The sequence below is a fragment of the Mytilus edulis genome, chromosome 2 (genome assembly GCF_963676685.1).
Source record: "Mytilus edulis chromosome 2, xbMytEdul2.2, whole genome shotgun sequence".
NCBI classification, from domain to species: domain Eukaryota; kingdom Metazoa; phylum Mollusca; class Bivalvia; order Mytilida; family Mytilidae; genus Mytilus; species Mytilus edulis.
The window spans coordinates 68,583,839-68,655,927 of NC_092345.1; the positions used below are offsets into that span (position 1 = coordinate 68,583,839).

At 32.7% G+C, this 72,089-nt stretch overlaps 4 protein-coding genes across 4 annotated transcripts; 2 read left to right on the forward strand and 2 right to left on the reverse strand.

Moving 5' to 3' along the window:
• The first annotated feature begins 2,353 nt into the window (after nucleotides 1-2,353).
• LOC139512756 (phospholipase B1, membrane-associated-like) lies at nucleotides 2,354-13,180 on the forward strand. Its single transcript, XM_071300626.1, has 13 exons — nucleotides 2,354-2,508; nucleotides 5,414-5,523; nucleotides 6,206-6,287; nucleotides 6,599-6,657; nucleotides 7,014-7,081; nucleotides 7,881-7,927; nucleotides 8,471-8,579; nucleotides 9,631-9,763; nucleotides 10,228-10,385; nucleotides 10,844-11,015; nucleotides 11,223-11,324; nucleotides 11,988-12,056; nucleotides 13,078-13,180. Exons 1-13 carry the CDS (start codon nucleotides 2,457-2,459, stop codon nucleotides 13,147-13,149), a joined length of 1,233 nt encoding a protein of 410 aa, XP_071156727.1. The 5' UTR covers nucleotides 2,354-2,456; the 3' UTR covers nucleotides 13,150-13,180.
• A 3,457-nt stretch (nucleotides 13,181-16,637) lies between these two features.
• Nucleotides 16,638-32,537, reverse strand: LOC139512757 (uncharacterized). The gene is made up of 4 exons (XM_071300627.1): nucleotides 32,386-32,537; nucleotides 31,663-31,769; nucleotides 27,314-27,428; nucleotides 16,638-16,820 (listed from the first exon to the last, which is right to left on the reverse strand). The coding sequence occupies exons 1-4, from the start codon at nucleotides 32,519-32,521 to the stop codon at nucleotides 16,678-16,680; spliced, it is 501 nt and encodes a 166-aa protein (XP_071156728.1). The 5' UTR covers nucleotides 32,522-32,537; the 3' UTR covers nucleotides 16,638-16,677.
• A 5,927-nt stretch (nucleotides 32,538-38,464) lies between these two features.
• LOC139512758 (uncharacterized) lies at nucleotides 38,465-46,426 on the reverse strand. The gene is made up of 4 exons (XM_071300628.1): nucleotides 46,229-46,426; nucleotides 44,164-44,270; nucleotides 42,934-43,048; nucleotides 38,465-38,648 (listed from the first exon to the last, which is right to left on the reverse strand). Exons 1-4 carry the CDS (start codon nucleotides 46,362-46,364, stop codon nucleotides 38,506-38,508), a joined length of 501 nt encoding a protein of 166 aa, XP_071156729.1. The 5' UTR covers nucleotides 46,365-46,426; the 3' UTR covers nucleotides 38,465-38,505.
• Nucleotides 46,427-53,820: 7,394 nt separating this feature from the next.
• Nucleotides 53,821-60,106, forward strand: LOC139510984 (phospholipase B1, membrane-associated-like). The gene is made up of 5 exons (XM_071297546.1): nucleotides 53,821-53,855; nucleotides 55,930-56,062; nucleotides 56,773-56,930; nucleotides 59,613-59,800; nucleotides 59,998-60,106. Exons 1-5 carry the CDS (start codon nucleotides 53,821-53,823, stop codon nucleotides 60,090-60,092), a joined length of 609 nt encoding a protein of 202 aa, XP_071153647.1. The 3' UTR covers nucleotides 60,093-60,106.
• The last annotated feature ends 11,983 nt before the right edge of the window (nucleotides 60,107-72,089 follow it).

Below are 72,089 nucleotides of genomic sequence, written 5' to 3' on the forward strand. Positions count from 1 at the left end.
TCCACCTGCGTTCACTGATGCCTTATATTCCTCGTTGGTAGCTTTCCATCTCTCTTTTATGACTTTTGCAGTGTTTGATACCTTGAACATAGTTCTCACATTCCACGTGCCAATCTTAATGGTCTTTTTTGGATTCATGAGATTCCGGTTCCTGTTCAAGGCCTCCCGAGTTGGGCTTTCTCCTTGCACAATCATATTGCTACATGTGCGCCCCGTTATCCCATGAATATCTGATGTTTGTTGATTTCTTTTGTTGATTTCTGTAATCAGCGTTTGTTTTATAAGATGAGGTTATTAGCCTCATGCTTAATTTGGAGGGCAAGGACATTTAACATTGAGTTTCCTGTCCTCTAAATCAGTTGCCTTGCTTGACTGACGAGCAGTGATCTACCCAGTTTGTTTAGAGTTCTCTCTTCTAGACAGGTTGTCCTACCTGGCTTACAACCGCTATCTGGCTGATAATTCACCCATAGCTAGGTCAAGATTGATGAGTGTAAGCATATATCCTCACACCGGTGGACCACCTACACACTGCATCTCTGGTGTCCCTGCTACTCCAAGGTCCTTTACAGTTTAGCCTAGGATACCAAACTCAAGTTTACCGTGTGCTGTCGCCTGGAGGCACTGTAGATGTCTTAGACTGGTAGAGGCTTTGTACTGGCAAGAAACACTTACGCGCTCGGCTTTCTGTTCCACCTACTAGCAGGCTAGCCAGCGGCAGAGTAAAGTCTTGGACTCCCCTGCACTAGACGCACATTTAATCCCCGTGGTAACACTACCACTAGCACACTCCATTTGCATGTATTTCTGGATTATTTCTACACAGAAATAGAAGGTTCAAAATTGGAAATTTAAAAATCTGTTTTTCGTGTAGTTAAGTTCTATCCGACGCTAGATACATTTCGAATTTTTTATTTCAATCTAGAATGGTCCATTTGCGTTTTCGAACGATTCGAGAGTGGATTTGTAATTTGTATGTTTGAATAAGAAACTTATTAAAATATAGCAAACTGAACAAAAATTTAACTACGCAGATCGTTAATTAAAAGTAAATCGGGTCAATGATAACACGGATATAGTACTGAACTAATAGTACTCACAGATATTGATAGCACATTCAAGGTTTAATGATAAATTAACGGATAACAAAAATTACAGAAAGTGGATTAATGTAATTTGGAAAGCATAATAACCAGTAAACTTATTAATTAATACATCACCTGCATTTGTTTCTCTCGCGGTTCAAAATCAAAACTGCTTAAAAAGCTAATGTGCATATTGCCATCTTATAAAAAGAAGATGTGCTTTGATTGCTAATGGAACAACTCTCCACAAGAGACCAAATGACAAAGAAACTAACAACTATAGGTCACCGTACGGCCTTCAGCAATGAGCAAAGCCCAACCGCATAGTCAGCTATAACGGGCCCAGAAATGGCAAATGTAAAACAATTCAAACGAGAAAACTTACGCCCTAGTTTATGTACAAATAATGAAAGGAAAAAACAAATCTGTAACACAATAAACGACAACCACTTAATTACAGGCTCATGAAGTGGGATAGGCACAAACATACAGCATGTGGCGGGGTTAAACATGTAAGCGGAATCCTTACCCTCCCCCTAACCGGGGACAGTGATGTAACAGTACAACATAAAAAGGAACTATATAAATCAGTTGAAAAAGGCTTAACTCGTCTGATGGATACAAATAGAAATATATATAACAAAAACACAGAGTGGACGTTAATTCATAATAACAGCAATTTATATATACATATATAAAAGATTGAACTAAAATACACCAAAAGCAAAATATCATTAATTTATAAGTCCGTTTCATTTAATTTTACTTTTTACGACAGTAAACTTTATTAAAAGTTGTTAGAATATAAAATTATTTTTTTTGAGCAATCGTTAAGAAATTATAATATGGTTAGATTACATGCTTTCAGAAATACGACAGTATGGTGTAACAGTCTCAAAAAACATTTACGAAGCTTTATTAATGAAAATATTAGTAACTATAAGATGAGAAGGCTTTTGATAGCACTTAGGAAACATTGGCACTTCCTCTTTTAAAAAAGGTCAAACACCTCTTACACAACGCCTTTGTCAATTTATCAATTTGTTCAATAAAAAATTGTTCAATACCATTGTGGACATGTAAACAAAATTGATTAGGAATTTTCATCAAGTCATTTTTACATAATTCTAAAGTTTGCCAAAAGAAAATTCGGTGTTTTGTGAAAGAAATGATGTTAACATGTTTGAAGTCAAGCCAGAGTACAATGATAATTAAGGTCGTGTTGTGAACTAATTGATAAGCCTAGAGAATTGACCGAAATACATTTATAAATTGACAGTTCCTTGAACTTAGTCATATTTTTATCCCAAGGAAATGTCACGATTAAGATAAGTCCGTTTCAACCTCAGTTCTCAGTTCTCCGTCGACATAATGGGTCGTTTTGTTGCATTAATTTTCCTTGCGTGTATAGCTAGCTGTTATGGTATGTGTACTTATGTGGTTTTTTTTCTACAAATCTGAATTTCGTCAAAAAAGAAAACACTTTTTATTTCATTTCTTAATATTTATATAGTGTTAGGTTATATAATTTCATGTTTACCCTTACTATTTGAAAACAAAGATTTTTATTACTGTAAATTCAGAAATTATGGCAAGGTGTGTATCAATGCAAATATTGCATAAGAGAGTATCACAATAATAAGAACTTGAATTCTTATATCTGATACATATATCTGTATACAGCTTTTCTTGAAATCGAAATAAATGCACGCAACAATTTCTGAGTTTACAGTATATAAATGTCCAAGAGAATGACGTATTTACGGTTGAAATAAATTTGCTTTTTCTAAAGTTGCTTTAATCATATCTGCTGATATATATTTTAAAAAATTAGATCAAATTTGACATTGCAAATTGTCTGCAAGATTCTACAGGATTGGAAATATGTATATGTATATTTGTCTAAGGTTGTAAGTCAATATTGATTGACGAAACATGTGAAACTAGCACACCCTTTAAGGATATTTGTCTATTTGAAGTTGTAATTAGGATATTGATTTAATCATACTAGACTAGACTTCTTTTTATTAAGATTTAAAAAAAATTTTGTTATCAAAAAGGCTGTTTCATTTTAATATACGTATATAGTGACAACAATTGATCGTGTAATAGACTTAGGTTGCAATGTATACCGTACTGAGATACGAAAGTACAGATTCATATCAATGAAAATGAATTGAATTGATAGCAGCTACATGTACTGTCAATAAAATGCCGTATTAATAAAAAAAATTATGCATAAAAAAATGCATAATTCATAAAAAAAAAAAAAAAAAAATCCTAAAAAAATCCCCAAAAACAACGCAGATCTACATATAAATCAAAACGCACTTACATATCAATAAATATGAAATACAGTGAAATGAAAATTAGATGCATGTTAAAACAATGAAGTGCACATCAATGCAAATGACTCGCATATCAATAAAAACGCAACATTAAATAAAAGTGATATGCATAACAATAAAAACGCAATACATATCAGTCAAAAGTCAGTGCATATCAATAAGAAAAGCAGTGCATATCAGTCAACATATAGTGCATATCAATAAAAAAAAGTAGTGCATATAAAAAAAAATGCAGTGTAAATCAATAAAACGTAGTGCATATGAATAAAAGAAAGCAGTGCGTATCAATTAAAAAGCCAGTGCATGTCAATTCAAATATAGTGCATATCAATATAAAAATGCAGTGCAGATCTATAAAAGTTCTGTGTATATCAATAAAAAACAGTGCAAATCAATAAAAGTGATATGCATATCAATGAAAATGCAGTACACATCGAGAAAAGTGCTGTTCATATCAATAAATACGTAGTACGTAACAATAAAAAAATCAGTTCATCAATAATAGAGGAAGTTCATATCAGTTAAAATGCAGTGCATATCATTAAAAATTTAGTGAATGTCAATAAAAGTGCTGTGCATACCAATAAAAGCAGTGCATATCAGTAAAAAAGCAGTGTATATCAATAAAAATACAGTGCACATTAATAAAAAATATGCATTGATTTACGATATAAATAAAAATTCAGTCCGTATCAATAAAAATAAAAGATGATGTGCTCTCACTAAATACTTCAAAGTTCGGTGACTATGTTGAACGCAACTATACTGTAGAACTTGAAATAAAAAAATACCCAATAAACAGTTATGTCTGCCAATGGAAGTATTACATTGAAATACTTCAATAAATGGTCTGCCTCATATTTCTACTTACATCTAGAAATTCACTAAAGGAATGATATCAGCTTTCAAATTATGAAATTTCCCTTTTTATGTACTAGCATTCCAGCTTGCGTTTCATATCAATATTTCCTTGATACGTGTTACTGCTTACAAGGACGTTATTAAACTATGGATTCCAAGTGGAAAAGTTGAAGTCATCCCTTCCAAAATTTTATGGAGTTAACTGATTGACCGTTGTTAGATATATGTGTCACAGATGACCACAAATGCAATTGTCGTTACCACAATCAATGAATAATATACTACAATACGGTCTGCTGTTTACTCGATTGTGACATGACCGCATGGAACTCATCAACACGGCTAATGCTTGCATGGAGTCTAGTCTGCTTACTCTTCTATAAAAGAGGGACAAAAGATATCAGAGGGACAGTCAAACTCATAAATCGAAAATAAACAGACAACGCCATGGCTAAACATGGAAAAGGCAAACAGATAAACAATAGTACACATGACACAACATAAAAAACTAAAGAATAAGCTACACGAACCCCACCAAAAACTAGGGATGATATCAGGTGCTCCCGAAGGGTAAGCAGATCTTGCTCCACATGTGGCACCCGTCCTATTGCTTATGTAATAACAAATCCGGTAAATAGTCTAATTCGGTAGGTCACATTCATGAAAGGGAATGAGATTGTAGTTACGACGTAAGGATCATATCCGATATCATTTGTGAAACGGTTATTCCATAACGGTCAACCAACTCGTGATAGCGTCCGTAAAATTGACGAAGGGATGATTTCAACTTCACCATTTGGAACTCTTGGTTTAATAGCTTCCTTGTGAGCAGCAGCCCTCTATCAAGAAAATCATGATATGAAATAACACATGAGACACCCTTGAAGTTTACAAAGCGGTTAGTGTTGCACAGTCTTTAGTTTTCTTTGTAGTGTTTTGTTGACTTATCAATCGTTTCGATCTCTTTCGGTTGTTCTAATGGCGTTGTCAGTTTATTTTCGATCTATTGGTTTTGAATGTCCACTTTGAACCTTTTAACAAGTTTTTCAATAAAATGCAGTTCATGTCAATAGAAACAAAATCATTATAGAACTTAAAAACTTAATTGTTTTTTTGCAGGCAATGATACATTTTGGAATAGATATGTTGAGTTTTTCAATGAAACTCTGCCAAACAACAGTACCCTTATGGAAATGTGGAGAGAACATTTGAAAACATGGCCAGGAGTGGTAGGCTTTCCAAAAATAATGAATTTAAAATGAAAATGTGGCATGTTTGTTAATGAGACTACTCTTCACAAGAGACCAAATCACACAGCTTATGGTCACGATGATTGTTGGACATACATAATTGAAAAGTAGAAATTGTAGATCCTTGTGTATTTTAAAAACATTCTGTTACAATAACTTAGACATGAATGTTAACATGCAACGGAAATAAATACACAAATGATTGAAAGCCATGAAGCAAATGCACAAAAATGTTTCAGAAGCAACAAAATTAGATGCTCAAATGTTTGGAAGTAACGAAAATGAATACAACAATTGTTTCAAAGCAAAGGTAAAAATACTTACTACGTAAAGTCGTTTGTCAAATCATGTTTTAACTTTTGTTTAATTAAAAGTGTTTAATCGGAAAAACTTTGTTCAAAACAATTTCTTAGAACCTAAAATCTAAAACAATGTCCAATAAATTGGACAATTGTACATCGTTCATGGTTTTTGTAACCATTTATTTGTCGAAACGCTATTGTTTAGATTAGTATTCTAGACCATTCTAGTAAATTCAACGTACATAATGAGTTATAACTGTTTTACTATAATCTTATCCACACTGAACATGTATTATAGTTTGTTAAATGTGTTAAGCAATGCATTTCAATAACTCTGACCTAGGCTATTGTCATTGTAGAGTAAAACCCGAGCAAAATACCCTATGCCACCTTTCAACTGTCATATAAGCCATGCACACAATGGACATCATGCAACGAACGGTTAGTATCATAATGAACCATGTGCATAAAATTGAAAACACCTAGTAATAAATTAAACAATATGAGAAGCTCTATGTAAAATGTTCTGAAACATATGTTCACTATGTCGAAATGATCATACACAGTCAAACTGTGGTATAGTAAATAAGATCTTTTTCTTTTCGCTAAAACAATGCGTATTGCGAATATCTCAATATAAAAATCGCATAAGTAGCTTTTTACACCAATGTTTAGCGAATAATTTTACGTGTTATTCACAGGTGTTTTTAGGACTAATTTTACGTGTATACCATATATTTTATAATTTCTAGTACATGAACTCCATCCTGGTGACATAAGAGTAGTTGCAGCCTTGGGAGATTCTTTAACGGTAAGATTTCAATTTCTGTCCGTGAAATAACAATATAAGCAGAACATGATCAGACATGTATTTGTATTCATTCTGGTATTGAATCAAAAATATTTTTTTAAGCCTAGTCCAAAGACGAGTCTTTTTACCGATTGTTTACAACCATTTGTATTTTAATATTCACAAAAAAGAATAATGCTTAATGAATATGTTGAAATAACGAGTCTTGAGGGATAATTATTAGTATGACTCTATCAAGAAACAGTTATAAAAATAGATACTTTCTCTCAGGAAACTTCAATTTATAGTATTAAAATCTTAACGTGTACTTATAGCTATTCTTTGAATCTTATTTGCTGTTATTATTATTTCTATAGGCCGGAAATGGTATCCTAGCAACCAACATTTTCGGGGATTTGGTAGAATATAGAGGACATTCCTGGTGGTACGGCTTTTGTTGTATTTTTACACTTCACTACCTTAAAATTTTGAATCAACAACACAGGCTTATTTACGGTGGCAGTCAAATTTTTTCACAAGTCATCCCGGTCAAACCACTTTGAAAAACCTAACTATTGTATAATTGTTCGTTGTTAATCTCTTGAAAATGCATGAACTATTTGTCAATTTTCCAACAATCAATTACGAAAAGGTCTGGTGGAATCTGTTTTATTTATACAAAACTACTAGTAATAGATACTAAATATTTATATGCATAGTTTCATTTTTTTTTTCATTTTCTCAGAAATTATAGACATTCTTTAAGGAATCAGACAACATTAAAAAGCCAAGCACAGTGCCTGAGTATCGCCCATTTGTGTAAATATACCCGTAGATTGTTATGGCCTGGTTATTTCGTAAATTGATAGTGGATTTCTACTTTCAGTTATAATGTACATAATAAATTTTCAGTATTCAACCCCCACCCCCAATATTAGCTGACCACCTTCGCCTCTAATTTGGTTTAATGGATTTATAACAATCGATTTGAGAACCAAAGAGACATAACTCTATTCGATCAATTTATCATTATTTTCTCCTACCTTTTGTAAAAGACAAGTAACCTAACGAAAAAACCATGCAGTAAAGAAGCGTAATCAATTCGCTATATATATCAGCGTTACACATCAAGCTATCCAGCGTTTGAAGCATATTATGCCTTGTTTTAAAATGAGAAGATATTGCATTAGATTTAAAAGAAAAATATAAGTGCCTAACCTTTTTTATTTCCATTTTGTTTATAGCATTGGAGGAGATGGATCATTAGATAGTCCTATATTAACGATGCCAAGTAAGTACAGTAAAGCAAGCGAGCTAAAACTGAAATTTAAATATTTCAAATTAAAGCGGTATCATGTATATCTCGAGTTTTAACAATTTTCATAAAAACTGAAAGGAATTGTACATTTCGGAGATTGCTATTCTAATCCTAGTATCTATGATGAGTTTACTTACATTTGTTTTTGCAATTTTTCTATATTAATAACATTTCTAGGAAACATAATTTCCAGTTACTGAAATAATTGACAGCGCTAAAATTCGAACTTGTGCCGGAAATTGCTATTATAAACCTTCAATAAAGATTTCATAACACACATACGAGAAATGTAGACTTGAAAACCGATACAATACAATTTTTGATATAATTTCCAAGAGACATAACTAATTAAAAAAATGGATGTTTGAAATTTAATTTCGAATAACTAAGACGTCATCTGAGTTAATATTTTATGGAGTGGGAAACAGGATAAAGGCAATAAATGCTAACCGACCCATTTTCCTTTTCTTATTCAATCAAATAGTCAAGTTATCAACAACACATATTTATTTACAGATATATTAAAGAAATTTGGTCAATTTTTGTATGGATATTCCACGGGAACAGGAGGCCGTGGGAGCGCTGGCTCTAGACTTAATAAAGCCGACCCTGGAGATACGTCTTAGTAAGTTTGTGGGGATAAACAAAACTTCTTAAAACAGGATAATTATTGTGTGAAATTGCAAAAATAGAACCAAAACAAGTTAGGTTTTCGGATTTTAATTCAATGATATTAAGTAGTGTCTGTGTCATGTACAATACTATACTGTATGCAAGAAGATATGAACATAAGATGTGGTATGATTACCAATGAGATAATTATCCACCAGACATGATGAAGCAAAAACCATACCGCACAGTTCGCCATAAAATGTTTCTCTATAACTTAAACTATAATGCATGTCCACAATAAAAGAAAATATAGATAAGTGAATTAAAATTTATCAACCCGCAAAAAATACAAGACACAATCATTCACAAACAATAGCATAGTTATACTATTTATCAATATGTGGCAAAATATAAAAAAAAAAATGTTTGATTAGAAATTCTTCCACTGATTTTTAAGATTACATTTTAAAATAGTGGCTTTGAACTACTTAAGGCAATATATTTAACTAGTTTCAAATCGTATTCTTGAGCTCTCTATGTTCTTTCTGTATTATATTACATCTCGCCTGATGATGACAGATATGTTACAGTAACAGTAGCGTTATTTTGCCAGAAATTTTGATATATGTAACCTTGACCTGGGAACATTATAACTAACAATATTCAATCAATATGTATGTTCCTGTCGTGACTTGATAATGATGTGATGATTTGATATAAGATAAACAAGAATGTGTCCAAAGTACACGGATGCTCCACTCGCACTATCCTTTTCCATGTTCCATGGACCGTGAAATTGGGTAATAATCTAATTTGGCATTAAAATTAGAAAGATTATACTATAGGGAACATATGTACTAAGTTTCAAGTTGATTGGACTTCAGCTTCATTAAAAACTACCTTGACCAAAAACTTTAACCTGAACGGACGCACAGACGAACGGACGGACGAACGAACAAACGAACGGAGCCACAAACCAGAAAACATAATGTCCCTCTACTATCGTAGGTGGGGCATAAAAAAAACTAAGCGCACATATAAATGTAAAAATCTTTGCGTTTCAGCAATATGCCAGAACAAGCTGCTATGTTGGTAAACAGTCTAAAGTCTGATGCAAATGTGCGATTTAATGATGATTGGAAGCTAGTCACGCTTTTTGTTGGCGGAAATGACCTTTGTGATGCTTGTAACGATCATGTAAGACCGTCAATCTGATTAAAATTTTAACTAATCTTGTGTTCAAGCTTTGCTTGTAAAAAACTCAGAATCTGTATTATAATTAGATTTGTAAGAGAGCTCCAGTACTAAACTGATAAATTCCCGAGTATAGAGGTCACAACCATACTCAAACCCATACACTTTTATAAGAAAAACAAAAACATTCAATGTATATTATTAGTTTTGCAAGAGAAATATACTAGTATAACAATTTTTTTTTATAATCGATAAATTCTGATATTTGAACGCATTGCAATACAATACGTGAACAGAACATCAAATTAACACAAACTGTGTATTAAAAATAGATCAGTCTTAAATTGTAGTCGATTCAAATTATTTCAAATAGCTCTTGTGTTAGAGATGTGTTTGGACACTATATCTGTGTGTCATTGAGAGTTGATTAAGCTCAATAACATGTATTTTTATATATACATAAACAGAACAAGTACAGCGGTGCCAATTATGCCAATAACATCAAACAAGCTCTGGATATACTACATGCTAGTGTCCCAAAAGTTCTTGTCAATGTAGTGCAGATCTTTGATATTGCACCTATTGCTGCAATGAACGGAGGATTTCTGTGTAATTTAGTACATAGGTAATAAAGTTATATTCTTTTAACTAACATCACACAAATTTAAAGATAAACTCACTGAACTATATATATATATGTGAACAATATTATAATAAACATCATTATAAGCGAAGACATTACTTTCTATGTATTCTCTGACAAACAAATAAAAACTGTATCTAATTATTGTAACAAAACATATGAATTTCAATTTTCGTTGTGCAAAAAAAGTAATTTTCACGTTGCCATGGAGATTTTCTAAAACGCAATTTTAAATACCTTTTATATTTATAAATATGATAAATGGTGGTCATCATGCACTTTGTATTTGCGCAAAATTCGAAACAAAGGATTACAATTTTCCAACACAAGACCATATACATAGATACAGGTAACAATTCTTAAAAAATAATTTGAAATTATACACAAGAGAACTTAGTCAGTATTTTTTTTTACAATGAAGATAAATAATTGTATTCCAGTTTTGTATGTCCATGTGGAAAGGACAAAAATAATGCTGCTTTATTAGATGGCTTCACCCGGGCTTATCAGGATCAGACAAAGGCGCTGATCGACAGTGGTAGATACGACACCAGATCTGACTTTACAGCTGTCCTTCAACCATTCTTTACAAATACTAGACCACCCACTCATGTAAGTAAACTTGCTAGTTATTGTGGTTCATCAATGGTTAAGTACTTTTAAAGCAGTGCTACTAACTTATAAAATTTATTTGAAATGGGTAATCTTAATAATTCTATTTGGAAAATATATAAACCAACCGCCCACATTAAGTACTTTTTTGTGTTGTTTTTGTGTGTTTTTCTTTATTAACAACTTATCATATATTTCAATTTTTAGTCCGGTACAGATATGGTAGATCTGAGTTATTTTTCACCTGACTGTTTCCATTTTAACGAGAAGGGTCATGGAGCTGCTGCTTTGTCATTATGGAATAACATGGTAAGTATTTTATTTGATAAACTAGCAATAAATCTTTCTCCAATTATTTCAAACTCGTCTTGCGACAAATTTTCATATACATGTAGTATATATTTGTCCTTACTCTTTAATAGTCCGTGCCGTTAATAGCAATTTTGTCCTGTGGTATACAACCATATTTCATATTTCTTATATAGCAACAATCCAGCAGCACCTGCATACGGATTATATATCTCCAATGGCAATTAAAACGACATCCCGGGATTGTATATCCTATCATGATTTCCTTGATAGAGGGTTGCTACTCACAAGGAAGCTACTAAACCAAGAGTTCCAAATGGTGAAGTTGAAATCATTCTTTCATAATTTATACGGACACCATCAAAAGTTTGTTGACCGTTACGAAATATCTGTTTCACAGATGATATCGGATATGCTTCTTGTGTCGTTACTACAATCCCGTTCCCTTTTCACTATTATGACCTACCGAATTAGACTATTAACCCGGTTTGTATTAACATGAGCAACACGTGGTGCAGGATCTGATTTGCTATGCCTTGTTGTGACGTTGTCATGAGAAGCACGTGCAGTCATGAATGTTGGCCTCGCCAAAATTCACATTCTTGTGAAACATGCATCTTAAGATATATAACTGTATTCAGGTTAATGAAATTTTTTTTTCAGTTTGAGGCACCAGGGTCTAAACAGCTTTCTTGGCATTTAGATCAAGATTTCCACTGTCCTGGAACACATGTAAGTTTTATATTAATTTATATTCAACTTCATTAGTAAGTAAACAACGTTTATTTTGCCAGTGTTGTGGTTCAATGTATATCATATTCTAACTTTATGATCGATAACATTCGACAATAACCTATGTATTTTAACCTGGTCTTCAAATTTATCTTTTTACACCAGCTAAAGAATACGTCAAAAAAGTTTACGGATTTCGATATCTCAAGAATAAAGTGGGGTATCGGTTTAGATTTGCGGGATGTATAAATACGCAGCCGCGTCCTGTTGGAATGGGGACTTTAATACCGATGCAACGTGTGGTGGGAGGACCAGGCTTTCTGTACGTCTATGAACAAACAAAACAAATCTTTTAGGGATCTACAGTTATTGTTTTTGAAAACTTTTTTGTCCATAAAAAAAAATTTAAAACAACACGTTTAAAAATTTAATGCGTCCAAAGCGCTTTTCTGGATTTACCTTCATCAGGAACGCTCAAAGTCAAACATTTGAAATCCGAGGATGTATAATTACCGAAACCGTGGTAGAGCTATATGTAAAAAATCCTAAAATGAATAGCCAAATTCATCTTAAGTCAACTTTGCCTGAGGGAGTTGAAACCTTAGTTTCTTATTAATTTCAAAATTTATAAAAGGTCAATTTTAGAAAGGTTTGTTAAATCATGTCAGTACCGAAGTACTGATACTGAGCTGATGATACCCTCGGGGACCAATAGTCCACCAGCAGAGGTATAGACCCAGTGATGTGAAAAATTGAAACAATACGTTTAATAATTTAATGGGTCCAAAGCGCTTTTCTGGATAAAATACCCACTTGTTCAATCCACAGCATGAATATTCCCTTATATGTCAACCATATGGAAAAAAAAAGAACTATGACCTCAACGGCTGGTAACTTTCGATGTTCACTTCATACATTTACACATTTATACACATATAAAGACCACTGTCGTAATTAATGTTGCAGCTTTTCTGTATTGATGCACGTTTTTAATTTACAAATATTATTTCGTATGTTTTAGGGCGACCATGGCCATGAATTCATCACCACAAAAATGAATGCTAATGGACAATTTGTTTTGGGAAAGAAATAAATCATTCAATAAATACTCGATAAAATGTGTATCTTATACTTAGTATATATGAGTTCTATTTTATTAATCTAAAATAGAAATCAACTGGCTTGGTGGTCTTGTGGCATCATTAGCTATTTTTTATCTAAACTAAAGCTTTTATCCCACAGGAATAGATTAACTAACTTGTAGTCTCGCAAACCCTATCGTAAGCTTGAGTCATCAATGCTCTTCAACTTCATTCGTTATTTGACCTTTTTCAAAAAATAATTTGAGCAACTTTATAAACGAAACGCACGTCTGCAATACAAAATTTTCTGGTATCTATGATGAGTTTATTTTGATGCCCTTAACGGGAAAGGTTGCGTAAAAATGACCATTGTGACAATTTCAATGTTCTTACCAGATGTTGCATCAAATAATAATTATTCAATATATTTGTCCTTTAGATTTTCGGTAGTCTGCTTATTATAAACTCAAAATATTCTAAACTCGGGTGATTTAATCGTAAAGACCTTGACATATGAAATATACACTTTTTGTTGGAAAACCATACCACGCACCAATTATATAGACATTTGAAAATCTCATTTATTTTTGCTTTCTGTCTCATCTTCGTATACCTGTGGTTAAATATATTAACATAACTACTAACCCATAGTGCTATACTGCAAAGAACAGTAGGTGTCAACTGTAGTTAATGTAGAGAAAAATACTGCATTTGAGGGCAGGAAGTTTTATTCTGTAATCGTAAGAAGGGAAATGGATACATGTCAGCAGTCGTTAGATCCAAGTAGATGCCACTATGCATATGGATGGATTTGCCCGGTTCTATTGTTTGTTGGTAAAATAACACGTTGGGTGCTACGAAATATGGTGTTCATTTTTATTGAAAATTATATAAATAAGGCTATGGGAGCTACTGGTATTATGATAACGATTACAGTCCTACCTAGCTAACCGATGTTGAACAATCTAAAGTGTATTGCAGTGTTCATTATCAAGTGTCCTAATTGATATATATGCCAAATTATAGATTTGAGCAAAACAATGAACTGTGAAGATGAAAACGGGGTTTGATGATTCTGTGTTTTTGGATAAATGTTTTTGTGCTTCATATCAAATTCATTGAAAAGGAATGCGTTCTTATTTTTCACTGATCTTGCATTATTTTGTAAGTTTTCACTTGTGTTATGTTCGTTATATCCAATGTGTTCAATAATTCTCTACGCATGAGAGTATTTGTATGTACAACTTTTTATAGACCTTTCACACTGTAGGTAATAGTGTTTTTCCATGTGGTATGATTGCCAATGAGACAACTCTCCACAAGAGACCAAAAATTACACAAAAATTAACAACTATAGGTCATCGTGCAGCCTTCAACAATGAGCAAAGCCCATACCGCATAGTCAGCTATATAATGCCCCGATAAGACAATGTAAAACAATTCAAACGAGAAAACTAACGGCCTTATTTATGTACAAAAAATGAACGACAAACAAATATGGAACACATAAACAAACGACAACCACTGAATTACAGGCTCCTAACTTGGGACAGGCACATATATACATAATTTTGCGGGGTTAAACATGTTAGCGAGATCCTAACCCTCTACCTTACCCGGGGCAGTGGTATAACAGTACAACATAAGAACGAACTATACATATCAGTTGAAAATGGCTTAACTCATTAGATGGACAAAAATACAAGTGAACGTGGCCGGGTATTTGTACATTCTAACAACAAAAAGACACTAGGTACAGATCTGAGAGTACTCGCAGTTAACTGACAGCTAGTTCAAAGCCACTAGCAACTAATAAAAAAAATCATGCATCTAAGACTATTATCAATTCGTACACATCCAACATCCATTGGATTTGGTGTAAAGACGTTATTAACAGTCAGAGAAAAAAATGACCCTGTGCAATGTCAATATACAGGTATCGACAGATTGTAGATCCATGAATGTGTATATGTATCTAACATACCAGTAATTTGTAGTTTGCTGTTAATTTTACTGATAACAAAATCAATATTTATATCAATAAAAACAATATTCAATGATCTTATTACAGTGTTGCATTGGTAACCTTATAAAACAAGTTTGAAGGCCGTACGGTGACATATAGTTGTTAATGTCTGTGTCATTTTGGTCTTTTGTGGATAGTTGTCTCATTGGCAATCATACCACATCTTCTTTTTTATATTATTCAAGGATTTGTATAGTTTACAAATTCTTGGTTTATTTAAAGGAACGATAAGTTTACAAGGATCATTTCTAAATTTCCTGACACGATTAACAATATTTCCGTAAACACGAGGATGTACTATACCGTTTTAAATAAGTTTTCTACAAGTACAACTAAACTTCAAAACCAAATCTTTATATCTATGGAAAAATTTAGTAAAGGTTTTAAGTAATTTATGGTAACGAAATCCCTGTTTCATAATTTACCAGTAATACATGATAGATTACGTTCGTTAAAATCAAAAACGTCACAACAGACACGGGCATAGCGAACGAGCTGTGAAATATAAACACCGTAGGATGGTGCAAAAGGAACATCCCCATCTAAAAATTGAAAATTAACAATGGGGAACGAAAAATCGTCCCTTTTGTCATAAATTTCAGTGTGGAGTTTCCCGTTTAAAACTGAAATATTTAAATGTATGAAAGGAAAGTTATTTCTGTTTAAATTTGATTTATTAAGTAAGTTCCTTTGAGTAAGCTTATTGAGAAAATTCTTGATTATTTAACGAAAAAATATCATCAAGATAAAGGTACGTTTTGTTGAATTTATCAATTAAATGCAATTTCGACGGATCTTTTACTGAGTTTAGTCATAAACTGTGATTCACAACAGTACAAAAACAACTTAGGGATACCTACAACCTGTCGATAAACTTTTTTTGCCAAAACGTACATAATTATTATCAAGGAGAAAATTAACAGCTTCAATCATTTTATCACACCTCCAGTAAGTATATCTAGTATATTTACCTTTCTCATTAAAGAATCAGGCTTTAAATGAGTTGCAGCAAATATATTTGCATTCAGATTTACTAAACGACCATTCGATTAAATAGGAAAACTTTTGTTTGATAAGATAGTGTGGAAGTGTAGTGTAAAGAGTATAAAAATCAAAACTGTCAACAGAATCAAAAAGACCATCGAAAGCACGTACTTTATCGAAAACATCCAAAGATTTTTTTACACTCCAAAAATAGTTAATTCCACTATGTACATATATTGTATTACAACAGTTTATGATAATCTCTTTAATAGTAGTCAATGAACTTGTAAAAAGCACCAAAAGATTGGTTGTAGAACACTTACTAGAGGCCGAGATGAAACGATATTTAAATGGTGACCATGTTTTTACGAGTGAATAAGCATTAAAATGAACACAAACAGACTTTTAGTAAGACATGAAACAAAAGCATGAAATCATTTGTATTAAGTTTGTTTGATTTGTATGGCGGCTGTGATGTAAACCACGCTATGACCTATTTGAAATTATATTGATTGAAGTCCAATGTAAATTAAAACAACACCATTTCCTGTGCTGGACAATCCAACTCTCCTGTAATAATACGACGTTCCACATCCGATATCACTGCTACACTTGATGAATAATGGCACCCATTAAGGTCGAAGGTTTTAGAATTCTTGGTTGTACCGAAAACTGAAAATAAACATTAGATTACCATAATATATATACTAGCCTCAGGATGCTACATTTCTTTGCATCAATTTTTATACCTTTATAAATTGAATACGGATGAAAGTTATATCTATATAATATATATATTTACTTGTTGCACCTATTCGATATATGAGTGATACCAATGACTTTTATAGTCTTACTATACAATTCCCGGGTAATACCTTCCTGTTAAAAAAGAGGGAAAACAATTCAAGGGACAAAAACTGCATTCCTTTAAAATGTCTGAATTTTGTATGGTTTTGCATTTGAGATAACTTTTAGAAGATTTTACCCAATCAGTTTAAATTAATTTAACAATTGAAAGTTTATATAAATAATGATAATTCATGTCATTTTGGGCCAGATGGCTGTCGATCATTTCTCTTAGTTAAATCAAATAGTTCTATTAGTTAATATAAGTGTTTTCACTACTACACATATAGTGTTTCCTGAACTAATTCATTTTTAATTTATCATTGGATGGTTTATTACCAATACTTTAACATCTGAATCAAAGCTGGAATATAGGAATATCAATAATTTCACCATTGCTTTTGTGTTCCTGAAAAGCAATTAAAACAGCTTCTCAAAAGTAAATAATTGAGCGCATGTGTACGACATAACGTTAATTTTACTTTAAAATGGAATAACTATTCAAACAAGATGTTAAACAATGCAAATTATTATCAAATTAACAATATGGGGTTGTAAACAGACATTAAATGTTTCACATTGGCATCTTACCATAGATTTGTATGAACTTGTTTATTTACTTTTGACCTTAAATATTTACCCCTAATAATTATGTATTGCATTCAGGTATCGCAGATCAATTTTATTCGTTCATAGTGTGTTAATTTACGTTTTTTGATTGAGTTGAGCCTTCCAATTGATATTTTATCGTGTGTTTTTCTATGTTGTGATGTTATACTATTGTTTCAGAAAAAGGGAGAAGGTTGGGTATCATTAAAACGTTTAATCCCGCTGCAAATGTTTGCACCTGTCCTAATTCAGGAATCTGATGTACAGTTGGTGTCGTTTGTTTATGTAATGTATACGTGTTTCTCGTTTCTCGTTTTTTTATAAATATTAGACCATTGGTTTTCCCGTTTGAATATATTCACACTAGTAATTGTGGGGCCCATTATAGCTTGTTGTTCGGTGTAAGCCAAGGCTCCGTGTTGAAGGCCGTACATGGACCTATAATGGCTACATGAATTGTCATTGATATGGTTATATTTATAACTTTACTGTTTAAAATTTTTTTTTTGAAATACTAAGGCTTTTCTACCTCAGGCATAGATTACCTTAGCTGTATTTGGCAAAACTTTTAGGAATTTTGGTCCTCAATGCTCTTCAACTTTGTACTTTATTTGGCCTTTTTAACTTTTTGGATTCGAGCGTCACTGATGAGCTTTTTGTAGACGAAACGCGCGTCTGGCGTATACTCAATTTAGTCCTGGTATCTATGATGAGTTTATTTACTTTTATAAATTGTTTAGTGGCGGAGAGCCAGTTTTTAAAACAACATTACTTCCCTTGAAAATGGACTGTTGTGAAATTAACATTTAAATATTACTGTTGGTATAAATTATTGATAGAAATGATTGTTTTACATATCATAATATCTATTTACTTTATTGTGCTTTAATTTGTGGAATATATTCACTCATTTTGATAAATTTGCAAGTGCTCATTTACTTAAAGAGCTTTTCTATTGATCTTGCTCTTGTAAAATTAGTTCTGAGATTAATATTTGTTAAATTGCTTAATCATTTAGAGAGCCAAAGTCTATTAAAGAGACTAATGATAAAAAAAAAAATCTATTAAAGAGACTATTTCACGGTAAGTGCTTTTATGAAAGAAAAGTTACGCGACACTGCTTGCTGACACTAGTCACTCTGCAGTATAGCTTTACATATAGAAAGCTTGATGGTCTTGCACAGACCTTACCACTAACTGTAAGATGACATTGTTATATTTAGAACAAAATGTCTATCTTCAGTCCTGCTGGTCTTGCACAGACCTCACCAGATATTGTCACTTTTATGTGAGTTTTAACTTATTTACATTTGAATACTTTTATCTTTATAATATTGTTGATATTTGCTAAGTTGTAATTTATTATAATAAACTATGAAAACTTGCTATTGTTAAGTTCTACAAAGCCACTGAATATGAAGGATCAGAGACTCAGGATTCCGATACCTACTCTTTACACGGTCTGGGGTAAAATATGTAAAAGTTGAAACAGAAAATACGCAACGTAAAAACCCCTCCGGTTACAGTTATTTGGATAGAGAGTTGTCTCGTTGGCACTCATACCACACCTTTCTATATCTATATCCATATAAGGTAGTGTTCTCGACCTGCTAATTATGTATACTCTATACAGTACAATATATATGTTCCAGACCGTATGAGTATTTGGACCGTACGCGTACGGTCCGGACCGTATGCGTACTTTTTAAAAATACGCATACGGTCGGACTGATTTTAAGAAGTAGATCAAGTTCATTAGATACGAATGTATATTACAGGTCAACATAACTGAAATCTCAAATTAATATAAAATCTTAAATAGTAATTGGAATAAAAACATAATATTTTAATTATTAAAAAAAGTCGCGTTAGTTTAATCCGTTAATCTCATGTATTTAGCATGTCAGAAATACATGTACACGAAATTGAATATTGCTCACTGAATTGAAGTTATTCGATTATCTAGAAGTAAAAAAAATGTGGGAAGAAAAGTTTTTAGAATATTTAGGAACTTTACTAGAAAAACCGTCAAACCAGCTGTTTACTTGTGAGAAAACTGAGAGAATTAGAAGTGTTTTGATAAATGGGAAAAGTGATTCAGCGAGATTCCGACAATATGTTAAGGAGAAGCAATTCGCATTGATCAATTGTCCTGAATTTGGAATGGAAAACGAACTCTGCATTCCCGCAAATGAGGTGAGGTTTAAGAATAATCTTTTTTTAGTATGCCTTACATATAATATTATCAACTTCTTGTGTTTTCTCCTATCATCCTAACATCAACTTTCGTTCAGTGGTGAAATGTTTACTTAGCGTGCTGAATATGAATCCGACCTATCAACCATCCATTATCACCATTAATCCAGATACACTTGTTCTGGCCCCACCCACCTCATCATGGGTATCTGAGAGAATTACATGTAAAGTATGTGTGTATGTAATATGCATCCAGCAGACAAAGGCTATATTCTGGTCCATGCCCATAACACAATTGGATGCAAGACCAGACCCTGAAGAGCTCATGTTTACTGAAGCCGAACAGAATCTTGTACTTTAACCGTTATGCACAGGCTGGACCAGATAATTATAAAACATATAAGTTGAAATGAGACAAAATACTGGTTTGGGCAAACTAACCACAGTTTTATTAATTTCTTTCATTATATAATAAACATGACAATGAACAATGAAAGAATCATAAAAAGTCAATTGTTTCGCAAATATCAATTCACTGATAAGTCTGTGGTACTCCAAACACTTGCCCAAACCAGGTATAATGTAGAGATAGGTTAAGTAGAAAGTTTTAGTGCATTAGCAAAAGTTTTCATAACATGCAATCTATATGAAGGAGAGGGGTCTAAATAGCCCTTATATGCATCACTTTTCCAGTCTCCTTGAGACTGAATTAGTTCCCCTGGAACACCACACTGAAAAGCAAATGTTGCCCCTCCTCTTCGAAAACTATGCCCAGAATAAAGTGAAGCATCAAAACCAATGATTGATAGGACAGTTTTAAGCCTAGCCAAAAACACTGCATAGGTTAAGGGGATAGTGTCCTCCCCATTTTGATATAAAAAGGCCGGGGAAGGAGTTTGGACAGCTGGTACCATTTTAAAATTTAATAATAAAGCCTGTGAGGGGCATAAAGGAGAGTTTTTTTTATAGCAGGAAGTGGAATATCTAAACAACGTTCTGCAAATTGTATAGTCTTAGATTTGGAAATGCGCAATAGGACACCATCTTCCCGAAAAAATACATTATGTCTACTTAAATGACGATCAGGGTCAAAATCATTTACAGATGGTGTCAACAAATTAGACTTCCTGAAAAAAGAAAAGAAAGCCACAAGGCAAGCTGCCCAAAAAGCTACATCTTTTGTGTCGTTAAAGGATATAATGGCAAAAATTTTAAACAAAATCTTGGGGGTAATAGGCAACTTGGCTGTGTTGACATCCCCCAACACTCTACGTGCACCTTTCAAAACATTTGAAACTAAATGATTGTCAATCGGGGAGCTATACCCTGCCTCAAGATGCAAAATTCTTATTATGGATAAATAATTGCACAAGGAATTATACTTCAGTCGACGAGACAGGTGGGCAATATATCTTGCTAAATTCTCTTGACTTAAGGGAACCACTGGAATACCAATTAAATTACAAAAAGCCACAAAGGACTTTAAATAAGTCATGTAAGTCTTTTTGGTTGATTCTGCATAGGCATGGCATCTGAAGTCCAGAACAATATCATCCAATGCCGTCATCTCTTTGGAGCCCTGTGAGCCTATTCAAAAGAAAAAGGAGGGAGTGACTAGACATGTGGGATTCCAAGTGGTGCTCAAACAGAGGATTAGGTAAATAAAAGCGCATGAACTTTATACTCATAGAAGTATCATGCAAACGCGAAATCATGTCGGCCATGACATTTGATTTACCTGCAATGTGCACAGCTTTTATGTGAAAGTTGTTAGAAGCTGACAACCAAAACAGCTCTCTTAAATAAGACATCAAGGTAGTATTCCTTGAAGAACACTTGTTTAAACAACTAACCGTTGTCACATTGTCACAAAAAATTAAAACGCGCTTATTTTGCCATGCTTTTGCCCAACGCCTAGCCGCAAATACAACAGAAAGCGCTTCAAGCTCATTAATGTGCAAATTTTCTGCAAAAGGAAAATCACATTGCCAATTTACATAAAACCAATCATTATCAAAAAACCCACCAGCTCCAGAACGGCATGCATCTGTAGCTACTGATGTGACAGGATATTGATCTAAAATCAGTGATTTCCCATTGAAGGATGAAATAAAGTTATTCCACCAGAGAATATCTTGCGCAATATCGCCCTTAAGACGCGCTTTATGCCAATCCCGCTTAATGCGCATAATGCAGTTGATAATTCGTCGAAGAAAAACTCTTCCGCCACGAATTACCGCAGACGCCCAGTTTAATTTCCCCGCTAGGGATTGCAGTTGCTTTTTTGAAGCATGGGAACGCTTTGTAAATGCAAGCAGCTCTGCTTTTAACACCGCCAATTTATCGCTTGGAAGTCTGACTTCCATAGTAGAAGAATTAATTTCTACGCCAAGAAAAGTGATTTGCTGACATGGATCACCCACTTTAGACCAATTTATCGCAAAACCTAGCTTACGCAGCAAAGTAATAAGCACATTCAAAGCTTCTTTGCATCTAGATTTAGTCTGCTCGCATATGAAAAAATCATCTAAGTAAGCTACAATGGTAAAGCCCTTACGTGACATAATCCTTCTTACAGCCTGGGACAAACGATGAAAAATACTGCTAATTTTGAACCAAAAGGGAGTTTGCGATCAAATAAGGTAAATTCTCTACCATCAGGGTAAGTCCATCTAAAACCTGTCACCTGCTGGCTTGTTTTACTTATTTGAACGGACCTATAAGCCGATTTCAAATCCACTTTTGCCATGTAGCAGTTGGCTGTTACAAGTTTTGTTGCATCATCTAAAGTTTGAAAAATTTGTTTCGATGAGTTACCCGCAAAGTCATTGACAGCAGAACCTTCAGGTCTACTACAATCATGTATGAGCCGTATACCGCCCCCCGGCTTAGGTATAACACCCATGGGACTAATAATTTTGGGTTTTTCATCTGCAAAAATATAATTACCATTTTCAATTTCAATCAAAACTTGTGCATGTGCTTTACTGTAAAGGGGGCCAGATGGACTAGCAGACGGGTGATTTTTTGCTTGAATATTTAAAGGGATATCAGAAGTATCAATAATGTCAAAGCCAAACTCAATACCGTGAAGAAGAAATTCTTTATCAAAATCATTTTGTAATTCGTTAGACCAGGCAGACAGGATGAGGTCACGTGTAGGCTTTACCATTATACCCCGTTTTTTGGATTGCCATGCAATGAGTTAGAGTGAGAATGAGCAGGATGCTTATTAGCACAGCCTGGTACAGCGCAAACATGCTCAAACCTACAATTTGTCATAAAACATCCCTTCCTGCTGTTAAACCTTTTGCATATTTCCCGCCCACCTGATGTATGGGAAGCATATGAAATATCATGTTTAACCCCAGGTTTTGGGCCAGTGGTCTGATATTTGGAGCCTCCTGTCTGAGGCTTTGCAAAACCCTTTGGACGTAAATATATGGAATGTAAATGTGGAACATCTGTACCCCAACGAAACTTGTGCTGTTTCTGCAGCTGCCTATATTCTCGGTCATAAAAAAAACCAGAAACCATGTCACAAGAAGCAACAAGATTGTAAATCCTTGCAGTATATGATAGGTAATCAAGTAACTGAGTCTGTGGCAAATCCCCAGAGGACAACAGTTTGTACATAATAGATAAATTCGCACTAGACCATTGACACAAACTCAGGGACTCAAGTTTCGGCTTGACTGGACCAGATTTGAAAATAAGCTGACCCCCCGAAGCATCTGAAATAAGTTTTTCCTCTGAAGTACCTGACATATGTACATTTACAAAATCAGTAATGTCATAAAAATTTATAGTTACATCATTAAAGGAAGATTTTAAAAATATTTGTGGGTCTTTCCACGAGATAATGTTAGAAACACAGTCAAAATATTGAGTACCTTCAGGATGCACTGTTGATTGTCCTTGGTGTTTGTTAAGATTATCGCCCAACGGTAACGATTGTTGCTGTTGAAGCTGTTTTGTTATAGCTTGTACGTATATATCACCACTTCCGGTTTGAACTGCACCGCCATCTATCGTCTCTGTTGCGCATGCGTTGAGTTGGGCTTGAAGTGAAGTTGCCGGAAGTTGTTCATTCGCCGCCATGTTGGATTCGCTCCCGCTCTCCGCTGGAAACGTAGATTTTACTGCACGCAGCAGTAGCCGTTGTTGTCCGATTGGAATCTTTGACTTTGTTAAATCCTCAGGCAGGAGGCAAGAAAGTGCTTCAATGGAGTCATATCCTAGCCTGATTAACTTTGTTCATTCACTTTTTTACTGGCCGCCCACTTTTTGACCCGGTCAATGTCAGATAGTTCGACCATCGGGTTTCCGATCTCCTCGTTTTCCGATTCAAACATTGTTTAACTTTATTAACGATTCAAGTGTTTAAAAATAATGTAAATCCAATGGCTAAATAAAATATTTACGCCTGTCTGGAATATCTGTTGTGAATATTACACAATTTAAGAATTTCTCCACATAATAGACATCCGTTGCATTGCGCTGCACAATCCATTCTTAATGTCCAATAAAACCTCGTTAAATTTCCTTCAGAATTCTTTAGTTCTCTGGCCACATACCGAATTTCCGCATTGGAGAAAATATACCATTCTGGAATATTTAGAATGTTTCTGATTTGTTGTTCCGCACGAACATATGCACGTTCAGACGTCATATTTTAAACAAACATGTTTAAAAAACGTTCAGCTTTAAAAGTTTAAATAATAATTCCAGTGATAAATAAAATAGAATTGTAACTGGAATATGAAAAGCAGCCTGCACACGCTTTGTGCAAATTCAAAAGTGATCAAGAGCGCTTGTGATAAAACAAAGACTGTAATTAACAATCTGATTGGATAATTTAAATAAATCAAGAACAATAATTGGCTAGCATCCTAGATACCAACCATACCAATTAGTAAAAGATTAGGGCTGCAGAAATTATGATTTCCAATCATGATTGGATAAAAGGAACTTCCTGGATACGGTTATTAATTAAGTAAGCAAATGCTAAGTTCAAGTTCCCTCTGTATTAATACTTTATTTAATAAAAATAAGCACAATAACCATCATAGTCAGCATCATCCGCCTCTACATCATTATCATCATCACTACCATCCAATTTGGCACCGATATCTATCGTTTAAACTTGTTTTAATCAAAAGGGGAAAACACACTACTATTCCTTTTTTTTTAAACTTTATCTCTTTTGATATGAGTATCATAATACTTTTTTATATAATTTAAGATTTTCTTTTGTTTCCCTTTTAAAATTGAGTTTTTTTCTGTAGGAATCTAGAAGAATGGGAATTCTCGCCAATTGGAAAAAAGTTGTTATAGTTAATAAGATAGTTGAAGTACTTAAGTCTGTACACGAGGGAGCTAGGGCTCATACAGGATACCATAAAATGTACAAGGACGTTGAACAAACGTATTATGGGATTCCCAGAAAAGCTTGCATGGAATTCATTAAAGGATGTGTTCAGTGTGCATGTAAAAAGCCACAAAGAAACGTTGCTCCACTGACGCCTATCACATCCAAATATTTTATGCACAGGGGGCAGTTAGACTTAGTTGACAAGCGTGCTGACCCAGACGGGCAATACTGTTGGATCGGTCACTACATTGACCATTATACAAAATTTAATTTCTTCTGGCCTCAGATGAATAAGTCTGCAGATGAAGTAGTACACAATTTATCAGTGCATGTGTTTTCTGTTGTTGGTCTTCCGTCTATTCTACAGCATGACAACGGGAGAGAGTTTTGCAACGCAGTAATAAGAGAAACTTTAAAACTTTGGCCCGGCGACGGAGATGTTAAGATAATAACAGGAAGACCTAGGCATCCAAGAACATAGGGTTTAGTGGAACAGGTTCATGACTCACTTCATAAATTGTTGGCATCAAAACGAGCAGACAAACCTGGCTAAGGATGGCTTGAGTTTTTGTATGAGATACAGTATTCACTGAACACAAAGTGTCATTCTAGTATTAAAATGACGCCTTTTGAAGCTGTATTTGGTCAAAAAGCTAATGATGGTATTTGTGTAGGTTCGCAAGAGACTGATGAGTTCATTGACGAAGAGAATATTGAGTACATGATTGAAGCAGAAGGAGACGTAATGACTGACGGACAGACGGAAAACGAGACTGACTCACAGACAGAAAACGAGACTGACTCACAGACGGAAAACAAGACTGACTCACAGACGGAAAATAAGACTGACTCAGAGACGGAAAACAAGACTGAGTCACAGACTGAAGCTGAGACCGACTCACAGACAGATGATGAGACCGACTCACAGCCGGATGCTTAGACCGACTTGCAGACAGAAACTGTTCAACCTGCCCGAAAACGACGACGAACTGAAAAGTCAGAAATATCTACAGAGAAATACGATGGTACAGACTACAGACCAACACAGGACGAACTCATGGCAGTTGATGATTTTATGATTTTGAATGACATTATAACTGACCCTCCTGAGGAAAACAACTGTAACATAGCAACGGACGACGGAAAAATTACTACTCACGACAGAATACGAAAGATACTTGACAAAAATTATAAAAAATCTGTCGAAAATACAATGAGAAAATATAATAAAAAAAGTGTCAAAAACTAATGCAAAAATTGAAAAAGGTAGCTTTGTCACCGTGCGATTACCAGTCGTTGATAGGGCATCGGGAGATCTTCCCAGATTATTATGTAGGGTTGATGATATCATCGGTAAAGATGCAAGTTTGTAAAAGCTATCATGTGAATTTGGTATATTGAACTCATGTTATGATATGGGTGATATTGAACTTTTGAAAAGGAAAATTTAAACTGAACATTAGAGTACAAACGGAATTTCCTTGCATGCGGCCGCAAAACAAGCAAGTTTTTCTCTTGCAAGTAAGACATGCAAATGTAAAGGAACATGCATGAATAAGACATGCAAATGTAAGAAATCAGACGTTCCTTGTGGCAGCAAGTGTCATCCGGGCCGAGAGTGCCAAAACAGGATTTCGATAGACAATTAATTTCAGAACTATTCAATTCAATTTAATGTTCACTTATTCACTTTATTTATCTAATTGTAATAAATTAATGTTAATTTGTAAAACTCAATTAAAGTTTTTTGATAAACCCATACGGTCCAAATACCGGTATGGTCCACCTCGTACTAGACCGTATGAGTATACTTGTACGGTCCGACCGTACACGTATGGTCGGACCGTACGAGTATACGCATACGGTCTGGACCGTACGCGTACGGTCCAAATACTCGTATGGTCCGGAACATATATACACTAACCAGAACAGATATATAAACTATACAGTACAGTTTATACAAACATGTACAATATATATACACTATACACTACAGATTATATACACTATACACTACAGATTATATACACTATACAACACAGTATATGTACACTATACAGCATAGTTTACACTATGTGCTATGCAGTATACACTAAACGAAATAACACTATATATTACAGAAATAAAAGTATGAACTTACCATTTACATAGTATTTCTTGCCAATCTTAAAATCAATATATGAACATAATGAACTAGCCATAGGAGCATCCAAAAAAACAGTTCTTCCTCCAGCAAAGTTGTCTTCATGACCGTTCTAAGGAAAACGAAATCATTTAGTTTGGTGTAGATCACAATTTACATGTTAAGACGACCAATTTGTGTCGATACTCACACTTCTTACAATACAAACAAGTTTAAACTGCACCAAAAAAATAATCTGATTGATCGCGTTGAAAAAAAACCCGTAATAATCACTGGTGGTAAGCGGATGGTCGTAACTTAAAGTTACGACCATCCGAAGATGGGAGACAACTCTAGGGATACATTTTTCTTTTCCGATTTTCGTGCAGTAAAAAAATGTTTCATTTCGTAAAATGATCATTCAATAATTCGAGCATGATAGTCGTAACTAAAAAAACAAAAATGTTCAGGATGGTCGTAACTTAAAATTGTGATGGTCGTAACTCTTTATTAAATAGGACCTAATAAGACAAGTCAATAGTTTTAAACGTGTCTTTTGTTATATGAATATATTATATGATATATTTGTGAAGTTGATTTCACTAAATGATAAAAACTAAAAGAGGTGAAGAGAAGGATACTTGTAAAGTGCGAAAAGAAAGAAAATTGGAACGAATCGAAAAAAAGAAACCCAATACAAAATGAAATGACCAGTCACTGTTACTTAAAATATAACGTATAAAATCAACCAAGAGGCAACTAATTATAAGCTGTTAAGTTTAATAACAATATAAATTCTCAAAAGTGGAGAATTCATTTTAACACACAGCTCTGGTTATGATCATTCTTAGTTACGAATTAAGAAAAGACGATTTTAACAAATTTGACATCACATGAAATAACAGTATCCTGATTTATTTTCTTTATATTTTGCATGTATTGAAAAGATAAACTTTTTAAAAACTAGTATGTACCTACTAGATGGAATTTAAAAGAAAAATCTACTATTTAAAATTGATACTTTAAGTCGAAAGAGCATACGTAAGGAGTCAAAATAATGTTATGGGGATCGTTATCTAGACAAGACCATATCCGCGAATTCGCAGGTCCGTAATCGAATTAAACAACATACATCTTATTCTTAGCCTGGATTTTGAGAAGTCGTATTGTCATTTGGTATATAATCAAGCTGATTATAAGGTGCAAATTCGAAGTTCAGGTATAATTATTACTCGTGGTTTTAGAAAATTCTGAATACGCCTATTGGTACCATGCTATCCGTTATACATCTTTGTCTTTCTTATGGAAAATACCATGAACCCTGGACCACACGTTTTTTATTCCCAATTCATTAAGGGAATGATGCATCCGATCTTAATAACTATCGAGGAATTACAATTACTGATTCATTGGGGAAGCCTTTTTAATAAGATACTTGATACACGTCTTTGTAAATCCTTAGATAAATATCATATCATTGATGAGAGCCAAATTGGGTTTACCAAAAAAAAAAAAAAAAAAAAAAAAAAAAAAAAAAAAAAAAAAACACGACCATCTGACCATATGTTCATTCTAAAAACTATTATAAATAAGTATTGTAATACAAAAGAAGGTAGAATGTTTGCCTCCTTTGTTGATTTCCAGAAGGCTTTTGATACTGTCATTCTCCCAGGGATAAAACTAAAGCTATTGAATATAGTTAGAGAGTATGGTAAGAGATCTCTTTAGAACTAAAGTTAGAGTAAAACAGGGAGACAATTTGAGTCCAAATTTGTTTAAAATTTTTATAAATGAACTTCCTGATTGTGTTAAAAGTTCCCCTGATCCAGCTGGTGTTTATTCACGACCAGCCTATTCTTCTAGTCTTTTTTCAACTTCAGCAAAAGGACTTCAAAGTAAACTTGATGGATTAAGATCGGTGTTTGAAAATTAATCCCAATAAAACCAAGCCATAGTATTTAACAAGACAGGCAGACATATCAAACATGATTTTTATTTTAATGACAGGCGTTAAAAGCCTACCATAAGCTACGCAAGGACTTTCTGTCACTGAATCCAAGTTTAAAAAACAGCCTTCATGTTTTTGAGCATACAATAAAACCTATTCTCTTATATAGTACTAAAATTTGGGGATATTTCAACCCTTTCAAAAAAACTAGGACTACAAATGTAGATTAGGCTTATCCTAAGATTCTTTCAGAAAGACTACGCATTGAATTTTGTAAACATTATCTTGGTGTTACCAAAAGAGAAACTCAGTTTGCCAATCTTTCTTAACTTGGTATATTCACTCTGTATTTTGTCATTGCAAAGTCTATGATCAGATACTGGCACATGCTTGACAATATGGGATCATCTTTCCACTACTAGAGGAGGCATATTTAGAGTCAAAATTACTACACGAGTTAAAAAAATTCCTTCACAGTATGGATCCTTAAACTTCTTTCTAAAGAATATTAAAGGGGTCAGCAATTTACATTGTTTACTATATGCTGATGATAATGTTTTTTCTTTTTAATTTCAGCAAAAGGACTTCAGCAAACAGTATTCGTACATAGCTTGTAGCCAGTATAATATTTAAAAGATAGATCTTTATGCTTCAACTCAGCGTGCTGGTCTTTTAAATCTGAGTACATTCATACAATATAAACATATAACATAAATATTATTTTCAACCTGCATATGTATGTGATAGTTGCCGCAGTACATTTAGTTCTACCTTGTAATATTATCTTAGCTACAAGGCTGGTTATAAACACATAATATTTGATCTTACTCTTAAATTCAAAGCGTGTATCATTGTAAAATATATACCTGCATATATGTGTGTAATATTTGGCGCAGTACATTTAGTTCTACCTTGTAATATTATCCTGGCTACAAGCCTGTCTACAAACTACTGATATTTGATCTTACTCTTACACCATGGATTAAGTTTTTATTCTGAACCAATACTTAGAACAATTATCAATGATATACCGCAAGATCGTCATGCAATCGATAAAAAATAAAGACGACACGATAAAAACACCAGGCATTTGTGGATTTTCATTAATCATGATTCACCAAAAGCCGAATATTTGAAAGCCAATGGTTTATAAAAACTGCAATAGCTGATTAAAAATTAAAGAAGATTGTTCAAAATTGTACGTTCAATAATTTCATCTGCCAACATGATTGCAGGAAATAAAAAGTCGTAAATAAAAAAAAATCTGAAAGCAAATATTCAACAATTTTATGCCTTAACGTACAGTAAAAATATATTAATACTCAACCCTAACATACTATTTGGCTTAATGCGAGTTGACTAGTTTTCACTGTTTCTCCTAAATGATGGTCGTTTGGAACATATCAAAAATGTATGATTGATAATTCTTTAATTTAATTTCTGCATACCATTATCAGAGTAACAAATGAAATAATATTTTTTGTAGTAAACTTTATATAACAACTGAGTTTATTAACATGGTTATGCATGTGCACAGTACTTTAAAAATAGCTTGATAAAAGTTCGTCTAAATACTCGAGTTACGGTCATCTTTCAAAGTTACGACCATCTTGTGTCGGTTACGGCCATCATCCAAAATACTATAGTTGACATTACGACCATCTCAAGTTAAAGTTACGACCATCATGCTCGAAATTTTGAATGACTATTTTACGAAAATTGGAATGATTTTATGTGTCAAATTTGGTTTCAATAAGAATGCACTCACGATATGTGTATATGAGACAAGCGGTTTGACTCAAATAAACCTTTTATTGCACGAAAATCGGAAAAGAAAAACTTATTCCTAGAGTTGTCTCCCATATTCAGATGGTCGTAACTTTTAGTACGACCATCCGCTTACCACCAGTGAATAATGTTAACACAATTATTTAACAAAATTTTACAGTTGTATAAGTTATTAACAAAATGATTAGTACAAGGTAATTAATTTTTTTTTTTAAATTGGTATGAAAAGAGGCGCGAAAGATACCAGAGGAACAGTCAAACTCATAAATCGAAAATAAACTGACAACGGCATGGCTAAACTTGAAAAAAGACAAACAGACACATAATAATACACAAGATTTACGCCTAATGTGAACAAATATATCAATACTGTTTCGGAGAACCCGAGATCACCACCAATGTTTGGTTGGACTCATGACGCTCAATTTTTTAGTTTTCTATGCAGTGCTTTGTGGTCTTATCTATATTTTCGTCGTCTTTGTTTTGTGTTTCAACCTTGGCGTTGTCAGTGTACTATCTTCGACCGATGAGGATTAATGTTTTGCTGGAACAATGTATCTTCAGTCTATTTTTTAAAATCATGTTTCCAATTATTGTTTCAGTATTAAGATAATGACAAAATTGAACATACCGTATACATTTTCAGTAAGGTAACAGTAAAACGTACTTTTCCATCAATCTCGTGATAAGTACTAAGCCCTGGTACTCCTGATTTTTTATCTGCCTTAAACAATATGTCTGAAATAATGATAAAAATAACATTTCATAGTTATTTATTCTATTCACCAAAATAACGTTTACATTAATTCAACTATTGCTAGTCCACATGAAAACATCTAACCCTACCCTAATTCATTACTCTGACTCCGTAGCAACCCATCTTTGCTCTAACTCCTGAATGTCACTATCTTAGCGGAGAAGCAGCAAATACCAATTTTCATTTCTTTAGTTTAACCTTTCTGGGGTTAGAATCCACGACCTCATTTTTTAGTTTTCTATGTACTTTCTGTTTTATAATCAGGATTATAATCCTGGTACCTTTGATAACTAGTTATAATCTGTCTTTTTCGATCTTGAGGCGGTCAGCTCATTTTGAAATTTCCTTTCTAAAAATTTGATATTAAGCAACTGTGCATATCCAACACACGTATAATTCCCTTTGTTTGTGGTTTAAAATAATATTATATTCAGAAATTAAATTTCAAAGTCAATTAGAAATAATAATGTGAGACCATTTTCTAAAGATTAAAATGGTTGATTTTGAAAAGTAGAACCACTTAATGATTGAGCCGATGCCTAAGTCCTGCTTTAATAAATAAGTTAATATAAATGCATAAAACAAATGTATACTTACATTGTCTGTTATGGCAAATGGAGTTATGAATGCTTTTGCCTTCGAGTTCGAAGAATCCCCAATCACACCTGCATTGTAATGATTCGTGAAAACTTACTACTACTAAAATAATACAAAAAATTACAGAATATTTCATTATGATTTCTGACAGTTTAGAATGTCCGTCTGGCGAAGAACAGAATTGGATTTTATTTATAATGGTTTAGAAACTTGCTGATAGGCAACAGTGATAATGAATAATTGTTACTTTATGCAAAAACCCCTAGGTATAGAAAAATTTTATATTTTGAATCCGTTGATCATACATGTACGTTGCCTTGCCTACAGATATGACAGACTTTTATTCGTTAAGAACACGCGCACTCTAGGAACAAAACATGAACAAAAACAATTCAATGTAAATTCCAAAACAAGGAAAATTTCCATTAAATAGGATAAAACTGAACGCTTCACACTATCAAATAATACCAATAAATGGAAAAAGTCGTAATCCTGACTTTCGTGAAGAAAAATGGTGGGTTCATTAAAGCTCAACAATAAAGTACATGAATCTTTGATGTTGATATTACAACGCCTAAAACTACGACAATATCATTTTATAGACTTATTTGCTCCCAGCATCACCGTACGTCAATCTTTGACGGAGAGAACAGTTGATTTGATACCTCACAACTGTACATGATGATCTTAAAGTATAGATTCTAGGTACTGACGTTGTTTATGCTCTTAATTACATGTTCTTTCATTTGTGTTTGTATAACACTAAACTTAACTATTTTGATTAGTTAGTATTTGAAAATATTATTCTTTTTTCTGGTTCTGCAATTATATATCCCACCATTGTACTATTGTGGTCATTTTCATATTCTTGTCTTTCATTTTTTGCTGATGTGTTTTGTCGGTATGCCATTTTGTTTCATTGTGTACATATTTGTTTGATATTATAGTGATTGAGATTATAATACAATGTTGACTGTTGTACCCCTATTTTTGACATGTTTACCTATTATGTCTGTTTGTTTAGTTCGTTTCAATGTAATGGAATGTTATGTAACTGTTATACTTGTGAGAGGTTTAGCTAGCTATAAGAACAGATTTCCTTTATTGTGGGTTGCTGCTTGGATTGGGAAAAAAGTTATTTCAACTTATATCAATACCTTTCCATTTTGCTGTTGCAAGTGCTGCCTTGTAGCGGCATTAGCCTACTTTTTTCAAAATCCACAAGGGTTTCCTAATTTCTCAATACCAAACTCGCAAATGGTTTCAAGGGAGAGCCGTTTTTGGTGGGTCGTGTTGTCCAATCTTAAGTTTTCTTTGTAATGTTTTATGGTCTTTTCGGTCTCTTTCGGTTGTTCCGATGGCGTTGTCAGTTTTTTGGAACAATACGTTTTGAATGTCCTTTTTGAACCTTTGAACTTTATTCAAATAAAATGCAGTGCATGCCAATATAATTATATCAATGTGAAACTTAAAACTGTCCTTATCAAGTACTTTTTTGTTAGTTTTGTTTGGTGTTTTTTTTATAAACAACTGAACCTTAAAACTGCCCTTATCAAGTACTTTTTTGTTACTTTTGTTTGGTGTTGTTTTTTTAAACAACTTATCATATATTCCAATTTTTAGTCCGGTATAAATATGGTAGATCTGAGTTACTTTTCACCTGACTGTTTCCATTTTAACGAGACGATTCATGGAGCTGCTGCTTTGTTTTATGGAATAACATGGTAAGTATTTTATTTAGTAAACTAACAATAAAGTTTTCTCCAATTATTTCAAACTCGTCTTGCGACAATTTTTCATATATATGTAGTATATGTTTGTCCTCATTCTTTCATAGTCCGTGCGGTAAATAGCAATTGTGTGGTGTGGTAGAGTAGGTCGTTACTTCATTTACAATGACAACTATATTTTTATATAGCACTTGCTACGAGATTTATAAAAAAATCTAATTTTTTTTTTTGCTCAATCATTAATGAAATGCAAATATGATGAAATAATACAGCTAGTATGGTTCAATTTTGTATAAATAAGTCAAACAATCATTGATTATGAATTATTCATTTGCAAGTGAATGACTTCATTTAATCCGTATTCATGTGAACTTCAATTTAGCCTATTACTTTGAGATAGATAACACGTGAATTGTATGTGTAAAGTTATTATAAGGAAAGAAATGTCAATATTGAAAGTGAAACAAAGGTAAATCATTTGATTGACTGGTTCTATCAACGAAAAATCATTCTTATTCAGGTAAAAACGATGATAAACATTTATTGTTATTCTGTAATATGATATTAAATAGACTTAGAAAATCCAGCAGCACGAGTTTGCTTAATCTATTTATATCTATATTTATGTTTACATCGCTTATATGGTCATCGGATGACTTTAGAGGTCAACTCGATAGTCAATTAGATGGTATCTAATCTAAAATACACACGAAATGAAGCTACGTATTTTCATGCCCGTGTCCTGTTAATTGTTTGTTTTAGACTTTTAATAGTTTGGATAAATGTTTTACAAAACCAGGTTTAACCAACCATTTTTTTTCTTTAAAATGTCCTGTACCAAGCAGGAAGATGGCCATTGTTATATCATAGTTTTTTTTTATTCAATGGATATCGGAAGATGTGGTATGAGTGCCAATGAAACAACTCTCCATCCAAATAACAATTTATAAAAGTAAACCAGTATAGGTCAAGGTACAACCTAAGATCGATAACATAAGGATTCCCCAATAACGTATGTATCTTTAACCTGGGCTTCAAGGTATTGTTGTACACCAGCTAAAGAACACGACAAAAATGTTATGGATTTCTATATATCAAGAAGAAAGAGTGGTGTCGATTTGAATTTGCGGGATGTATAAATACGGAGCCGCGTCCTGTTGGAACGGGGACTTTAATACCGATGTTACGTGTGGAGCCGCCAAGTACCATGCTTTCTGTGAGTCTGTGAACAAACAAAACATGCCTTTTGAGTGATACGCAATTGGTCTGTTGTTTTTGAAAACTTGTTTTTCCATATAAAAAATACCCACTTATTCAATCCATAGTCTGAATATTCCATTATATATAAACCATAGGACACAATTTTGGACTATGACCGCAACTGCTAACCTTTGATGTTCATTCATACATTTATACGTTTATACACATATAAAGACCATTGTCATATTTAATTTTGCAGCTTTTCTGTATTGATGAACTTTTAAAATTTTCAACTAAACTTTCTTTCATATGTTTTAGAGCGACCATGACCATGAATTCATCACCACAAAAATGAAAGCTAAAGGACAATTTGGTTTGGGAATGAAATAAATCATTCAATAAATACACGATGCAGGATGTTATCTGATATTTAGTATGTATGAGCTATGTATTAATAATCTCAAACAGAAATCAACTTGGTGGTCTCGTGTCATCATTAATAAAGTCAACAGTAGTATACATATAAAAAAGAAGATGTGGTATGATTGCCAATGAGACAACTATCCACAAAAGACCAAAATGACACAGACATTATCAAATATAGGTCCCCGTACGGCCTTCAACAATTAGCAAAGCCCATACCGCATAGTCAGCTATAAAAGGCTCCGATAAGACAATATAAAACAATTCAAACGAGAAAACTAACGGCCTTATTTATGTGAAAAAAAATGAACGAAAAACAAATATGTAAAACATAAACAAACGACAACCACTGAACTACAGGCTCCTGACTTGGGACAGGCACATACATAAATAATACCGCTGATAAAAACTCATAAATCGATAGAGAAAAAAACAAATCCGGGTTACAAACTAAAAACGTATCAAAAGAGAACTAAGACACAACAGAGTCACAACACCGAAACGTAACATACACAGAAACAAACTATAATGTAACAATGGCCATTTACTGACTAGGTACAGGGCATTTTATAAAAAAATGGTGGGTTGAACCTTGTTTTCTCCCGCTTTAATGGCAGTGTTAGTTATAACATTAAAATGACAACATTACACGACATGGTTACAATAAATAAACAGATAAATGAAACATGAAACATGAAACATGAAAACTAAATTAAACGCCTATTTCTACATATACAATATGTATTCAATGGCGTTGTACATAAATGACATATAAAATACAAAAATACTATACAAAAATACAATATGTATGTAATATACCAAAAATTAAAAATGTACACTGTGATACACAAGAAAAAAGTCAGAAAAGTTCAAAATAATTTTCGAAATAAATGGGAGAAAATCATAAAAATATAGGATATTAGCTCATTTTTTCGAAAAACTAAAGCTTTTCTACCACAGAAATTTTATTACCTTAGTTGTAATTTCGCAAACACTTTCAGAAGCTTGAGTCCTCTAAGCTCTTCAACTTCGTTACTTGACCTTTTCCAAAATAAAAAATTGAGAATCACTGATGTGTCTTTTAAAAACGAAACGTGCGTCTGCAATACAAAATTTGAATCCTGGTATCTATGAAAGATTTATTTTGATCTTGCCCTTAACGGAAAAGGATGCACAAAAGTGACCCATGTGCCAATTTCAATGTCTTTACCAGAAGTTGTATCAAATTATAATTATTTAATATATTTGTCCTTTAGATTTTCGGTGGTCTGCTTATCATTAACTCAAAGTACTCTAAACTCGGGTTATTTACCCAAAACAGATTGAACCATGTATACACTTTTTGTTGGAAAACCATACAACGCACCAATTTATAGACATTTAGAAATCTCATTTATGTTTGCTTTGCTGTCTCATCGATGTATACCTCAGCGCCCTTTAAAAATGCATGTGACCTACCGAATTAGACTATTTACCGGATTTGTTATAACATGAGCAACACGACGGGTGCCACATGTGGAGCAGGATCTGTTTAACCATCCGGAGCACCTGAGATCACCCCTAGTTTTAGGTGGAGTTCGTGTTGCATTTTCTTTATTTTTCTATGTTGTGTCATGTGTACTATTGTTTGTATGTTAGTCTTTTCCCTTTTTAACCATGGCGATGTCAGTTTATTTTCGATTTATGAGTGACTGTCCCTCTGGTATCCTTTGTCCCTCTTTTATAATCGAGACAGCTTGATCGTTTTGAAATCCGGAAACGATATAGACGTGTTAAAAAGGTCGAAGCTTTTTCCTATGGTATCTAGGTATCCAGTGTTTACTACTACGCATGCGCAAGATAAGTTTAAATGAATATTTACCCCAAAAAAATCAAAACATAAGCATGAGGTTAACTATATTTGTATAACTACTAAATGCTTAGTGCTATATTGCAAAGAACAGTATAGTGTCAACTAGCTGTAGTCTAAAAATATTTACTGTATTGGAAAGTACTGCATTTGAAGGTAATACGTTTTATTCTGTGATCGTAAGAAAGGGAATGAATATCGGTAGCAGTCGTTAGATCCAAGTAGGTCTATCTATGCATATGGATGGATTTGCCAAGTTCTATTGTTTGTTGGTAAGATTAACACTTTTGGTGCTCCGACAACATGGTGTTTATTTTTATTGAAAATGATGACTGGTTTGAAATCAGCGTTGGTTGCATGTCGAGAGCCACTGGTATTATGATAACGATTACAGGCCTATTTAGCTACCCGACGTTGAACCATCTAAGGTGTATTGCAGTGTTCATTATTAAGTGTCCGGTTTGATATATGTGCCAAATTATAGGTTTGAGCAAAACAATGATCTCTAAAGATAAAAACGTGGTTTGATGTTTTTGAATAAATGTTTTTGGGCTTCATATCAAACTCATTTAAAAGGAGTGTGTTCTTATTTTTCACTGGTCTTACGCTCTTTTCTTAAGTTTTCACTTGTGTTATGTTCATTATATCCCATGTGATCAATGGTACTCATGAGAGTATTAGCATGTACAACTTTTTCTTGACCTTTTACACTGTAGGTAATGCTGTTTTTTCAAGTGTGATCATGTTTTTACGAGTGAGTATGCGGTAAAAAGAAATCAAATAGACATCTTTTCTAGTAAGACATGAAACAGAAGCGTGAAATTATTTGTATTAAGTTTGTTTGATTTGTATGGCGGCTGTGATGTAAACTACGCTATGACATATTTGACAATTTTATTGATTGAAGTCCAATGTAAATTATGACACCACCATTTCCCGTGCTGGACAATCCAACTCTCCTGTAATAATACGACGTTCCACATCCGATATCCTTGCCACACTTGATGAATAATGGCACCCATTAAGGTCAAAGGTTTTAGAATCCTTGGTTGCACCGAAAACTGAAAACAAGCATTTAATTACCATAAAATATACTAGCATTAGCCAAAGGATGCTATATTTCTTTGCTTCGATTTTTACACCTTTAAAATTGAAAACGGATGAAAGAAATATTTATACATATATTTTATTTTAATGGTTGCCATCTGTTCAATAAATTAGTTATACCAAGGTTTTTTATAGTCTTACTATACAATTCCTTGGTAATACCTTCCTGTTATAAAAGAGGCAGAAAATTTCAAGGAACTAAAAAAACTGCATTCCTTTAAAATATCTGAATTCTGTATGGTTTGCATTTGAGATAACTTCTAGAACATTTAACCAAGTCCGTTTAAATTAATTTAAGAAATTTAAAGTTTATATACTGTGGATTCATTTATTTTCGTGGGATCCAATTTTCGTGGTTTTCGTGGTTTAAGGAAAACTTACATATTCATTGATATTTAATTTCGTGGTTTTAGCAAAGTCTACACTCAGTCCTTTAGGAAATTTGTAATTCGTTCAACATTTCAATTCGTGGTTCTTCTGTACCCACAAAATCCACTAAAATTGGTATCCAACGAATATTAATGAATCCACAGTAAATCATGTTAATTCATGTCATTTCAGGCAAAAATTACGGTCGGTCAAATAAGGCTCAAAGAACTTTTAATATTATTTATATATCAATAACAACGTACACACATGTTAGCGCATGAATACACAACGCCAGAGTGGGCGTGCCGACATAAATTTTGACAACATTGAAAATAAAAGTAATATTTTTAACCGATGAGAAGACAGTAAATACACCAAATTTATTTATTATTAGTTAAATATGAGTTTTTCCCTACTACATACATATAGTGTTTCCTAAACTTAATTAATTTCAAGATAGTATTGGCTGGTTTATTACACGGGTGTCATTCGGTTTATCGAGAGAAATGATCGTGAAAGAATATCTAACGGCGGTCAAGTATTGACAGACGATCGTGAAAGTTCTGGTAACGGTTCGTGAAAGACATTTAATCGAGAGGACATATGAAAGATCAGTAAATATTCTAATTTAATTAATTACACAGACAAATTTACGACAAAATAAAACTGTCTGTCAAAATGGTTTAACATTATGATCAGTATGTGAGAATATCCAATTTCAAAAGTACATAGTTTTTACAAAACAACAAAAGGCAGATTGCTTCTCGACATTTCAATGACATAAAAAATGTAAACAAACACGATTTTTTCACAAATTCGACTAGATAAACTACTTTTATCCGAGTAAGGGCATTCTATTTGAATTAATCAAATGGTTCTCATAGTTATATTGTATAAATATAATCTGAAACTTGGTAAATAAAGAACTATTTACACAAAATTGATTTTTCGGATCGTGAAAGATGACGTACCGCATTTTTAAAGATCGTGAAAAGGATCGTGAAAGATCTGATGCTACGAAGACGTTCAAATTATTCTTTAATTATATGATAATTAATATTTGTTATTTGTATTGAGAAAAGCTAGATAGGTCAACATCCTCAATAGGTTTAAGCATTTCAAAGTATTAATATTTTCAGAAAATGAAAAGAAAAAGAAATAACAATACGGCAATAATAAAAGACAATGGGTGATAAAACGCCGAAAAAACAATCCAGTGTTGTTGTTATGATTGTAAGGTGTACATTTTCGACTTCTGCAAGGTTTCAACTAACATCGAACTCATTATCGTGTATCATTCGGCAATGTTTGTTTCATGTTGTTTGTCCTTTTGGATATATACCTGAATGATATAGCGCCAAGGTATTTCGTGTATGGTATACATGTCTATCTGCATGTTTCATATATGACAATGGTGATTTCAATTGTATTTGATATATTGAATGATAGTAAGATGTCGGTGTCTGGCTGTCGGTCAGGGTTCATATACTTTTGACCTTATGTTCCTAATTAATTGGCCAAGCATAACTTTTACATTTGTCAGTTTCTAAGGCACTGTAAGGATCGGAACACATTTATTTGGTGTACAGGATATTTGTAGAGATCTGTATGGCATGGTTCATCTGACCTTGACCTCTTTTTATGAACCAATGACAATCTTAAGCGCATTTGACACTTCTAGGAAACCCCTTGATATTATAGACGTTAAACAAATATACTATCATAAGTAAAGCAGACATTACAGCATTTGCGATCTGGTATTCTACAGTCTGTTGTATATAGTTAAAGCAATCCACATCTGCGTTGTATATAAAGAACTAACGAAAGTACTGTTGCACACAATGTTGGTTATCGTTCAAATTACACATGAAAGATGCCGTTTTTGCTGTATTTTTTTGTTTGATGGATAACAGTTTGGTTTAAACGTTGCATATCCTTATTATTGGCTAAATAGTAGGTCTGCCTGAATTGCACTAGACCGATTCACAGAGCTGAATCTTTCACACTTATTTAGACACGTTTTAGTTGTTGTTTATTTTTAACTTTCGAGGTAAAGTGTTGAATAGAAATAAAAATAATAGCTTTAAAGTTCATCCTTATCAAAATAGTTACAGGCTTCAACCTTTTGCAGGTTTATCAAATGGTAAAAGAAATACTGATTTCTGATTACTAGTATTAAGTCTGGTCACGAATTTTCTTTCACGATCAAAAAATTACGTTGCCTGATCTTTCACGATCAAGTTTGATGGAAATTCAACAAATTCAAGGTTTTCATCAACAAATTAACGCTTTTAAGGGAAGAACATACTTTAATTTTACTGTACTATCAGATACACCAAAGAACAAATTTCAAATATATCATGTTATTCTGAAATATGACCATTATAGGTACAAAAAATGTGTTATTTGTAATTAATTTCATAGACACGCATTGCGCCTTTTGTGTTTTTTCAAAAAGTACTTCATATTTTCTTTATCTTCTTTCACAGTTATATCGAGGAAGTTAAACCATTTTGACAGACATATTTTTTTGTTCGGATTTTTTCCGCGTTTTGAAAATTGAGAGATTTTTTCAAAGATTCTGAACTAGAACGTACATTAAATGTCTTTCACGATCCGTTACCAGAACTTTCACGATCGTCTCTCAATACTTGACCGCCGTTAGATATTCTTTCACGATCATTTCTCTCGATAAACCGAATGACACCCGTGTATTACCAATACTTTAATATCTGAATCAAAGCTGGAATATAACCACATTTGCTTTTGTTTTCCGAAAAGTAATTAATAAGGCAAAAAGCTTATAAATTAGTGCAAGTGACTAACGTTAATTTTACTTAAAAATGATATACATATTCAAACCAGATGTTAAACAAGGCAAGTTCTTATCTAATCAAAAGTATGGGGTTATATACAGAAATTTATCAACAAATATTTTCAAAGTTTTCATATAAAATATACAATATACTATACTGTACAAACAATCATACTAGCTCAGTTAATGATACAATTTATAGTACAGCATACTCTATACAGTACATTATATATATGTCGTGTACATGTTACTATTTTGTACTGGTTATTACTTGTACAAAAATTTTATACAAGTAATTGCTTGTATAATGCGATCATACAAGTTATTACTTGTACAAATACAATTGTACAAGTAATTACTAGTACAATTTTTACTGAGAAAAAGATAATACCTTGTACAAATCATTATTTTACCTTGGCCTATTTGAAATTCACAACCAAATCGTTTCCCTTTTAACAAACAATTCATTACTTAGCCTAAAGGTATACACTATCAACATGTGAGTACATTTTTATATATCAAATATATGAGCAAAACTGCTCAGTTTAGTAGTCAAGACTAAAGTGTAAAGATGGTAAACAGTATAGAAAAGTTGTAATCATGATTGGTTTGATGAGTCGAAATCAAATCGAAAAGATTCATTCAGAGGAATAAATTGGCAATATTGGGCATACCTGAGTACACTGAGGTTAACGTCAGGAAAGCAGTATAATTGCTTTCTTTAAGTTGTGGCCAAGGTCATGTTCACTGCAGCTGTCGGGGTGGCTGTAAGTCAGGCAAATGTAACTGCAAGTGTGTTGTACAAGTTATTATCTTTTTCTCCACAAAATGTGTACGGGTAATTACTTGTATTAAGTTTTTGTACAAGTAATTACCCGTTCAAAATGATAAAATGTACACAACATATACACTATACACTACCAATTATATACATTGTACAACACTGAATACATATGTACACTAAACAGCACAGTTTACACTTTGCACTATGCAGTATACACAAAAAAAACAGTAACATTTTATATATATTCCTTGAAATAAAAGTATGAACTTACCATTTACATAGTATTTCTTGCCAAGTTTAAAATTAATATATGAACATAATGAACTAGCCATAGGAGCATCCAAAAACACAGTTTTTCCGTCAGCAAAGTTGTCTTCATGACCGTTCTAAAGAAAACAAAATTATTTTAGTTTGGGGGTAGATCACAATTTTTTGTGTCAAGACGAAAACATTTAGTCGATAATCACACTTCTTACAATATAAACATCTTTAAACGGCACCACAAAACTAATCTGATTGATCACGTTGAAAACAAAAAACTGTCTAAGAAAAAACCCATACCCCTCCCTCTCCCTTTGACCCCTTGAAGTTAAATGGTTGAGCCCTTACTGGTTAAAAGAAAACAAATAATTTTGTCAGCCTGACATTTGGTAATGAATATTCAAGCTCTTATCACAGCATCATGCATACTATGTTTGTTGAAGGATATAACATTCGTGAAAAAAATTAGTCATCACCTAAATTGAATGTCCAATTAGCGCGCGATTACAAAATTTTGTTAACGCAACACTTAATTTTAAGAGTATTGCAAATCAAAAAGAAAAAAAATCCAATGAATTTAATACCTCAGATTTAAGGTACAAAAATATCCCTAAATCAAATGACATATTATTTGCGAACACATATGCTAAGAGATAAATGTAATCGGAAAGAAATAATAATTTATTTAACCATTATTTAACCAATTTTAATGTTGTATAAATTATTCACAAGAGAGATGATTAAAAGATAACTAAAATTGAAAATTATATTAATTTCCTTCATTAATAATTAGCAAGCTATTATAAAATTAGTTTTTTTTCCAAATTGGTATGAAAAGAGGAGCGAAATATACCAGAGGAACAGTCAAACTCATAAATTAAAAATAAACTGACAACGCCATGGCTAAAAATGATAAAAGACAAACAAATAAATAATAATACACAAGATTTACGCCAAATGTGAACAAATATATCTAATACCGTTTAGGAGCACACGAGATCACCACCAATGTTTGGTTGGACCCGTGAAGCTCAGTTTTTAGATTTCTATGCAGTGCTTTGTGATTTTGCTGTCTTTTCATTGTCTTTGTTTGGTCTGTTTATGCCTTGGTGTTGTCAGTGTATCTTCGAATTATGATTTTTTAATGTCCTGCTCGAACAATGTATCTTCAGTCTATTTATTTTAAATCATGTTTCCAATTGTTGTTTCAGTATTAAGATAATAACGCCATTGAACATACCGTATACATTTTCAGTAAGGTAACAGAAAAACGAACTTTTCCATCAATCTCGTTATGACCACTAGCTCCTGGTAATTCTGATTTTTTATCTGCCTTAAACAGTATATCTGAAAAAAACCCACAGTAGATTTAAATTTTATATAATTAATTCTATTCACCAAAATAACGTTAATATTAATTCAATTAGTGCTAGTGCACAGAAAGACATGTCAGCCCAACCTGACACTATGTCTTCAGACAGGTTGTCTTTTAATACAGGTCCAATTTATATGAAATGTCCTACAGAGGAATCTTAAATTGGTGTTTTTTTAATACAGGTTTTTGCTTAATACAGGTGGTCTCTTAAGCCAGTTTGACTGTATTTCTCTGAGACAACTGTCAATTATGGTGAAATAAAATTGAAAATGGAAATAGGGAATGTACCCTTATGTCAATCGTCCAAATACATCATCTTATGTGTATTTCAATATGTAGCCACTCAACTTTTGTATAAGTATTACCATTATTAGTGATTTAAAAACATTATTAATATTAATCAGCCATTACATTTTAAAGTCAATTAGATATAATAATGTAAAAACATTTAAAAAAAAAATACAAACGTTGATTTTACCAATAGTTATCAAAAGTACCAAGATCATGATTTAGTACGCCAGACGCGCGTTTCGTCTTCATTTTACTCATCAGTGACGCTCAAACAAGTAAAAAAGTTGAGGAGGATTGATGACCCAAAACTCCAAATAGTTGTGCCAAATACGGCTAAGGTAACCTATGCCTGGGATAAGAAAAGACTTAATACGGACAAATTCATACTTGTGTAAACAAGAAATTTATACAAATAACCATGTAATTGATATTCATGTCAACACCGAGGTGCTGGCTACTGGGCTTGTGATACCTTCGGGGACGAAACGTCCATCAGCAGTGGCATCAACCCAGTGGTGTAAATATTTATCAAAGATACCAGGCTTATAATTTGAAGGGCGTTTCGATTTTTAATGCCTTTTCACCGTCGTATGTGACGTCATTTTCATAATTTACTGCGTTGAGGCCTGGACTGAGTCGGGTGTGTCTATTCTGTGTTGGTCATTCATTATGTATTCGTGTTTGTTTAATGTAATGAGTTAATACTTCAGTTTCATTATGTATATCTGTTATATTCATTTGATAAAATTTACTGTTTGCAATAGCATTAATTGTTCTAAATAATTAGGATGTTCTTATCCCAAGCATACAAAATTAGCCGTATTTGACACAACCTTTTTCAACTTTTGATCTTCAGTGCTGTACAACTTTGTACTTTTTTTCGCTTTCGATCTTTTATATCTGGGCGTCACTGGTGAGTCTTGTGTGGACGAGGCGCGTTTTTGGCGTATTAAATTTTAAACCTGATGCTTTTTGTTATTCATTAATCATGTGTTTCTTTGTCTAATACGTTTTCCTATTTATTTGTATTGTAGTCCTGTAATATTATGTTGTCATTTCTATGTTATATTTAACATTACCATTAAAGTGCGAGGTTTGGCATGCCACAAAACCAGGTTCAACCCACCATTTTTTCCTTTAAAAATGTCCTGTACCAAGTCAGGAATATGGCCATTGTTATATTATAGTTCGTTTCTGTGTATGTTACAATTTAACGTTGCGTCGTTTGTTTTCTCTCATTTTTGAGTGTAAATTGACATTGCGATAATACGTGTCACGGTACTTGTCTATCCCAAATTCATGTATTTGGTTTAGATGTTATATTTGTTATTCTCGTGGGATTTTGTCTGATGCTTGGTCCGTTTCTGTGTGTGTTAGTTACATTGTAGTGTTGTGTCGTTGTTCTCCTCTTATATTTATGCGTTTCCGTCAGTTTTAGTTTGTTACCCCGATTTTATTTTTTGTCCATGGATTTATGAGTTTGAACAGCGGTAGACTACAGGTGCCTTTATTTATCGTCTACATAAGACTCATCAGTGACGCTCCTATCAAAATAGTCAAGCAAGTAGAACCAACTTAATGGTTTGGCCGATGCCACAGTCCTGCTTTAATAAATAACAAAATATAAACGTATACTTACATTGTCTGTCATGGCAGATGGAGTTATGAATGCTTTTGCCTTCGAGTTCGAAGAATCCCCAATCACAAGAGCATTGTAAAGACTCGTGAAAACTTACTACTACTAAAAAAATACAGAAAATTACAGAATATTTCATTATGATGTCTGTAAGTTTAGAATGTCCGTATGGCGAAGTACAGCATTGGATTTCATTTTATAATGGTTTAAAACTTGCTGATAGCCAACAGTGATAATGAATAATTATTACTTTATGTACCAAAAGCCCTTAGGTATCGGAAAATATTACAATTTGAATCTGTTGATCATACATGTTGCTTTGCCTACAGATATGACAGCTGTTATATGGCCACAGACGAAAGTCATTCGATTATATGAGGGTCTATATATTCAATTTTTAAGAACGTGTCACCTTGGACTGAAAATGTTACACATTTTTAATATCATGTATTCCTATTTAGATATAAAAAGACAAACTTCGAACATAACCACAATAGTTTGATGACTATCAATGTTTTGAGTTCATGAAATACACTGAAATAGGCGAACGAAAATATGTTTTTTCTTTTGTTCCAAATCAAAGCCATTTTTTTAATTCGCGACAATTCCATTAGAATATGTAAGATCTGATATATTTCAGACTGTAGAAAAACCCGGGGCCACCAACAACGGACCGAATTGCAGCACTGGCACTAGCGTTAATAGTTTTACTCCCATCATCCGAATATGTTTACATTTTTTAGGGATGTCATTATAAAACCAAAGAAACATCTTGTGTAAAAATCTGGTCTTTCGACATTCCAGCAGGCGTAAGAAAATATGAAAAGGACAAATGGACGTGCATGGTTATTGAAAAGTATAGGATGTCTTATAGAGAAATTCTCACAAGGTCTTGTTGCATACAAATGCACAGCTATGAAAGATTTATAAACATTGAAAAGGTACTATTTATGTAAATTGTTACTTTTTTAAAAGGTTTATGTGCTATATTTAGGGCAGATGACGGAGGGAAGAGGATAATGTTGTTTCCTTAAAAAATTATCTGACCCCCAATTCGATAAAAAAAAACCCATTCTTTTCAAGCAGATGACAAAAAAATATTATGATAAATAATCCAGTTTTCCCCATTTTAAAGTGTCAAATATTGAAAAAAAAAATCATTGATAGCGTCGAATAACAGAAAAAAAAGGTTCGCGCGAAAAAAAATTAATTCTGACTCAAAACACCCCCTTGAAGTAAGAAATGGTTGCTCCTTTATGAAAGCAATTATGATGATTTGCTGTACTTTAAAGATACTAAATTTGTTTCGATAACGCAGTAATAAACGTACTCTGCATCATCGTCCTTACAGACAAAGAAAACGGATTGAGATGTTAAGGATTACTGCATTTCTATCTTTTCTGTTTGTTTTAAAAGGCATTTCTCTTCCAATGAGTATTGGCACAGACATGCAGTTGATAGACTAGATTTTCGACGAATCAACGGTTTTCCACTAGTAGGCGACGCAAATTTCGCATATATATACGCATTTATTCTCATTGACCCAATATTTAAAAGATGTTTGCGTTTTCTTAATTCATGAGTTTTGCTTGGAAAAAAAACCAGTCACGAGTTTGAACCAAGAGCAATGTTCAAATACTACCATGCAGATACTTCTTATCAGCTACGACTTTGGCTTTAAGAATAACAGATTGTACATTGCAAATTAATGCCTTTTTTCTTTTATTTCTAAGTGCATTTTACCAGATCTGAGATACTAGTCTAACAAGTACAATTGACAGCACACTCTTTTTATTAATTCATTTAAGAGTGGATCGGTGATCGAGTAAAGACCAGTGGGAAATATTTCTGTGTATGTCCAGTCGATTCGGGAAGGCTTTTTCAAATGAATTATGTGTTTGGCAAGGATGATGCTTAAAGTCTTGATAAGGGGTTTTAAAATAAAGCTAAATAAAGTTTTGTTTTATAACAAAGCAATATATCAAGTTTAGACTAATAATTCTGTAAAGAACTTTGTGAAGAAAGGTAATAAATATCAATTTTATTCAAAAAACGTTTCTTCTTTTTTACATGGAAAAAATCATGTTATAAAAACCGAAATTTGTGTACACTTAACCAACACAAGGCCTTCATTGACTATCGACTGCATGTAGACAAAACATGATTTAAACTACATGTAAACACTGTGTTTATTTTACGTGTGTATTACACTAACCCAACAAAGAGTTTAGGTCAATGTGAATACGGCCTAAGATTATAACACAATGTTGATTGCTGTACCCTATTTTTGAAATTTTTACCTGGTAGTCTGGTTAGGGACGACATCAAAAGATCAATGTATGATAAAAAAAACTTAATTCAAATAGTTTTTTTGGGGGGAGGGGGTTGAACTGCTGCAAGATTTGGTTATCCGACATTGATTTTTACATATATCCATATGGGTTAATCGATTTTTCCCAAATTAAGTTAAGAGGGGGTGGGGGTCAGTCAAAAAACTATGTGAATTAAGTTTTTTATCCTTCATTGAACTTTTGATGTCGTCCCTTAGTTCACACATTGGTTTCAATGTTATGAAATTGTAAGCAACTATCATACACGTCAGATGTTAAGCTAGCTATAAACCAGGTTCTAAAACTAAATATTTGTTTTTGTACGAACTACAAAAAAACTTGAGTGCGAGGTACGGGGCGCCGAATGGGACTCTTGTGGTTTTGTACTCGAAATTCAATTTTGTACGGACAACGCCCAAGTTTTTTTTGTAGTTCGTACAAAAACAAATATTTAGTTTTTAACTTCAAGATTTGGACATTTTACTTATCGGTGAGCATTCCTCTCATTTTTTAACCGATAATACTAAACTGAATATGAAAGCAATCATACATTTCGGGTTACAAACTAAAACTGAGGGATACACATCAATCAATAGAGTAAAACAAAGGAACATCAGGAACACTAAAGTGCAAAAAAAGAAAGACCAACATTCATAGAAACAAAGTATCCAATACAACTGGTATATGATGTCTTAAATTATTTCTTGTCAAGTCGAAATACCTTATTGATTTAGGCTTTATATCTAAAAAAGGGAACAGTAAAAAGTGGCGGCAGCAGGTCTATCACAAATATTTTATCGAAAGACCATATTAAATAAGATTGGCAGAAGTCCAGTATATACACGAGAGAAATCATAACTTTTCGCAGGAAAGAATCAAGACTGTAAAGGTCGTAAATAGTACTTCATTCCTTTAATTCGTATTTTTTTTTGTTTCATGTATTTGTTTCCCTTTAATCTTTATTCTCAATCCTTTAAACTTTAGCACCGCACTATTCTCTTTCTTTTACCTTGTTACCCTATGCTTTCTCTATCATTTATTTTTGGTCTATTTTTCTGTACCTTTGACCCATTATTCTATGGATAGATTATAGCTTTTTGTTAATAGTTTTGAAGGTTTATGAAACATATGTTATCTAGTATTTGCGCCTATTTATCAACAATATATATGTATGGAAAGTACTCTTAGTGAAGATATAACCATATTGTCCTTGATTTTGGACCACCGTTTAATTCCGAAGGTACAGTATTTTGTTTTGTTTAAGAACTTGCTTGATATCTAAAAAGGTAAAAACAGTATTTTACGCTAGCTCATTCCAGGTATTGGACCAGGCTCAATCCAACATTTTCCATTTAAGGAAATACCTGATCCAAGTCAGGAATATGACAGTTATTTTCCTTCGTTTGATGTGTTTGAACTTTTGGTTTGCCTTTTGATAAAGGACTTTCCTATTTCAATTTTCATTATTCTGCTATTTTATTTATTTTTTCAGTCACGTTACCAATTATTTATTGAATTGCTATAGTATATTCTTCAACTAAATATTGCAACACATGTACAGTAGGACCTGTTTTAATGTTTACAAGCTGCACACCATTTTACTGTGTATTTTACACTTAGATAGTAAGTGTTCTTCCCAAACGGTTGCCTAAATTTGTGCAAATGTATGTAAAAAAAGAGATGCTTTTTAATACATTTTTTCATATGTTCCTTTGTTTCAACACAAAAAGTTGATTCCAAGATTTTGTATAGTATTACTTTTAATTTTTTTAAGCACTATTCTTTTTTTTAATGCAAATTGTACACCTCATATCAATATATAGCATAAATACTTTTATTTTAATATCATGTAAGAACTTGAATTCTACTTAAAAAACTGTTTATTTAACCAAAGACACTTTTATCGATTCATCGAAAATTTGACATGTGAATCACTTTGTCTTTCCATATCATACCTTAGAATAAATTGTGGAAGTCCTAGCATATGAAAATGAAAATAAGAGTATGTTTTTTGGTAAAAAGAATCTATTTTTTGTCTTATTTTTCACTGGTAAAAAAATGAGAACTCCTAGATTAAAAAAAATCTCATTCACGAAATGTGTTAAGTGAATTAACAAAAAAGATTGATTTACCCATCCTCATTTTTAAGTCAAATTGACAATGATCTTCCTCATAAAGGTATGAACACTGATATCATTATATAAATAACACATTGCTGATAGGGTGATAGAAGAGATTGTTACTCCGAGAAAACATTGTCACCCTCTCAGCTATGTGTTATTTAATTTATTATACTGAATGTCCTATCATTATTGAGTTTACAGAATAATTTTATTCTGAAAGTATTGTCTGCTGTCTGAATGAAATAAAAGGGGGATGGGAATGGTAAGTATAGATACATTTATAAAAAGTAAACAAACAAAATCTGTTTATCGTTTAATTCAGGAGCCATCAGAAAGCTGGAATGCGATCGGTAAGTATTGGCTGCGGAAATTTGATGAAAAATAAAATGATGCCTTTTTTGTACGTAAGTGTTCAAGTTAAATGGTTTAGATATGGACCAACTGCCACAAGTTTATCAGAAAATTATAAATATGTGGTCAGGATACATTCAAAATGTTGATACACCTTCAAATAAAAGTGATATTTTAAATACGAGAATATTTGGAAACTCTTCTATTCGTTTCAAAAATAAACCATTGTTCTACTCTTCTTTTTTTAAATGCGATATCACAACTATCCAGGACATTTGGAATTCAGAAACTACAGATTTTATTGGCTGTACTAAATTTATAGGAAGCTAATTGATCGGAGAAATTGTATTTTCGAATTTTCAAAAATTAAACAGGCAATTCCTAAAGATTTCGTGCAAATTTTGAAATCTTGCAGAAACCAGAATTTACATTATGAAAGTAAATTAAAGATATCAAATGACCTTGAGATCATTAACTTAAAAAAACAAACAATCAAACCGTCAAAGTTAAAACTCAAATATATTCGTACGGTTTTAAATAAAGATGTATCTCCAAAATGTCAAATTAAGTGGGAGCAAATATTTGAGCAAATAAACCTTGGGAAAATATGTGTTCGGGATTACAATATTTGAAAATTGAAAATAAAGTAAAAGAATTTCAATGGAGATCCATGCACAATATTTTATATACTGAAGAAAGATTAAAAAAATGAAGATTTCAAATGCAAAATGCCACATTTTTCAAAATGGCAGTAATATAGAAACCCTGCAACACTTATTTTTTAGTTGTAGTACATCACAGTTAATTTTAAAAAATCTCCAAGAAATACTAATCAAATCAAACATAGGAATAAATTATTCTTTTGTTGAAAAGAGCATTATGTTAGGTAAAAACACGGGAGAACTAAAATATGATAAATTTTTTAACATAATTATCATATATTTAAAATGGACACTATGGAAAATTAGGAATTCAATTAAATTTAACAAAATGCCTAAAGTACCGCAAGATATTTATAATATCTGGAAACAAAACTTTAAAACTAATCTAAAGTTTGTTCTTATTTTGAAAGGCGTTGACATCATTGATAAGACAAAATTGGAGTCCGCAATAATGAAAATTTAGACAGTAAATATAGTATAAGCTTGAGTCAAAGTGCATTTTTTTTTATAGTTTATCGTAGAAGTAGTAGAGAATTGATAAGAAGTAGTGGATTCTTAAACGTTTTCGAATCCACTACTTCTTATCAATTCTCTAGCTAAACCCATTTCTAGTAAAACGACTATCTGTTTCATGATCTGACAATGAATCAACGGAATTTCATGAACATAATTTCGTATTTTGTCTTTTTTATTCTCTGATAGCTGGAAATGATTAGATCCACACGGTTCACATTTTTATATAACTTAATATAAGTTAAATTTAACTTAAATGTGTTGTTATCTTCCCTTATTATTACCAGATTTTATATTTGTAAATAATTATTTCATTCTATGTTTAAGCATTACAAATTATCTATATTGATTAGATTTTAGTATTTATAATTCATTCAAAAAGACATATAATTAATATACGTAATTTTTTAAATCTTTTTTTGAAAGTTAAAAAAATTTGACTACCAACATTTAGAAACCTTTAATATTTACATATATAGTTTTTAGCAACCGAATGAGCAGTTAATGTCGTCAATATCTCCCAATTGATTAGGTTTACAACACACATTAAAAATGACTTAAACATTTTAGATCTTATTGAAGTGAAAATGTCACAGTAACATCACTTCTCTAGAAACCAGTTGATGATAAGATAGATACAAGTGATTAGTCTTATTTAAAAAATTATATATAAATTTTGTGTAAAATGGTTCCCTTTCATTATCTTTTGATTATTGTAACATTATTTCATTTGGCATCCATCGACAATCAGTTAATGAACTAGTATTATTTGTGGTACTCATTCTGAAACCCAAGCAGACTTGCTCTTATTACAAATGTACAATATATAAGGTATTCAATTTTGCAGAGTATCATGTAAGCTGTTCATAGCCGTGATCGTCTAGTCGTTGGCATGGTAAAAAAAAATTGTGATATCAACAGTGCCAAGTTCAAGCCTAGTATCCTGAATGATTTTTTTTGCAATATTTTTCTCTACTAAAAAGTAAAATCACAAAAATACTGAACTCAGAGAAATCAATTCGGAAAGTCCATAATATTGTTTTTAATCTTAGGGGTATCTTTATTTCAATTTTACTATAAAGTTGACGATTTTGTATCTAGTTTTGCCGCCAAAGAAGTAGTTTTATAGTCAAAGCTTATCACTCTTTATTAAAATTAGAGTCAGTAAGATGTTGATTTATATAATCAAACAAAGAAAAACTAAGTGATCATGGTATGATATCATTTTAATACTAAAACCAAAATTAAGCATTTGCCATGATCAAAAGGGAAAGGCCTTGTACATTAAAAGTCATAAGTGTAATGTGTACATGGATGTTTATTTTATTAAGGAATTGTACTAATAAGTAATATTTACAATTCATTGATTTAAAAATCACCTGTGTAGATATTTTATCAGATAACAAAAAGACTGAAATTCAGTATATTGACATGCATTGACAGATATACGATATAAGAGTGATATTTAATTCGTAAGTGGTATCATGCATAGACTACAGACTTTACTGACGAAAATACGCGCGAGTTCGAATCTTTCATTAGTCACTCGTTTTTGAGAATATCACATGCCGTAAGTTAAAAGTTTAGAGTTATGATATAAGTTATCTTAAGTTAACATGGTGGCCAGTGGATTCTTGAAAAATAATCCACTGTTAGAACAATAGACTGACGTCAGAGAAATGGGTTAAGAATATCGATTTTAACAATTTATACAATTATAAAAAAATTTATAAAAAAGTTAACCTATTATGTTTATTGTAGTAAATGCACATCTTTTGTGTGGGTATCTTATTATTTACATGTACTTACTATTTTAAAATTTGTATAGAACAGTTAGATGCATCTAACATTATATGGATATATTTTTTACACTAATTGTAAATCAAGGTAAAAGGTGGACTTCATTTTTATTGCCTTTTATTTCCCCTGGATAGATGGTTCATTTTGTAAACAGGGACCCTTAGCCTGTTCCAGGACGACTGAGGTAATTGTATACAGGAAATGTTTAGGAAAAAACGTTTATATGTCTTATAAAAAAAAATTAAAAATCACCCAAGAATAACACAAGTTATGGCGCTTACATGACCGTACAAACGGTTGCACTGAAAGATGGACAGATATTCTTACATATAAGTGATTGCTTTTGTTAATCCTAAAACATGAAAATTAATTAGAACTTGTCTCTCAGCTCGACGCAGGATCTTAAAGAAACATAATTAGTGTACATGTTTTTTTAACAGTAACATTAAATCAGTAATGCAATTAAATTTAACGATTTTCTTTATTTATTTCGTTTTGATCTAATATTGTGTAGACCTACATCTAGATGTGGCAGTGCAAACTCCGTCGTGCAAGACTTTGTCCTACTTTAAACGAAATGCTAACTAAAAAATTGTGAAATCATCCAAACCCATGTGAATGTACTCATTGTATACATGATAGTACGAATAACATGCTTAAAGAAACAAGCAAACAAATTAAAGTTACAGGCCGTACGGTGACCTATAGTTGTTAATTTTTGTGTTATTTTTGTCTTTTGTGGAGAATTGTCTCATTGACAATCATACCACATCTTCTTTTTTTATAATTAATTATTTCAAATTGAAACACTCCACATTATTTTCGGAGACAACAAGAGAAAAAAGGAAAGAATGGTTTCAGACATATTCAATTCTACGAGATCAAGAAGTTTTTATTTTTATTTTTCAATCTGAAGTTTGTACAAACGCCATAGTTGATACGGTGTATTTGGATATTTAAAGTCAAATTTCGTCAGGAAGCCTCACAGACAAGCCTTATAAAAGGACAAACTTCAATTCTAAAAGTGTTAATTTATGACTTGGATGAAATGTCGTCAAATTGACACTCATACCTCATCTTATATCTATGTGTAGATTAATATTGATCAGGCTTTCAAACGCCAAATTAATTTAAAACTACCGGTTAACCGGTTAATCGGTCGAACGATTATCCGAAAAACCGGTTAGGCAAAAGTGTACGATTTGACAACACTACAAAAAACATCTAAAAAGTGCATATTTGATAGATTTTTCATATTTAAGCTTGAATCGGAGCGTTTTTAATGACTAAACCAGTTCAAATCTTTTACATAAACTAATTGAATCAATTGAAATAGACACTTAAGTGTTTAAAAAGTGTCCAAAATCTTTCGTTAGATGAATCTGAAATTCGAGGTCAAAATCGACCCTTACCGGACCTACTCCTTTGTATTCGTTAGATCTCTATGTTCATTCTGTATTATATTATATTTCGCCTGACGATGACAAAAAAAGTTAACAGTAGTTATTTTGCAAGACATTTTAAAGATATATGCAAAAGAGGGACGAAAGATACCAGAGGGACAGCCAAATTCATAGATAGAAAATAAACTGACAAAGCCATGGCTAAAAATAAAAAGACAAAGAGACAAATGATAGTACAGAAAACACAACATAGAAAACTAAAGACTAAGCAACATGAACCCCACCAAAAACTTGGGGTGATCTCAGGTGATCCAGAAGGGTAAGCAAATCCTGTCCATATGTGGCACCCGTCGAGTTGCCTATTTTATTACAAATCCGGTTAATAGTATATTCGGTAGGTCACATTTGTGAAAAGGAAAGGATATTGTAGTTACGACATAAATGTGATTTGAATAATGATATGTATATTTGATAAGATAAAAAAGTAAGCACACTTATTGATGTTATGTCTTTTTGTTTCAGCAATATGCCAGAACAAGCTGATATGTTGGTAAACAGTCTAAAGTCTGACCCAAATGTGCAAATTAACGATGATTGGAAGCTAGTTACGCTTTTTTCTGGTGGAAATGACCTGTGTGATGCTTGCAACAATCATGTAAGACCGTCACTATGATTAAAATTCAGATCCTGTATCTAAGCTTTAAACATAGAATCTGTATTTTATTTAGATTGGTAAGACTGCACAAGTACTGACGTGATAAAAAGTAAAATATCAAAAATACTGAATTCCGAGGAAAATTCAAAACGTAAAGTCTCTAATCAAGTGGCAAAATCAAATGATAAAACACATCAAATGAATAGACAACAACTGTCATATTCCTGACATGGTACAGACGTTCTGAAATGTAGAAAATGGTGGCTTGAAGCTGGTTTTATAATGCTAAACCTCTCACTTGTATGACAGTAGTTTCCGTTGAAGAGGTTTCAACCATACTCAAACCAATGCAATTTTATCGAAGTAAAATATAGGGAAACAAAACAAAAATTCAAGGTATTATTAATTTGGCAAAAATAGACTAATATGAGTATTTAACTGAAAATTAGAACCAGTCTCCATAAATTCTGATATTTGAATCCAATTCCCAATAAGTGAACATAACATAGTATTGGCACACACAACATGTGTATCAAATAATAATAAAAAAAATCGTTAACTGTAGTCGACTCAATTTATTTCAAAAACCGTTTGGCTAACACTAACTTTGTTATATAGAGAAAGGTTAAAATGAGTTTGTATACTATATAACTCTGTCATAGAGAGTTGATTTAACTCTGTAACATGCCTTTTTTTTTATACACGAACAGAACAAGTACAGCGGTGCCAATTATGCCAATAACATAAAACAAGCTCTGGATATACTACATGCGCAAGTCCCCAAAGTACTTGTCAATGTAGTGCAAATTTTTGACATTGCACCAACCGCTGCAATGAACGGAGAATTTCTGTGTAATTTCGTACATAGGCAAGTAAATAATATTCTTTTAAAAAACGTCACACAAATTTAAAGATAAACTCACTAAACTGTGAGAACTGTGTGAACAGTATCACAATGAACATCAATAGGAGAGAAGGAATCACTTTTTATTATTATGAGGCTGACTTCATGCAGGAACTTCTTAGGAAGAAAGATCAGAAGTTAGCAATATCCTTTAACTCTACTTTCCGCTATATAGATGACGTTCTTTCACTAAACAATTCAAAATTGGTGACTATGTGGAACGCATCTATCCCATCGAATTGGAGATAAAGGATACTACAGATACAGTTAAGTCGGCTTCATATCTTGATTTACATCTAGAAATTGACAATGAGGGTCGGTTGAAAACAAAACTTTACGACAAAAGAGATGATTTCAGCTTTCCAATTGTGAACTTTCCATTTCTAAGTAGCAACATTCCAGCAGCACCTGCATACGGGGTATATATCTCCCAATTGATACGATATTCCCGTGCTTGCATTTCCTATCATGATTTTCTTGATAGAGGGTTACTGCTTACACGGAAGCTATTAAACCAAGAGTTCCAAATGGTGAAGTTGAAATCATCCCTTCGTAAATTTTACGGACGCCATTACAAGTTGGTTGACCGTTATGGAATAACCGTTTCACAAATGATATCGGATATGTTCCTTACGTCGTAACTACAATCCCCTTCCCTTTCATGAATGTGACCTACCGATTTAGACTATTTACCGGATTTGTAATCACATAAGCAACACGACGGGTGCCACATGTGGAGCAGGATCTGTTTACCCTTCCGGAGCACCTGAGATCACCCCTAGTTTTTGGTGGGGTTCGTGTTGTTTATTCTTTAGTTTTCTATGTTGTGTCATGTGTACTATTGTTTTTCTGTTTGTCTTTTTCTTTTTTAGCCATGGTGTTGTCAGTTTGTTTTAGATTTATGAGTTTGACTGTCCCTTTGGTATCTTTCGTCCCTCTTTTATTAGTGTTGTCAACGGTTAACTGGTTAACCGTTCGAACGACCGAATACCGAATACCAAAAAACGCTAACCGGACTTTTTTTTCAATTTTAATAGATTTGATATAAATTTGTATTGAAATCATTAAATAGTTGTGTTTTCTTTAAAAATTGTCGTCGTTGTAATTAATTTGACGGCTCAATTGTCCAGTATATTGATAGGTATTGTTAATCCAAAAATATAAAATTAATTAGAACTTGTCTCTCAGCTCGGGGTAGGACCTTAAGGAAACATATTAACTAGTTTCATGTTTTTTAACAGTAATTTTTAATCAGTAATACACTTAAATTGAACGATTTACTTCATTATTTCTTTTTTGAACTTACATTGTGTAGACCTACATCTGAATGTGCAATCTCCGTCGTGCAAGTCTTTGTCATACTTTAAACTAATGCTTACTCCAAAACTGTAAAAAGCAAACCAACGTGAATATAATCAATGTACTATACTTGATGGTACGAATATCAGGATTACTCAATTTTAATTGAAACACCTCACATTATTTTCGGAGACAACAAGACAAAATGGAAGAATCATCGGTTTCAGACATATTTTATTCTTCGAGATCAAGACGTTTTTTTGTTGTTTTTTTTCAATTTGAAGTTAGTACAAACGCCATAGTTGTGTATTTGATTATTAAAAGTCAAACTTCGACAGGAATCTTCACAGACAAGCCTTATAAAACCAAAGGCCAACCTTCAATTCATCGTATTATAAAAACATAACTGTATGACTTGGATGGAATGTAGTCACATTGACACTCATACCACATCTTCTTATATCGATGTGTAGGGTACTGTTGGTAAGTCCTTCAAACATTAACCTAAACTACTGGTTAACCAGTTAATCGGTCGAACGATTATACAAGTAACCTGTTAGGCAAAAGTGTACTATTTGACAACACTACTTTTTATGTATCCTCTGAAAAATAAAACTGTATCTTATCATTGTAACAAAGCATACGAATTTCAATTTTGGTTAAGCAAAAAAATCTGACATTGCACATTTTCGAAAACGCAAATTTTACAATACTTTAAATGAATATTATCTACAAATGTATCAATGTGAACAATTCAACTATAAGCGTTTTTCTCATTTATAGAAAATGTTCAAAGTTTGGCGCTGGCCATCATAATGCACTTCGTATTAGCGGAAAATTAGCAAAAGGGGTGTCCGTCTTGCTATGCAGGGTCATTCATATATTCACAGCCACGTGCAGTCGATGTTTTTAATCGATGGCAATGCTCTCTCTATGCATCAAAGAATCCTTGCAATATGCCTATATTTTGCTCGTTGGTCGGCAAATTGCAATACACATTTGTGTGTCCCTATCTCTAACCCACAGATACTTGTCTCCGGAAAAAAATCCGATATACCTTAAAAGTGCCTCTGCTCTATCCTTCACATTCCATTCATTCTTTTGCGTTCCTATCCAAGTCAATAGACTATTTAGGTCCTTCAAATTGGATAATTGTTAATGTGTTATTGTCAAGAATATGCATGAACGTTTTGCCATCATTGTTTTTTTTTTATATATATATAGAATGCATTATCTTACAATTTTCCTGCACAAATTGATACATGAAAACATAAAAAAAATAAACAAAAACTAAGTGTGTTTATTCATTATTTTTTCCCGCAATGAAGATAAGTAATTGTTTTACAGTTTTGTATGTCCATGTGGAAAGGACAAAAATAATGCTGCTTTATTAGATGGCTTAACCCGGGCTTATCAGGATCAGACAAAGGCGCTGATCGACAGTGGTAGATACGACACAATATCTGACTTTACAGCTGTCCTTCAACCATTCTTTACAAATACTAGACCACCTACTCATGTAAAACCAGTGGTTAGTTTTTGTTGTTGCTAAAAGGTTTTGTACTTGTACATCAGTGCTACCAACTTATATAATTTATTTGATAAGGGTAATCATAATACTTCTACTAGAAAATTATATAAACCAATCGCATTAATCCAGTAGTTTTTTTGTATGTGTTTTTTTTATTAACAAATAATCATATAATTCAATTGTTAGTCCGGTATATGGTAGATTTGAGTTATTTCTCACCTGACTGTTTCCATTTTAACGAGAAAGGTCATGGAGCTGCTGCTTTATCTTTATGGAATAACATGGTAAGTATTTAGTAAATTAACAATAAATGCTTCTCTAATTATTTTAAATTGGTCTTATGACTTATCATACAGCATAATGTTGTCCTCATTCTTTTAGTCCGGACAATAACCTAAAGATTTTCAATTTTGTCCTGTGGTTTTGTTGGTTGTTATTTCATTTACAATTACAACCATATTTCATAAATGTCTTTGGTGGCACGCAATTATAAACTGACGAGGATAAACTTTTAACTCTTAAAACAATGGAATAATTACAAAATTCTATTATGTACATCAATATGGAGAAAAATATTTAGTGTTGAAATCTACATGTTATCCTCATTCAAAAGATCAGTACATTATGTCATGCTCTTAGTACTATATGAATGCATCACGTGTACTCTTTTTTTTATGCCTCGTTCACACGGACATTTAATTCGAATTGAATTCGAATCGAATTCGCTTATTGCGTTCACACGCTTTTCTTTTTTAATTCGAATTAGTCAATTCGCATTAGAAATACGTTTTTGTTAATACGAATTAAAAGCTAACGTCGTTTGGACAGTATGACGCAACGTTAGATATTGCTGCTACCACAAAAAATAGCGTTAAGTAAATATTTGACGGGATTTTTTTTTATAGAAATGCTAAAATAAATATTTCAAATTATACATGAAAATAAAGATTGATTCTTAAATTTTCACATTATGACAGAGAAAGAATAATCAAAGTACTGAAGTACTGAACATCAGAGGACCTCAAGTTGTGTTGAATTATTGATAAATGACAGGTGTTTATATTATACCTACCAGACAGATATGTTCACCATACAATATAGTACAAATATTAAATATAATATGCTATCATATCTGAGATACTGACTTGAACTAGGAAACTTAACTTTGTGAATTATCAATGATTACTTGGTCAAATGAGAACTGTTAGATTGGCATTATGACCATATAGTTGCACACATGTATACAAAAATCGTTAGCGTATAACTTATAATAGAGAATCAACATAGCAAACAATTCTTCGAGTAGCTATATAGTCACTCACTGAACTATGAAAAAGAGGTTCAAGACAATCATATCAAAACAGATAAATTGTAATATTGTGGCTAATTAAAAAATAAAGTGGGGAAAAATATATTGTTTTGGCGAAAGAGGTGGCGAAAAAAATAATTGACCCAGGGGAAACTTTGGGGCTAAAGATACCAGATGAACAGCAAACTCATAAATGGAAAATAAACTTACAATTCCATGACTAAAACTGAAAAAGACATGCATACAAATAAAAGTACACTAGAAACAACATAGAAAACTAAAGACTGAGCAACACGAACCCCACCAAAACAGGTCATCTCAGGTGCTGCGGATGGGTAAGCAGATCCTGCTCTACAAATGGCATTAATTAACAATGTTTGTACATGTAGTATCCAGGTCTTTTTTCTGAAACATTTAGCTTTTGGATCAATTGCTAATTAAATGGATGTTAACACAGCAAGATTACTATCCCTTATTCTAGATTTTTGTTGCAGTCAACACAAACTCTTTAAATGTTCATAAATAGCTTCACTGAGTTACATTTGTATCTTGGTTTTATTGTAACACAGTCAATCATTTATCCATTATATATTTTTTTTAAATTAGCAGCTATACATGTACATTGTAGGTTCTGTTTTCTAATTAGGTCTTTCCACCTTTCCGTGGAAAGACCTATTGATTTTGTTCTGATTATTATCTTTTTTTTTCTTCCGCCTAATTTTTTTTCTTGCGTAATTTTGTTGTTTCAAAAGATGTCGCTTAGATATTTGGAATATGATATCGTATAGTTTATACGCTTTAAAAATGACAACCGCGCAGTAAGAGTTATCTCCCCAAACACTGTTTTTCTTGTGGCCACTACTCCTTCGCAACCGTAAAAGATTACGACAAATTTATTTTACCAAATTGCTCGTTACATCTTCAGGATTTGAGTTTAGTTTTAACCGAAGCTATCCTGATACTCCATATGAGAGTTATTCCCCCTTATGTATTTGATATAAGTGATTTGCATTTCTAACTGGTAAACCATAAGTGATAGAGACCTAGGGTCTTTTAATTTGAGATCCTTGGTCCAAAAAAAATGAAAATTAGGTCAAGGTCAATGGTCAAGGTCATATTCTAAATTTTTTATTTTGGCTTATTTTTACTTATTTTCAAAACCTTATAACATATCTACATCTTATTTTCACTAAATTGTTAGTTGCGACATGCCGTTACTTATAAATTTTGGTTGAAAGGGTGCGTAAACAATAAATAGGAGTTTTTGCCCATCTTATATTTAGAATTATGCGTAAAGTCATATAACTCATTAACCATACATAATAAAGACCTAGGGTCTTTTGATTTGAGATCCTTGGTTTATGGCCTTGAAATTGAGGTCAAGGTCATAGGTAATTTGCACGTTCTAGATTTTGACCTTTGCTTTAAGTTCATATTTATATATTATAAAGCCATAGGAACTGACATTTTAGATTGATTTTTAATATTTTGATAATAAAATATATTTTCACTTGTGGAAAGACCTTCAATTGTTCTTTGAACAATTGGTTTTTAATTATTAAATGGTTCAATGTAAATATTACAATGTATTATATGTAGATAGCCATTTGCTAATGATGGTATTTTTGTTAATTGAATATCACAACATTTGGATAGTTTTTCAACTGTTAGGTTTTTATTACTTTGTTCTGGATTTAATACTTTGGATACCACTGGTTTAGAAATGTTTAGCAATGAGAACATTTTGCACTATACATATAGAACACAACTACCATATGAATGTGTCGGTCCTTTGTAAGAAACCTGTAAAACAGGCCTTGTAATTTTTGGTGTATATCTTGATTTCCCGATTGTACATTGATGTGGCCATTAGTTGTCTTGTATATATTGTTTAACATTTGACATTTCATGGCTATTTCTAACTGATTTATGTATAGTTTTTTTCTGATTGTAAAAATTTTGTATGGTTATAAGCTTTATTTCTTTTTCATCATTTTGTCTATCTAGAGCTGGTGTCGGATTTATACCAAATTACAATCATACCTCCCTTTTCTTTTTTTATGAATAATGACAACAGTTTGGTTTTAATTTATGTATGTACATGTACATGTAACAATATAAAACAGTATATACATGATATATACATGTATAATCTCATTCCATCATTAATATTGGTCATTGTCGGTATATATTTATCTTTAAGTTTAACAATGTACTGTGAAAGAGCTATCTTCTAACAGATACTTAGTATATAATGGTTATTGTGAAACCACTGATTCAAAGGACAATTTTCACTTATTGCCCAAAATAGCCTAAACTATAAAACTCCAAAAAGTTCTCAATTTGGTTCGTAATTTGGGTCTATTTCAAAAGTCTTAACACTCAACATGCTCAATAAATCAGTTCTTTTCATAAAAGTACATTTTATGTTCCAAATTTGTCAAAATGTGATGATTTTGGGCAATTTTCAAACCTGAAAGCTTTAAGCCTTTAGGAATAAAGATTTGGCCGCTACCTACATGTACCATCCAAAATGTTTTGTAACCAAAAGAATCCAAATCTGATATATATAATTCATCAATATAAAAACTTTTTAGATCTTGGATGGCAGCCAAGTTTAATCATGCCAAAAACAATTAAAGTTTTACCATAGTTATCTGTGGTATAATTTTCACAATTATTCAATGGTTTTGTTGTGTCTGATTTTCGAATAGAAAAATAAAGAACGATGCCGCCTAATTTTTTCAAGTAACATATGAACAACAGAGTCAGTGTGGGGCCACTAAGCTAAACTGCCCGCTTTGCACCAGCCAATATAAATGAATGCCTAGGGTGGGAATCGAACCCACATACACCAACTCTGTTGTCCCTATATTTTTTTTTAAAATAAACAAAAAATTGTCAAGAACAAATTTAAAAATATAGCGCTCATAGGTTTGTCTCAATAAAGATTTGCTTAGTTTGCTCATGCAGTATCCCAATATTGCTCTCAATAGTATAAATAGGCTCATGTGTGCTCAAATAACCATTTAGATTAGTCTCAATATTTATATATATCTACGGAAGCCGATAAGGGCCATTCAAAAAAAATATTTTATGTCGTAATTACGACATAGCATGTCGTTATTACGACATCGCTATGTCGTAATTTCGACATAACATGTCGTTATAACGACATCGCTATGTCGTAATTTCGACATATCATGTCGTAATAACGACATAACTATGTCGTTTTAACGACATAGCTATGTCGTAATAACGACATATCTATACTAAAAGAATATGTATTATGATTTGCAAGAGACTAAATGACACAGAAATTAACAACTATAGGTCATCATAATACCCCCAATAATTAGATTAGCCCCCGAATTGTCAGCTATAAAAGAGGGAGGAAAGATACTAGAGGGATAGTCCCCGAAATGCTTTGTGGCAGACAGTGTTATTATTTAATTATTAGCTCCCTTGGTAAAACTCCAAATTTCATATTTAATGTATTTTAGTGTTAAATAATTTACATGAAGCTTATGAAGTATATATATGTTAATTGCATATCTTTTGCTGTTTGAATTTATTGGTTAAAGATTTCTATTTATATTGTAAAGTTTGATATTTGCATTGTCACAAAATCCTAGGCTACCTTCTTTGGATACGTAAAGTAAGAAATTTATATACAGATCTCATTTGAGTGTCAGATACCAATGGTCAAAAAGCTGTAAAATAAACCACGTTTCATTTGTCCTACCAAGGCAAGCAATTCTTTCTATCTCCTTATATATAGCGCATACTATATGAATGTATGTAACAATGGTAACTTGTAGTATTGTTTGATCTATTTCAATTTTCAAACGTTGGGCACGATGTTCCTACAACCCCTAGGATTTAAAACAGAATCTTCGCAATTTCGTCCGCAAAACAAGACTTAATACCAGTTCACGGAATGTTTTACTTCTCGATTTGTCCTGCTATTCATGTTATAACTGTCGTGATAAAAATTAATTCCTGTACTAGCGAAGCCGGAACTTTTCGTCAATATAAACTTGTGCATGAAATGGAGGTAATTGAAAGACGAATCCCAAACAGCGACGAAAACCGTTTCATCGAAGTAATAAAAACCCGGGATTATATTTGCCTTTTTCGCGGACGATCCAGGAGTAGATTACTATATTTTAAAATGTATATATTTGAAGATGACTTGGGGAAATAATTCTCAAACTTAGGTTCAAGTAATTGAAGGGGTGTATTTCGAAAACATATGTGCCAGAGAAAATACAATTCTATTCAAATTTAACCAAGGGTAAACATGTTCGATTTCCTTGTAGAGTGTCAGATATATTTGTATTGGGGTTGAATTAAGATATAGAAAGTTTACAATGACAGATGATATCACAGTGGATGATATGCACCTTGAGAGTTAAACATCCTATCCTATGATAAAAAAAAAATTATAGAAAATCGTATACATGTACTTCCGTCCTGTCTTTCCTTCCTACATTACTTGCGACTGTACTGCATTTTTAATTGAAATAACTTAAAGGGTAAACATTATTAAATCGATTTCCACAACTCGAGGTAATTTTTGATAAAATGACATCACAAAACGAACAGAACCAGAATCAGCCAACACTATAAAAAAACCGAATAAACTTGCAAAAATGAATCGAAGTCCAAATCCCTCTTTGACACTGCATTTTAAGTGTAACGGAAAATCGTGCCCAACGTTTGAAAGTAGAAATAGAGCTATCAATACTTCAATTCACCCTTAATACAAGATGCCATGTAGTTTGCGCTTATGTAAAGGGAGATGGGATGCTTGGCTTGCAAAATCAGTCCCCATATCAATCCAAAAAATAATCTTCCAACTAATAAAAATCTGATACACCCTTGTCTGGCTGTATAGCCCTTTGATAAACGATATTTAAGTCCAGTAAATTATTTTTTTTTTTTATCTTTATTCAATTCTTCATCATTTATATACAACAGATATATTACATATTACACAATTTTAACACAAAGCATTATTCTTATTCTTATTTATAATTATTGGAAATGGAATCTCAAAAATATATAAGTTTCTCACTGAAGGTATTCAAAGAAGGTAACCTAGGATTTTGCGACGATGCAAATATCTAACTTTACAATATAAATAGAAACCTTTAACCAATGAATTCAAATAGCAAAAGCTATGCAATTAACAAATATATACTTTATAAGCTTCTTGTAAATTATTTAACAATAAAATACATTAAATATGAAATTTGGAGTTTTACCAAGGGAGCTAATAATTAAATAATAACACTGTCTGCCACACAGCATTTCGGGGACTCTCCGTATGGTATCTTTTTTCCCAGACCTCTGTTATATATATGGGATATGGGGCCTTTTCTAAATATAGGGGGCATTATGATGACCTATAGTTGTTAATTTCTGTGTCATTTGTTAGTATCTTGTCAATCATAATACATATTCTTTAAGTATAGATATGTCGTTATTACGACATAGTGATGTCGTTATAACGACATGTTATGTCGAAATTACGACATGTTATGTCGAAATTACGACATGTTATGTCGAAATTACGACAAAGCGATGTCGTTATAACGACATGTTATGTCGAAATTACGACATAGCGATGTCGTAATAACGACATGTTATGTCGAAATTACGACATAACGATGTCGTTATAACGATATGTTATGTCGAAATTACGACATAGCGATGTCGTAATAACGACATGTTATGTCGAAATTACGACATATTTTTTTTTTTTTAATGGCCCTTATCGGCTTCCGTATATATCTAACTCAATTGAGTAGATCTAGCTCAAATTTTACTCAACATATAACTGATCATATTTGCTCAATTTAAGATCTCATGGGTGCTCATAGATAAAGTTAACTGATTGTATTTCTCATAGATATAACTAATCATATTTGCTCAATTCAAGTTCTCATATGCACATATGCATGTATGTGTGAACAAATGTCTAATATAAGTTACTAAAATTTGACATGGATATGGTTACACATTTAAATTAAATAATGCTGTAGAGAATGATAAGCACAAGTATGTCATCAAATTATCATATAATTTTGGCGATACATGTCATGTATGGTCAAAATAATACAATACTACAAGCTAAGGAAGACTTCTGTCTGTATCGTTACGTCGAAGGTACCAATACTGGCTTTTACTCGACGGGAGAGAGAGCGCCTATTGACGGCGTTGGAGAGCTGTTTTGAAGCTCTCAACTGACTTGGCGCACACTACTGCTTCTTCCAGTTGGTTCCAATGAATAACAGTCTTGACAAAGAACGAGTTCTTAAATTGTTCAGTTTTACAGTTTGTAGTATCAATTGCCTTTGAGTTGTTTTTAACTGAGTTGGTAACTATGTTTGTGCTCTCAAAGTCTACAAAGCGTGTAGGTTTGATTGTCCTTTTGGTTTTGCTTTTTACCAAAAATTCGTCAGGTTTGATAGCTGGGACCAAACCCTCAACCACTTTGTACAGAAATACCAGTCTTTGGCTTGTTCTTCTGGACTGTAGGTTTTCAAGTTCCAGCACTGTTAGCATTTTGGTGACCGATCCCTCTTCTCTTGATTTATAATCCCCTGTGATGAAACGGGCTGCTCTTCTTTGGATTCTTTCTAATTGGTTGATGTTGTTTGATGTATAAGGGTCCCATACAATTGCCCCATATTCCATCGTAGATCGCACCAATGAAATGTATGCTGTTTTCTTGCAGTCTTTTGGGCAAAATCTTAGGTTGCGTCTAAGAAAGCCTAGTGTAGAATTCGCTTTCTTAGTTACATTTGAAATGTGGGTGGTCCATTTCAGATCGTCCGATATCTGTAGTCCCAGGTATGGGTTGTGTTTGACCTGTTGGAGTATGTGTCCATCAAGGGTATAGAACTTCTGACTTTTGTTCTTAATGCTCAAGATGTAACATTTCTTTGCGTTAAAGCGCATACCCCAGTCTTTGGCCCATTTTTCTAGGCTAACCAGATCTTGTTGTAACAGTGTGTGGTCTCGTTGAGTTTTTATATTTCTGTATAGCAGACAATCATCAGCAAAAAGTCTAACAGTTGATTTTACTGAGTCCGGGAGATCATTGATATGACAGAGGAAGAGAAGGGGTCCGAGTACGGTTCCTTGTGGCACTCCTGAGTCCACTGTAACTTCTTCCGATTTCTCTCCATCAATGACAACCTTCATCCTTCTCTGAGTTAGAAACATTTCTAGCCATTTATTCAGTGGTCCTCTCACACCATATTCGTCTAGTTTGTGTAGGAGTTTGTTGTGTGGCACTGTGTCAAATGCTTTTGAAAAGTCCAGGATAGCAACATCAATTTGGTTTCCAGCATCATGTGATTTCATGAAGTCGTGCAGTGTGACTAGTAGCTGTGTCTCACACGAGTATCCGGATCTGAATCCATGGTTGAGTGATGTTAGTACCCTGTGCTTGTCTAGATGGTTTAGTATGTGCTTACAGATGATATGTTCAAGTACTTTGCACGGCACAGATGTTAGTGATACAGGTCTATAATTTTCTGGTGCATGTTTATCTCCTTTTTTAAAGACGCTCGAGATGTTAGCGTTTAACCAGTCTCTTGGCAGTTCTCCAGTATTTATTGACTTTTGGTATATTATTGAGAGTCCTGGTGCAAGTTGTTTTGAGCACTCCTTGAGGATTCTATTAGGTATACCGTCTGGTCCTGAAGCTTTTGATGGATTTAGTTGCCTGAGTAGTTTTTCGACTCCTTCATGTTTTATTTCAAGGAATGGGATTGAGATCTTTATGTGCTTTGTTGTTTTCGGCAATGTTTTGTCGTTGTCCCTTGTAAATACTGATTTAAATTGTTGTATCAGTAATTCTGCCTTTCCTTTACTATCATTCACTAATTGGCCATTGCTTTTCAAAGGTGATACTCCAATGTTGTCTTGTTTCCTAGATTTTATGTACTTCCAAAAAGGCTTTGGATTGTTGTTTTCCAGTCCCTCCATTATGGTGTTGTTGATGTATTCCCATTCAGCTTTCCTGACTTGTCTTTTACATTCTTTTTGAAAGTGCCTGTAGTTTAACCAGTTCTTTGTTCTCTTTGCTTGATGGTATAGCCTGGTTTTCTTTTTGAACATTTTCCTAATTTTGTGATTTATCCAGGGTAAGCTTGCTTTAGAGCGGATGAGTTTTGATGGTATGTTCTTGTCCAAATTTACGTAGAGTTCGTATTTAAATGTGTCCCATAATTCTTGGACTGTGGCATTGTTATGGTTCATATCCCTGATTTTGTTGGATAATGTATCCAGTTCTTCATGGAGATCTTCTTATTTTGCTTTCGAGTAAATATAGCATTTACGTGGCCGTTTACTCTGGTAGTGTGGTTTTGTATCACAGTCTGTTATGATCATGTCATGGTCAGATACACCTGGAGCATTTGTTGATGTTTTGATGAGTGATGGGTTGGTGGTTAACACTATGTCCAGTAGATTTTCTCCTCTTGTTGACTTAAAAAACAGGACAGTTAATCTATATTTATATCTCCAAAACTGTAAGGTTTCTCCCAATATATCTATAGTAATTCAGTAAATGTGATTAACCCAAATTCTGACATTTCAGTGTAAAGTAAGACTCTTGATTTTACGAGCAAGAGCTCGAGTCTTTATACACTCAAAAAGAGTCCAACTCTATAGGAAGAAGAAAAAGTCTTCTCTGAATATTATATAAACAATAAATTCAACCAAATTGAATAATTATATATTAGAATTACTTACATAGACATAGTCAAAGTCATTACAAATTCCGCGTATTTTCCAGTCAAGGGGACATATTCACATATACTAATGCAACAAACTAAGTCGGAGAAGGAGCGAAAATCCGAAACAGTATCTTAAAAACAGAAAATAGTTCCGTGTGTGTGTCCAAGTGATCAATCTACTTGTTATTTACGAAGAAAAGAAATTTAACTCAAAAAATTGTTGAGATCTTTATAAAAACAAATTGTTGTTATAAAAAATACACAAATAGTAACCTTATCTTTAAAGGCCTTGCAGGTTCTTGTTACTCCTACCCAATCTGCTGGTATTTTCAAAATGGCTGCGGGGGACGTGACCTGATAATTTATTTTAATATTATGACATTAAATTTTCCTGGTTTTGCTACGTTAATATTATAGACAAATATATGCTACAAACGGTTTAAAAAGGTTACTCCAAATCAAATAATTGAAATATAATTACCTTTCTGTGTATAAATGTGTGAATTGATTTCCTCTCGATTTTCTACACGCTCGCTCTTGCCCTCTTGCGCACTCGTGGTATTCATCCGCAACAACAATTTTTTGATATTGAAGATCGTTTGATTAAAATACAAATATTTCTAACGACAAAACATTTTCATATTATAAATTTTGCATTAAGAAAAATTAAAAAAACTGAGTATCCATTGAAAACATGAATTTTAAAGAAGTGATACGGAATTTTATTCTGCACTATATAGGTCCGCGGGTCTATAATGTCGGTTATTATTCCAAAACTAATTATATATGCATCTCTTTGATCTTTGCGCGAATTGAAAAGTAGGCGATGGCAATACACCCGAGGCCCCTCAGGGGCCTCTGATGTAAAAATATAATATTCATAGGCTTAAGAAAGACACAGATTATCCGAAAAACGTTTACTTAGCGTTGTCCCATGTAACAAACTTGAAACATAAAACTCGAACAATTCGCGAAATGTTCACGCAACTCTTCGAAATTTTGCATGAACATTCTATGACGTGTTATATTTCAGTATTGGTTAACATGGCTGTCTCCATTTAAAATTTCCATACATATTTTCAAAAGAATATGATGTACGGAAATTTCCCATCGGAAATTTAATTTGGAAACTTGAAACATTTCAGTTCAAAAATAAAATTTTGACAGACAATTCATTAAATTGTAAGCACGATCGTTTTGTACTAAGTGTTAGTTCCCAAAATTCGAATTGACAAATAAATTGAGCTACATATTCAGTTCAAAACAATAGATTTGCAATGTCTTGCGGAAATGTCCGAGTTAAACTTTCATGCCTTCACAAAACTTTTACGGCCAAAAAAACAGAGATTTTATTTCGTGAAGATTATTTTTCGGCTTTGACAACTATATCATTAAAAAGTACTTTCAAAGTTGAAGTTGGTACACCAAATAGCATTAAGATTACAGTGTTATTTATAAAAAATACGGACTAATGAAATTGTCTTGCAAGTTTGTCCGTTATCATAATTTGACTTCGACACAAGCGTAATATGCTAGGGACGGCATGAACTGCATTCGCGTCACGGTGTTCCTTCCTCCATTAAATATAAATGTCCTGCTTTCAACAAAACGAAATCATGCACACATATTACAAAAATACACATCTATAAGACGATCAAAAAGTAAGAAAACTTCAGTATCATAAGTATAAGCTATTGTATGTCACTGCTTGAATAAAATCATACTCGGGTTGAATATATAATGCAGCAATATTCCTCCAAAAACACATAATTACTAGCAGTTAAATTGAATATCCTATGAAAATTATAAAATCATATTTGATTGGATTCTCACCTCATTTATACTTGTGTGTTATACTTTGCATTTACCCATTAACGTCATTTTTCTGTTACACTAAAGGTAGCAATATTTGACGTTGCGTCTAAGCGAATTTGACGCGCATTGCAATTCGAATTAGAATTGACGTTAGGACGTAAAACGTTTCGAATGCGAATTAAACTAATTCGAATTAGTATATATGCGAATCGAAATCGAATTACGTGTGAACTCAGCATTATATATTATACAACTTTTCGTATTTTTTCCTATGCATTGTTGTGACGTTGCCATGGGAAGAACGTGCTGTCATGAATGTTGCATTATGCTAGAAAATAAAATTTTGGAATGATTGTCAAAATTACACATTCTTGTGAAACATGCATCTTAATATGTAATCATATATTATTCAT

What these genes read in the sequence shown, in the direction of transcription:
- LOC139512756 (XM_071300626.1), top strand. Translation starts at nt 2,457, where the DNA reads ATGGGTCGTTTTGTTGCATTAATTTTCCTTGCGTGTATAGCTAGCTGT. An exon ending in TGGACATCATGCAACGAACG is followed by an intron (nt 6,288 to 6,598) that starts GTTAGTATCATA and finishes TATAATTTCTAG; the next exon opens with TACATGAACTCCATCCTGGT. An exon ending in TGTCATTATGGAATAACATG is followed by an intron (nt 11,325 to 11,987) that starts GTAAGTATTTTA and finishes TTTTTTTTTCAG; the next exon opens with TTTGAGGCACCAGGGTCTAA.
- LOC139512757 (XM_071300627.1), bottom strand. Translation starts at nt 32,521, where the DNA reads ATGAAATATTCTGTAATTTTTTGTATTATTTTAGTAGTAGTAAGTTTT. An exon ending in CATTTGCCATAACAGACAAT is followed by an intron (nt 31,770 to 32,385) that starts GTAAGTATACAT and finishes TCATTATTTCAG; the next exon opens with ACATATTGTTTAAGGCAGAT. An exon ending in CCTTACTGAAAATGTATACG is followed by an intron (nt 27,429 to 31,662) that starts GTATGTTCAATT and finishes CGTTTTCCTTAG; the next exon opens with AACGGTCATGAAGACAACTT.
- LOC139512758 (XM_071300628.1), bottom strand. Translation starts at nt 46,364, where the DNA reads ATGAAATATTCTGTAATTTTCTGTATTTTTTTAGTAGTAGTAAGTTTT. An exon ending in CATCTGCCATGACAGACAAT is followed by an intron (nt 44,271 to 46,228) that starts GTAAGTATACGT and finishes GGTTTTTTTCAG; the next exon opens with ATATACTGTTTAAGGCAGAT. An exon ending in CAAGAAATACTATGTAAATG is followed by an intron (nt 38,649 to 42,933) that starts GTAAGTTCATAC and finishes GCTTGTTTTCAG; the next exon opens with TTTTCGGTGCAACCAAGGAT.
- LOC139510984 (XM_071297546.1), top strand. Translation starts at nt 53,821, where the DNA reads ATGGTGGCCAGTGGATTCTTGAAAAATAATCCACT. An exon ending in TTCTTGAAAAATAATCCACT is followed by an intron (nt 53,856 to 55,929) that starts GTTAGAACAATA and finishes TTTTTGTTTCAG; the next exon opens with CAATATGCCAGAACAAGCTG. An exon ending in CTGTGTAATTTCGTACATAG is followed by an intron (nt 56,931 to 59,612) that starts GCAAGTAAATAA and finishes ATTGTTTTACAG; the next exon opens with TTTTGTATGTCCATGTGGAA.